The sequence below is a fragment of the Cygnus atratus genome, chromosome 1, assembly GCF_013377495.2.
Source record: "Cygnus atratus isolate AKBS03 ecotype Queensland, Australia chromosome 1, CAtr_DNAZoo_HiC_assembly, whole genome shotgun sequence".
Classification (NCBI taxonomy): domain Eukaryota; kingdom Metazoa; phylum Chordata; class Aves; order Anseriformes; family Anatidae; genus Cygnus; species Cygnus atratus.
In genome coordinates, this window is record NC_066362.1 from 44556381 (window position 1) to 44609533 (window position 53153).

The window sequence follows — 53153 nt, forward strand, 5'->3', positions numbered from 1 at the left end:
GTTTGAATATCTCCAAATAAGGAGACTCCACAACCTCTCTGGGCAGCCTATTCCAGTGGCTTTCCTACCTGCTGCCAGTTGAGGAAGCACCTCTGTACCACTCAATGGCTTGACAAAAAGGTAAGGCACTTCGTACTTGTGAAAAAGAAAAGCCCCTGTGCTTCTGTAAAAGCTCAGCTGAGCAACTTTTAAAACATTTTAAAGAAATACATCATCAGAGAGAAAGGTGGTGCTGGGGTGACAGACGGCAGATGGAGAAAGAGGGGAAAGAGAAATAAAGCAGTTAGCAAGATTTTCTGTCTCCACAGAGCAAAGGGAAGGTCAAAGCCCTACGAACCACCATCATGGTGACTATTCCTCTTTTCCTCTTCTTCATCTTCTTACCCTGCTGTAAATCCCAGGAGGACTTTCTGGACCAGTATCAGAAATGGGACTACAGAGAAGGCGGTAAGAGGTGGTGGTGGTTCAACCTGGGAGGCATTAGCTAACTCAGGGCTGAAGATTTGCCTATTTCCCCCTTGGAGTGGGACAAACACTGCTCACTCATGAGCTGTCTTTCTTGATTCCTGGGTAGCTGCTGAGATTTTTGGAGAGAAAAATGATTTTAGAAATAATCAGCTGGGGCATTCAGTGACAGCAGAAAACTCTGGCAACAGGAGGCAGAGAATTACATAGCAAGGGAGAGTTATCTGCTTTTTAATTTAGATCCTCCTTATATTTGATATTTGGCAATGAATATTTTCATTGCAACTCATCTGAGGTGAAGAGGAGGGGAATTAAACTAAGACCACTGGCTCATGTTTTCTTATTCTGTCAAATTTATTTTCCTCACTTTCATGGATGTCCTGCTAACATAGCTGACAAGGTCAACATAGAAGGTGTTAACAGCATTACCCAAACACTTGAGAAATGGGGAAACAGCATCTTCTGGCAAATGAAACACACCCTGCTGAACAACCCAAACGCTTTACTGCCGGAGATCTCCAGGTAATTCCCTTCATCTGGAGGCGTGATTCAGTCCTGCCCTGGGTGTCCTTCTTCGAGCAGGATTCATCTTTAGCTTTCAGATTGGTCAACTGCAGGGAGATGAATCCCACTCTTGGTATCTGTTGTGCTAGCAGCTCTGAGCACCCTACTAAACTAAATATACTGCTCACTATTTATTGGGAAATATTGCCAATTGCCATGATTGTATTGTAAGAATTACCCTGAAGAAAACTCAGGCTGTCCTCAACACCTCATTCCTGTGAGGTGTGAGAACAGACTGGAAAAAATGAATTGTGTTACAAATCCACACATAGATTTGGCCACAGGGTAGGGAGAAGAAGCTGAGCTGGCCTGTGATATTTTGATTTCAGTCTCTGTAACACCTAAGCAGTGGAAGCTATTCTCTAGTCCATCTCCTCACATTTCTCCCTTGGCATTACAGGAAGTATTTCCTATTGAACACACTCAAATGTTACTTTAATCTGACATTTCCAAAATCAGAGTGGAAAAGGCAGAGGAAGATAGAAGAAGGGAATATGGGGAACTACAAGAAACCTACTATCTCTTAAATCAGAATTGTTCCTAAAGCAAATAGTTCTCTTCCACAGCTCAGATTTCTCTTTAGAAAAAACAAAAAGAAAAACAACAAAAAAAAAAACAAACAAAACAACACGACAACAAAAACAAACAAAAAACAACCACACACACACACAAAAATAATCTTTCCACAACTGCTGTGCATTGAGCCAGTTGAAAAGGAAAGGCTACAAGGATAAAATGACACTAATGAGAAGGTCACACATTATCAAATTAGGGTTTAAGGAGGATATGGTACACAGATTATATGCTGGTCTTTGTCATCAAGTAGATTTCTCCTCACCTGCATGGGGGATGTTATTAGCACATAATTGATCACAACTTTCATACCCCCAGTGCAGAAATTTACCAGTGCCTAAGATTTTCAGGGCAGACATTAAGTCTTACATATTTGGAAATATCTGACTTAGTGACTCCTGAACTGTCATGCAGGGAGAGGTAATGAGACTATTCAGCCACATTTCTCCCACAGGACTTTGAAGTACAAGCTCGCTGGTAAGGACACAGGTTGGTCCACTTTAAGTGCTGAGGATTGGCAGTAGCCTGTGGGAATCACTGGCCCAGCCTCCATTTCTGGTTAACAGTGAGGCTGATTAATACTTATTAATATCATGTGAGATTGGAATGATGGTCAGAGCTTGGTAATACTCAAAGGGAGACTGAGAGGAAGCCTTCCAAAGGAAGGGACAGGGCCACTCCCAGGCACGCCAGTGCATCAGTGCAGCCCTCACCTTGCTAAATCCTGTTGGAAAATTCAACTGTCCCCTCCTCAGCTCGGGGAGAGGCACAGCCTGCAGAAACTGGTGAGGGCGCTCTGCAATCACATCTGAACCGTGGCAGGCAGCAGCTTGCTCTTCATCGGGAAGTCCCCACAGGATTTCCTGCACATTGCTGCTCTCGACCGCTCAGCCCCACTGGTTCCAGCAAAGCAGGATGGTTTTCATCTCCTCCCTGAAAGCAGCAGGGCTGTGAAGTGCTTTTGGGAGCTCATAAATCATCTGTCAACCTGCACTGAGCCAGCTGTGCTTTGGCGGAAATGGAAAGAGCACATTGCACACACTGGTCCTGTAGTTCATGGTTTCCTGGACTCAGAAAGGGGCATCTTACATAAGTGTTTTGTAAGCATCTTTTAGCAAACTGCTTCCAGCTCTTTCAGCTCTCTCCCCCCCGCCCCCCCCCCCCCAAGAAACACAAGGCCTGGTAGCCTGGTAATTTATTTATTATGCTCAGGAACAGCCCCCAAACTGAGTTATTCTGAGTTATTCTTCTGTATTACTCTTCTGTAGTCTCCGCCCTGTGTCTGCGGCTGTGGACAATCTTGTGAGGGAAGTCCAGTCGATAAGGAAAAGGCTAGAAGAACTCAATGAACGTCTCAATGTCATCAGCAAAGCTGTCCTCCCCATCCGACTTAATGCTCTGCAGAGCCAAAGGCGTGGAAATACTCAGCTGCGGAGACTCCCAATGCACAGGAGAAGGTTGTATGCTCGCAGGAGACTTCAGAGGAGTTAATTCTCTACCAGAGAAAAAAAGGAAATCTTTATTATTTTTTTTTTCACCTGCTTAAGCCTTTCCTGATTGGATGCTGCTAGACAGAATAAAGCAAAGCACATACAAGATGGCTTTGCTGAGGAGACCAGAACTTCTGCATTTTGTTGCTCTCTTTCAACCCTACATTGGTAGGTCAAATCTGACCCTGTTCTTCAATGAAAGCTGTTTTGTGTCCCACGCAAAATGAGTTGAGAAGCTCAGTCTACTTGAGTGTGAATACCTTTAGGCTATGCAGTCATTCTTTCTGCTTACCAGGGTAAGCTGTTTCTATAAAGATCAGTTGAATTTCTCTGTCCTATTTTCACAGCACTCTGTCAGAAACAGCTGGGGAATTCAATCTTCAAAAGTGCTGAATGCCGGATGAATGCAGGAAGATAGATCAGTGCTTTGTACTTCCAGCTGGGTGGGGAGGGGGAGAGGAAGCTGTGTTTTAAAATATGGCCTTAACCTATTCTCCACCAGTGCAAAGAGTGCCCAGTTCATGTGTTCAGAGAGTGGGTGGGGTTGGAGAAACTTGGTCTATGTATATTGTTTCAAGAGTGAAGACATATCAGATTCTAGGAACCAAATTTCAACATCTTCGTTCTGCAGAGAGCTTTCTTTTAGCTACCTGAAGGTGTGCACTGAAAACCTTGTTATTCAACAGATATGTCCAGAACTTCCAACACTGTGAAAGACATCACAGTGACTTCTGCCAAGACCCTTGGAAAACAAGATGTTTTTCCAAAACTATTTAGATACCTAATAGCATAAATAGATGTCTACAAGGATTTTCCGAAATCGCTTAGGAGACAGTTTAGTTTCCAAAATCACAGGTAATTCAATTGGTGTCCGATTGGTAATTCAACTGGTGTCTAATTCACAGAGGATCTTCTCCACATGCAGACACAGACCTCCAGACATTTCCCCACATCCTTTAGCACAATTAAATTATATTAAAAAAAGAATAGCTACATACTACCAAGGTCTCAGGGAGTACACAGAATACCCTGCCTTCAGTTTGTCTTTGCCTGTCTGTGGCTTCTTGTCATCCTGGTGACAAACAATAGTCCAGAAATCAAGTTATGCACTGAATGGAGGATAGAGTGTGCTTGTTCTTCAGGTCTCTAAAGAGATTCTTACCCAGCACTGTAGCCAACTGCATACCTGAAATCTTTTGAAATGTAGATAGAAGAGTCAAAGAGAAAATAAACTATTTTTAAAGGTCTGAATGAAGCAATTTTAAAGGTCTGAATGAAGCAATTTATGAAAATAAAAATAAAGAATGAATTATGCCTAAATGGTTGTGGGTAAGGCTGGCATGAGAGCTGTTTTGCAAACAGTCTCCAGTCATAAATAGAGAGGATTTAAGGATTCCCAAGGCCTGAGTATATGGAAAGAAGTTCAGTGACATTACAGTAACTTTAAGAGGGAAGGGGAGAATCTAGCTTCATATGAAATCTTTCAAAATGAACCACAAGAATTAACTCAGTGAGCATTGTGGCTGGGATCTAGGAGATGAGTGGGGGAGTATGAGGAGTGTATGAAACAATCTGGTAAATATTTCCCGAGCGTAAATTCTGAATTCGGGTTTTCAGAAAATAACAAAACTCTAATTTGGTAAGTCTCTCCTTGGTTTTTGCTTAGGAATCTGAGACACTGTTTAACTAGAAAAGGAAAAAAATCAAGCCTGTAAAAAGGCTGTTTAAAAAAAAAAAAAGTCATGCTTTTGGCAAAGCTTTCCTCATAATTTCTAAGGAAATGTAGACTATTTTGATTCCAGAATATATTTTCCTTAATGACAGTGAATAACAGGAGAGAAAGGCCCCATCAACCTCCTCCTTGCTGCCCTGCATTCAGAGCTACGAGGCAGTGCTGGAGCACCAGCTGTACGCCTGCACCACTGCTGCTCCCTGCACGGGCTGCTCTGCACACCTTGCCTGGGGCTGTAGGGACTACTGGCCATCTCGGCCTTTCTGGAGGAAAAATACAACATAGATGTCAGCGTTCATTACCTGTTCACATTTCAGACACAAGCATCTCACCAGGCAACCTGAAGTTGTATAAAGTTGTATAAAATCCACCAAGGACAACATGAAACAGGACCATAAGACGTCTGGCCCAGGGAAGTCTCTCAGTCACAGGTGGCTGGAGGTGGGAGGCCAGGCCAGGCCACCACTGGCTTTGCCTTTTTACCCAAATGTCCACCAGCATCCCCTGTCGCAGACAGAAGACTGGGCACGATGGGACCCTCTGGTCTGACCCAGTCCATGTTTTCCTCCACTGATAGGTACAAATTGGTATTTTGGCAAAACTCAGCCCAGCAGAGAAAGTCAGCATTCGGTCCAAAAGAAAACAAATAACCTGCAGCACGCAACGTCTGTTACAACCACAGCTTCTTGCGTAACAGCAAACACACCAAATTTAATGGTTAATAGATGACTAGATCTGCACCCGTGTCACCCCTAGTCACCCTGTCACTGCCGGTCTGAGCACAGCCGCTGGGCTCGGCTGGTCACTGACTGCTTTGTCGTCGTAGGAGGGCCCTTATCAAGGGGGAAGCGCCTTAACGCCACATCTCTTCTGTCACATTTTTTTCTTTTTTGCTCCCTAGCAAAAGCCCTGGGGCTCCTCACCGGCACCCCTCTGCCCAGCTCCTGTCCTGCACCCCACGGGCCACCACGGGGGGCTTCACCCACGTAGATCGAGCCAGGTGTAAGAAAGCAAAATCGACAACAAGAATTATAACAAACGCAGAGTTTTTGCAGTTTTGGGAGAGCTAGGCCTACCCCCCTCACCCCGTCCATGTCCCCCCCCCACACTTTTGGCAGCCCTTGGGTCCCCTTTAGCCACTTTCCCCGACCATTTCCCCTCCTCTCCCCGCCCCGCTCCGCCCCGCCGCGGCCCGCGGCCGCTCCCTGCCGGCCGTGCTGCGCTGCGCTGCGCTGCGCTGCGCTGCGGGGGGACCGGGCCGGGCCGGGCCGGGCCGGGCCGGGCCGGGCGGTGTCGGCGACATGCTGGGCATGATCAAGAACTCCCTGCTGAGCACGGTGGAGGCATGGCCCCACCGGGTGCTGAGGAGGGGGGAGAAGGTAGGGGGCGGCCCGGCTGGGTGGCGCGGGGGTCCCACGGGAGGGGAGGCAGCGCGGAGGGAGGCTGCCCCCCCGGCTTGTGCCCCGGCTTCTTCCCCTTCGCCTTCCTCTTCGTCCGCCCCGGCTCCTGACCCTCGGCCTTCCCTCAGGAGCAGCTCAGCTACGAGGAGAGGGCGTGCGAAGGTGGGCAGTTTGCTGCCGTGGAGGTGGAGGGCAAACCCTTCGACGAGGCCTCGAAGGAAGGGGTGCTGAAGCTCCTCAAGTACGTCGGAGGAAGCAACGACAAGGGTGAGAGGCCGGGCGGCGTGTTCAAGCAGGAATGTGTTACCTTGCAGCTGGGATAATGCAAGGACAGGCACACGAGGATCTGTCACGGCGCTCAGGGTGCACGGTGGCTGATGAAATCCAGGGTAGCTGGGGCGCTTCGGTTCTGTGATCGCGCCTGGGAAGTCTGCCCTTGTAGGCAGGGAGATAACTTTTATGACCTTGAATTTTTATCGTGTAGCCTGGTTATTTTTATTCATGAAAGGGTAATGAACAATGAGCGTGCCTTTTAATGGTACTTCGCAGTGTTTTATAATGGTGCTTCCAGGTGATTGCCTCTAGTTCTCAACTTACTAAAGTATGTGAATCAATAATAATCCGTAACAGGCTGAGAAGACCACTGAGTAGATCTGAGGCATCTCATACCCTTCTCAGGCATGTGGTAGAGGGAGTTATGTAGTCTATATGGGAATAGGAGGTGGGTAGAGAAGAAAAGGGCATTTACAGCCCTACAGTTTCAGAAAGGTGATCACTGTTGCTGTAGGAGAAAGGGTACCTTCTGCAACATGGCACGGAGACAGGTATGGTATCGAAGTGCACAAATAAATGAGAAAGATGTCCTGATCTCAGCCCATTCTGTGCGTGATCAAGAACTCCCTGCTGATCACAACAGAGGCATGGCCCCACCGGAAAGTTGCAGGTTCGCTACTGCTGAAAGAAGAGGGAAGAAAAATGTTCTTGCATGCCATGTACTTCTGGGAAGTAATGAGCAGAAAAGAGGTATGCTATTCCTGGACTTGGGGAGCATATGGACAGTCCCGTTGAAAGCCAGACCAGCTGTGAGTTTTGGGCCACTGGAACTCGTAGGACATGTGGAAGCATTCGGAAGGGTTTGGGAGAAAGCTTCTGTCACCCAGTATTGGCTACGGCCTCACCACTAAGTATAGATGATAAAGATTTAAATACTCGTGTATTTAGATACTCATATATAAATGTGTCACTGCACAAGAACTGTAGGTCCTGTTGTGTTAGAGGTGATGTGTCAGAAGAGAGTGTGGCATGAGCTATAAAGTTGAGAGCCACAAAAACAAAACCAGTCATGAAAAACCATCCAGAAGTCAGTCACCTGAGGCCCTTACCTCCCAGGCTCCCCATGTAGTTAGTGGGGAGAGAGGTTTGGCTCAAGCAAAAGCCTGAAGGTTGTTCTGCATGCCTCAGAGTACCCTACTCTCTCAACTGGCTGTGCAAGGAGATCATGGTGAGGAGCCTTCCTAAAGCAAAATTAGCATTTACGAATCCCCTGTTAATGCTTTGAGTTCCTGAGAACCTAGGCTTCTGTAGTAATTTCTGTGTGTCTCTTTCAGGGGTTGGAATGGGCATGACTGCTCCTGTCTCCATCACTGCCTTTCCTGCTGAAGATGGATCCTTACAGCAGAAAGTGAAGGTCTATCTTCGAATCCCAAATCAGTTTCAAGCGAGTCCTCCTTGTCCTAGCGATGAAAGCATTAAGATTGAAGAGAGACAAGGGATGACCATTTATTCCACGTAAGGAACACATCCTGGGATTCCCAGTCCCAAGTGCTCAGGTCTCTGGGGTGCTCTGAAGGGCAGTGGTGTTTTTTACCAGGTGACTTGCTGGACAGGGGATGCATGTGGTAGAAGGAGATGGCAGGATCTTTCTAGACTGTGAAGGCAGGTGCTTTATGTCATTTCTTGTCATGATTCATGGTGCACAGATTTGGAATATGGATTATTTTTTTTAACTGGTAAAACAAGTGCAGGGGTTAGCCCTGAAAGGCTCTTTGTTTCACCTGAGGAGGTGAAGAGCCAGGGAGGGTGAATATGAAGGGACTGAGTCATTCCTAATCTCTGAAAACCATTGTTTTCCCCATTTTCTGGGATCAAGATGGTTCTTAGTCATCAAGGATGTCCCTTGGTGTGGTTCACATCAAATTATAGGAGTCAGATGAAGCCTAAATGTCAGAACCCATCATGGAGACAAGTGGCCATTGCATTGCTTCAAATCAACTTTGAATGGCTTTTGCTGTTGACTGAGTTAAGCTGGACTCAAGCCAGCATCACAGTAGTGATAAGCTCTTTATCCCATTTTTAACCCCTTGAATCCCATTTTTAACCCCTTTTAACCCCTGCCTCTTTGCTTGAACTATTTTGGCTGACTGAACTGTCCCGGGCTGCTGTCTCCTCCCATGCCTGTGACTGCTGCCTGGCCTTTGCTGTGGGTGTGGGCTGCTTCTGCAGCAACAGGCTGTTTTGTCTCAAACCTTGGCACTAAAGCAGGGCTGCTAGGTGCAGGCTGATGTGGAAACAATTTCTGTTTGTGGGAGATAAACATAAAACAGACCAATTCCAGCCCACCCCTTTAAAATAGCATTGTGGGCTGTAATTGCTAACATTTCTGTTCCCCGCCTCCCTTTTTCCTTGGGCTAGCTAGAGTTTGGCTTCCCTTCATGATCTTGCTTCCAGCAGACGGTCGTTCACACCCCAGTGAACATGGCTGTTGACAGCATTGGTGGAAGGACTGTGGGCTGAGCAGACTTGGAGATAACCTTGCTCTCTGGGAAGCTGTTCCTCTGATATGGCATTCATTCCAAGGGCAGGGCCATTCTGATGACTGATATACACGGGTCCGTTTGGGGTCTGTCAGTGGCTGTCAGTACCCTGGCTGTGTGACTTTGAGACTATTGATCTGTTGCAGACAGAGTGTGCTGGTTCTCAAAGAATGGTGCCTACGCAAGTGCATGCTGGTGGGACCTGGACCAAAATGAGTGGCTAAATATATTGTAGCTGTGCATTCTTCTCCTTCTCTTCCGTGCTGTGTTATTCCAGTGCTGCTCAGTACTTCTCCATGTTTGGCTTCTTTGCAGGCAGTTTGGCGGCTACGCCAAAGAGGTGGACTATGTAAACTATGCTGCCAAGCTGAAGTCTGCTCTGGGAAGTGAAGCTACGTACCGCAAGGATTTCTACTTCTGCAATGGTTACGACCCCCCTATGAAGCCTTATGGACGACGCAATGAGGTCTGGTTTGTGAAAGAGTGAGCATCTGGATCCCGGTGGTACTGCCTTGCACTAATAGCCTCCCCACACCACGTCCCTCTTCTTGTCAAAATAAACTAACAGTTTGGCAGAGGCAGAAAAACATAATCCCCTCCCTCTATACCTGTGCATTGCTCTTTTAAGGACTAACCATTTTAGAAGAACACTGCATAGCCCCCCCGATGATCATGCTCCTTCGTTCGAGACTTGAGTCCTCAACCACACAGACTCTCACGATCTCTCAGCGGCTTGCTTTTATCTCCCTCATGCTCCCAGAGCTCAATGCTGAGACAGCTGAAGTACTTAATTACCAAGACTGGTGCCTGACAGGAGTCACGTCCAAGTGCTGGCAGACTATTAGTCTTACCTGAGGCAGGCGGGGAACATGACGAGAGTGCATACAGGGACTTTTTTATCTTCTTGAGCTTGCTGCAGCTGTAAGATTCTGCTTTTATCTGTGCCATTTGAAAGGCAGTGTAAAGGGACATGAGCATTGCTACCAAAACAACACAGTGAAAATAGGCATCCTTTACATTTTCCAGTGTGTGCAGGAAAGCACCGTTTCTGTCATCTGACCAAGAAAAGTTACTTGAGGGAAGATTTCTGTTTGCAGCTGTCCCTTCTGTCTAAGGTGGGACATTTGGGGTTCTGTTTTGTCCTGATCTCAACCAGCAGCTGGACAATGTGACACAGAGACCCCAAGATCATTTCATCACCTTCCTATTACTTGTGTGTAATGTTTCTTTAAAACTAGCCTACACAAGGACCAAATTTGAAATGCAGGTGGTAATCTAATTGAATTAGAAAAATACAAACTGTGAAAAAAGCGGGTACCTATTACTTGCAATCTGAGGGTGCATTTGAAGAACAGTGAGCATCTAGTGGAACTGCTGTGGGTGCAGATCTTTATAAAACCTCTCCTTAAATGTTGTGAGTTTCAGAAAGGCTTCTCTGAGCAGCTGTCTTTAAAGAAAGAGGAAAGTCTGGTTCTTGAAAACTGGGATTTACACCAAATAATAAGTAGCCTTTCTGAAACTTCAAATACAATAGTAAGGGTGGGTCTTGTTTTAGGAACACTGTCAGTGTTTAATTGGCAGGCATCAAACCAACTTTTTAGCTGTCAGCTCTCTGCCAGACAGGAAGCAGAATGCCTGTAATGGAGACACACACACACACTGTGCTACAGTGGGTACTTGTATAATTCCTTAACTCCACTAAAAGAGATGCACTCCTCTGATGCTAAAGTGCCTCAAAGGTCAGGTGCTTTCCAAAAGCCATTTTCCTCCTAGAGCTGAAAGAGAGATTGTTCTGATGGAGTCCTGGGTTCTGACCAGTTGAGCTCTTTGACCTGTGCCTTCTTTTTGAGAACAAATCTTAGCAGTAATAGGAGAAAGCCTGAAGTTCTGATGTTTTTTTCTTTTCTCTTTTGCTGAGCCATATAAGAACTTTGCTGTGGACCTCACGACAGAGTTTCAGTTCCTTGTGTGCAAGAACTGCTAGCCAGGATGGGTAAAAAGCAGATGAGCAGTTAATTTTCAAAAAAAAAAATCAAGGGAAAAGTTATTCACCATGGTTAGTGATTGCAGCACAAGGGAAGAGAAATCGAAAGGAAATCAAGGATATGGTAGGTTATGAAGGCTCCTTAAAGGAGCAAAGGCCCTTCTAAGGCCATCCCCTGTGCAAAAGGTACCTGTTCGTGTCACATATTATTTTTGCCTGCATGGGTGAGGAATGGAGGGGTGTACTGCTGCACAGTTTATGCATTCCTGGGTTGATTTTGGAAGGCACATACAGACTGACTGTGGATACAGACCTTTCTGGGTACTGACAATGAATGTACTGCAGTGATCAAAATCCTGACATTTTTTAAAATTTCTCCTGTGAAATCTCAGATGTTAGGAAGACCAGTAATAAACCTGGTATGAACAGAGCTGCACATCTCAACAGCATGGTATAGAAGGAAGCTGTTTTTTTCTGTAATATGCATACACTATCTGAACAGAGAGCAAGCATGTCTTACCCAATAGTGAGAGTAGCCAGGTCTGTAGGATCTGCCTGTGCAGTCCTGCTCCTGGCCTTTTACATGCAGTAAACAGGGTACAGTTTCATAAACAGTGTTACTGATATCAAAAGCTTATGCAAATTCAGTTGCCTTTTCTATAAAAGCAAAGATGCCTGTGTTCTGTCTGCATTTTCTAGAGTTTTACATAAATACAATAATACTGTGAATTACAGTTTTTGTGCTGATCATTGACTTTGTGAGCTCAGTGGGAGTTGTTGATTTGGAAGACTTTGGGTTGCCAGTTTGGGCTACTAATCATGTCACAGTATCTGTATGTAGTCATAATGCTTTTTCCAATAAATTGCTATGTTGGGTATCTTGGTGTGGCCTTGCATTATCTGACTGTATGAAGTGGGAGCTGATGGAGTAATCTCTCTTTTCTTTTTTTTTTTTCTTTTTTTTTTTCATTGGTTTTAGCCACCTAAAGGCTTTGACTGATTTATTTGTGTTAATGTAGGAACTTGGAGAACTCACCTAAGGAAAACTGTGTTCACTTCTATGTTCCAAGGGCTGGGATTCATAGTGTTCAGGCAAATATTCGTGACTGTGCTTTTCAACATGCACTTCTATTCAAAAATGTTAGACATACTGTCACATGAAGGTCCAGCCAGCTTCCAGTGATGGACAGTACAGGAAACCTGAGGCAGAATACAGGATCAATGCAACTCTGTACTGATAATCCCTCTAAATATTCCCCTGGTCTCTAGGGGAATAGACTCTCCACAGTGTGGCTCAGGGCATTTTATTACTGTGTGTAGTAGACCCAGATAGACTTTTTCCCGTGCTTTTGTGCGGTTGCATTTTGGGCAAGCTTACTGTTGGTGGCATCCTTCCATCCTTTGGCAAGGAGCTCCTTGCATGTGGAAGGGCAGAAATACTCTTGATGAGGTTTCCAGCAGGTTGGCTCTCTGCTCTGGGCAGCAGGGCCAGCCAGCTTTTGGATATGTCTCCATCACTGGGTGGATGCTCCATTGCCATTAGAGGTGGTCTGGTAACCTCATTTTGCTGGGGCCAGGAGTGTAACCAAGCCAGAGGAACGCTCTGGATTTTTGACCCAAGATTAACATGGATGTACAAATACAGGGCAGGGGAAATCAAAAGGCTTGCTCCAGCACTTCAGTGCAATGGGGGGCTGCTTGGTGCTGGAGGTGAGCACAGCGAGGGCCATGTCTCTGCCCGTGCTCCTCTCCTGCAGCTCCTGGCATTCCTGTGGCAGCCGGTGCTGCTTCCTGGGGGGGATGCAGGCAGCCGAGGTCAGGCTGGGGGTTATCTCTGCCTGCCAGGAACAGGTGAGACAGTGCTGATAATTAGCTGATAGCTGTAATGCTTCTCCTTGTCAGTGGTGCCAGCACTCAGCCCCACACTCAGAGCGCTCTCCTGCCCTCCCCCTCAAATGAGTGGTGGTAAATGAGGCCCTCAGTGGGTGGGTGAGGCGTGTGAGCAGAGCCCTGCGTGGCACGGAGCAGTGCTGTGATGGCAATGGGGACAGCCACAGGTCAGGACAGCCGAGCATGGGCAGGCTCAATCTCTCATGAACCTCCAAAACATATATATCGATATATACGTATGTGTGTGCACGTGTATTACTACATGGATATGGTCATGTATACCTATATAGGTCATGTACAAGTAGGGGCCTCCAGACCTGATGCTTGCAGCTATTAGTCAGCTTCTGCTGTCGCAGAAGAACTTGCCAATGCAAACACAGCCACAGGGCAAACATTTGCAGACCAAGGCTTTAAGTCTGCTAGGATCAGAGCTTTGTTAGCTTCAGAAAGAGATACTTTCTTTTGTAGGCACATGCCTAAATATATCTAACCCTGCATTAAGAAGACGACAGCCTTGATAAAAGAGCTAATTGGTTAAGTTGTCCATATAAATTCTGGCAGGCTTACAATTCCCTAGCCACTTTGAGGGGATGGTTGATTTATGATGAATGAAGAAGTAACATCATTATTCCTCCATTTTCATCAATCACCATGGCAAAGGGTGCATGAGCAGCTATTGTGCTTGCGGTAGCAAATTTTCAGCTTTGCGAGGCTGCCCAAAGGCAAGGGGACAAGGGAAGAAGATGGTGGCTCCTAGCTCGCATCATCCCTCTTGCTGTAATTACAATACTACCTCTTTTATAATAGCACTCTGAGCAGTGGCTCTCCTCTCTGACAGCATTTCAGCCACACTGAGCTAAAAAAGAAATGCGTCTCTTAACAGGACCATAAGGAGCTTTGGATGTATAACGTCTCTATAAAATTGCTTGGCAACTTGATTTATGTGAGCAGGATCAGTGATAAAAGTGACTTCTCTGACAGTAATGGATGAAACACTTCCAGTCTAGCTGCTCTGTCTCTGCTCGGTGCCTATGCCAGCAGCAGGCTGGTTTTGTCAGCTCATTCATAATCTCTCTGCTTTGCTCTCAGTTTGCTCTCTTGTTGCACAAGACAGGTTTTGGCCATGGTGGATCCCTTTTTGCTAGTCCTCTGTGGGAGCTGCTGCAGAATATGGGTCAGTGCAAATGCTGCTTGATTTCTAGAGCAGCGTTTGTCTGAGTCCACGCCCAGGTGAGAGTTGGGTGCATGCTGCTCCCCTGACCCTCGTTCCTGCCCACCCTTCAGTTTCTATGGGGAGAAACTTGAGTGAATGGGGTGGAAGGAGGCACACTCTTCTTAGACTAAGTGCGGAGTTTGGCTGATCAGTGGCCCTAGGTCCTGGGGGAGCTTCAGGCATACCTTTCATGCTATCCAGATGACTGGGTTCAGGAACCTGAATTTTAGGTGGCGGTTTTTCAAAAGTACAAATGGAAGTGGAACATCCCAGAAACAGCATCCTGAAAGAAACCACTGGGATTTAGGTGCTTCAGCATCCTTGAGGACTTATATTCTCATGCGTATGGATCAACTCAGTGCCATGCACCGAGCATGTGATTCAGCGCAGTGTCTCCTGTTGTACATCCCCTGCAGCCTGGCCTGCCGTCTGGACTTAAAAATGCAGTGGCCCTTCTAATTCTCCAGGATCCTCCGAGCTGATGCAGCTGGACATCTTAGGCTGCAAACCCCTCACCAACCCCACTTACTTTGTGTGACCAAGACCCAAGAGAGAGAGGTGCAGAAAAGCAGTTCCTTGGCCATGCGCTGCAGCGCCCTGACCCTGCATCATGGCTCAGGTGTCAGGGTGGTGTTGGGAGTGTGACATTGGCAGTGTGGGCTGCTGCCTATGTTGGAACAGCAGAGCCCAGTCCCACTCTATGTGGGCAGCTGCACCACCCTGTCCATGTCTGAACCTGGAAGCTCAGTGGGTTTGAGCCTCATCCGTGCCTGGAGCACTGGAGGGGTGCTTGGTCTGCGTGAGGTGTGTGGTGGGGAGGTGCCTTCCATACATACTTCTGTTATCCCAAGGGAAAACAGAGAAGCATTGCCATGGCTATTATTCTCCCTTGAGTATTTTTCCAGAGCTTTCCAAACCAGTCTTTTTTTTTTTTTTTTTTTTTTTAATATCCCTAATGTTTAATTTAAGGTCTTTCTTAATTGGAGTCTGAAGAACTAATTGCAGTGTCTTCTGCTATTAGACAAAGAGTTCAGTCACCTTCCCACATGACCGATGAAGTACAAGACTAACAGAATTAAATGTTGCTCTTAGTATGAGAGGAGAGGATCTGAAATTTGACATGCATCATACTCAAACAAATGAGACAAATGAAACCTTTTACCCAAAGCGAAGTACCGAAATAAAAGGTAGTGTACGGCATGACAATTTTGGACACACTTTTCTGCTGGCAGATCTTTCTAGCTGTTTAATCACTGACTGTAGATGTTTCTCAATTCTCTTTATGAGTCATCTTTGCAAGGGAACATCTTTCCAAACCATCATGTACTGGCTCATTGAAATGTCTTCCATGAACTGTAGTATTATTTAGCAAGGGTACCCAGAAGAGGATGGTAGTTGGGATTAGTTACTGCACTGGTGTTTATTTGGGGTAATTGAGTTCATGTAAATCCACATCTTTCATTCTCCAGTACCTTGCTTCTACCTGCACAGTGGTACTTGTGCATGGGAAACCCAGGAGGAGCAAAAATCCTTTGAAGATGTAGGAGAGCGAGAGTTGTGCTGTCTCAGGGGGAAGATGGTGTGAGGCTGGGCTGGATGGACACAGCACCTTGGTTGCCCCATAACTCGTGTCTCTACCCCCTCCAGATAGGGTTTATGCTGTGATGGGTGCAGCACACCCTGTCTTGTGTAGGCCTGTCTCCTCCTTTCATTCTGGGGAACGAAGATCTCCCTGGAAATCCCCAAAACAACTCCGCTCCTGCTGTGTTGCCATCTGCTTTGTGCAAGACTTCGGTACACGCCTTTGTGGAGAGCCATGCTCTTCCTGCCCCAGGGAGGGGAAAAGCAGCAACCATGATTTTATGAGATACTGTGTCTTGGGAATCTGGCCTGAAACACCCTCTGGCTGGAAACCCAACCAGCCGATTTCAAAATGACGAGGGCCGTCCTGTGGATTTAGGAATGTGAATGGGGAAACAGGCCTATATAACTGGAAAATGCAGTTATGGTTTCAGGCATATGGAGCATCCAGTGGTGGTTTTGTTCTTCCCAGGTGTATTTTTTTGCTCTGATGGCACATGGCCCTCTACCTCCAAACCTCGCCTTCAGGGTAGGCAGTGCCCTTTTCCCCCTTCACTCCTTGTGGCCCACTCCAGGCACAGGTGGTTTTGGCTTTTTAACAGTTGCACAGGAGTTGTGTCTGAGGTCTGCCTGGATCCAGGAATGAAGCCCAGATCTTGAACCAGGGGAGTCATCTGGCTGAAGACAGCTCTCCACAGAGTTGGTTTTTAACCAGGGGCACGAGTTCATTTATATACATTGCAATGGTGCTGTGTCTGGAAAAGAACAAGAGAGAGTAATGCAAGTGTGGTTTTTTTGTTGTTGTTTTGTTTTGTTTTGTTTTTAATATATATATATATATTTTTTTCAGTAGTATATGAGTTAGGTTTTGGCTTTAAAAATTTTGTTTATTTTGAATGGAAGCCCAGAATGCACAGAATGTAGCAAAATTGCATACACACAAACAGGGATTTTTGTTTCACCTTTCAAGTTACTCCTGCTCATGATGGTAAGGCAATAGCATTTGAAAAGGCTATGGATGTTTTTCCTTTCCCTGGAAAGAAATATCTGAAAATAATAATCCTGAAGGAACAGTGGAAGCAGCTGCTTTCAGATTACTTTACTGAAAGCCACAAGATGCAACCAGGCACACCAAGGAGGTGGGGAGCTGCCACCCACCGGAGGGTCTCCTTGAGACTGCAGCTGCTTGTCCTGGGAGATGCAGCGACGGGGAGGAATGGGGGTCTCTCCAGACAGTCCTCATATGGAGGCAAACACAATCGCTTTCCAAAATCCTGCAATCAACAAATCCATTTATCATAAATAGCCGATGCACAGCCTACTGTTATGACAAACTCTTCTGGAACAAATCCAGCACCAGAATTATGATGAGCTAAAAATGATGTCTATTCCCATGGCTATAGACAGAGAGCTGCTACTCAGCAACAAATGTAACACCAAGTGCCGTAAAAATAGCCCCTGTGGAATTATTCAATGCTGGGGAGTTGTCATTTCAGAGGGGTAAAAATGGATCCGTTTTGTCACAAAATATGCATAATATGTATTCACAGTCTTATAAATAGCGTTTATAAAATTATGTGTGTAATTTTATCTTAAATTGATGCTGAGCAAACAGACAAAACAATCAACAAGAACTTAGCCCACAACTTTTGTTCTAGGGAGAAATCTTGGTTCCTTGTAACACCTTAGATAACTTCAACACTTTTGTCTTAGAAATGCAGATGTCAAAAGTGACCTTTCCTTCTCCCTGTCCCTCCTTTCTTTCTTTAGCACAGTTTTAGTAAAAAAAAAAAAAATATCTTGGTGTCCCAGATTTTACAAGTGGAGTCAAATGTGATGGAAATTCAGTTGCTGAAATGGGGCTCTAAGCCAGAGTTGGGGTCAGTAGCTGTGATATAGCCTGAATTGGCTCTAAAAGGAGCATTTGGGATGGTGCTCTTTGGATTCCTCTATCAGTACTCTCCTTCCTGATCCAGGTCATTCATCTCACTGCCTGTGCAGCACTGATGTAGGGACAAAGCACTGGCACTGGTGGGTAAAGTAGGTGAGGAGAGGTGCAAGTCTGACTCCATGGAGGCTGCTCAGCATCTTTCCTTTCCAACATGTTGGCTTTGCTGAAAGGCAGCAGATGCAAGTGTAAAGGCTTCCCTGCTGCCCTGCCCCGGGCTTTCCTTCCTGCCATCTCCCCTCAGAGCCCTGCTGAGGGTCCTTCTTAACTCTAAAGGTGGTCGCATCACATAGTGGTCAAAGCCCTAGGGAGGAGAAGGAGTTGGGAGTGGGGAAGAAGACGTGCAGGGAAAAAAATACTGGAACAGTGGAGCCATAGTGCAGCAGATCTCAGTGTGCCACCTCATAGGAGAGGGTGATGATTTTATTTGAAAACAAACCTGGCTTCATTCGTTCACTCTCTCATATCTGTACAGATATGAAAGATATATTTATACATATCATAAGCAGCTGGATGCCAGTATCTAAGTGGCAGTTTACTCTGGGAGAGATGGCCACAGCTGTCACCAGTGGGACAACGTCTGCCGGTGGGGTTGCCATCAGTGTTGCTGAGGAGCAGCAAAGCCCTAAGAGCAGAGCAGTTGTCCCCTGTTGGTAATTGATCGCCTCTGCAGCCTTTCAGAGCCTGGAAGAAGCAGGAGGCACATACCTGCCTGCAGTCTCCCTCCTCCAGCTCCGTGCCAGGTGGCCATAGGGACCTTCAGGCCATAGGGTAACTGCAGGGTGGGGAGCTGGGCGCACACATCAGGGGTGTCACCCCCCCATGACACCGTGCCTCAGAGCTGTGTTTGTGGTTGTGGCATCTCCTGATACAGTGCCCAAGTGGGTGCAGTTATTCTGTGCTGACCAGGGGGGATAGGGCAGTTTAAAAGCAAGATGCAGTGACTGAGAGAGGAGAATAAAATGGGCTCCCCAGAACAATGCAACTGCACAAGACGGCAGCTTTGCTAAACTTGGAAATCATTTAAATTGTAATGCTTTTCTTTAGAAATCAGCATTAAAAAGCACCTCTAATGAAATGTGATGTTTTTCTTTGAAAAAAAAAATCTTAGAATTCTACATTAAAAAAAAAAAAAAGATTTTCAGCTTTTTCATATGAATCCACAAAATTCAATAAATATTTTCTGGGGAAAATGACATCCCTCTTACCATTTTACTGAAATTGTCAAGTGGTTGCCAGGACAACTTTCCAATAGCACTGGGGTTCACATTTCTGCTTCTTGAAGGGTCACGAAGGTCTTGGTCAGAGAAATCATGGAGTAGACAAAAATGTCAGAACAGTGCTTTGATGTTTTCCCACCTCTTGCTAAATCAAGAAATATTGCCTGCTAACGTGATAAAAAGGCGTGAGGCTAGCAGGGGATTTATGCCCTCCTGGAGACATGGTGTGCTAGCTCTCCTCCAAGTTCTCTCATGCTATTTCCATGGCAACTCCATATAATGATAACTCCCACTGATTTTCTTCTTTTATCTGTTATTTTGGTCCCAGATAGTGACGGAGCTGAGGAATACATTTCTTTCACACCATTTGATGCCCATCACCAGCCTAAAGTAAATAATGTCCTCATTCTTCAGACCTTTAGGAAGTGCAGTTAGTTCACAGCACTTTGGGGAATTCACCTGCAGAGCTGGACAGAGCTGAGGCAGGAAAATCAGTGCTACAGATGCTCAGAGGAAGCTGCAAAGGGTGAACGCTCACTGTCAGCACAAGGTGACAGGAGCACATCCTGCTCCTGCCCTTCTCCTCCCCTCGGCTGGGATAACAGCTGGAGGAGAGGTAGAAGGTCACTGTGCAATGGGGGAATGCATGACCTTTGTGCAAGGAGATGCTTCTCTCCTGCCCACGGAGAGGAGGCACCCATGGAGGTACTGCCACCCCCTTCCTCCCCCCCGCTCTCTGCTCATGATCGCAGAGACGATCCAGCTCACGAGACAAGGGGCAGGAGCTTCTCCCAGGCAGAGCTGCAGCCAGAGACACCCTTGACCAAGTGCCTCCAACCCGTGACTTCCTCCCTCTTACGAAATCCCTGCAGCAAGCTGCTGCTGCTGGGTGATTTTACATAGCAGAAGTGGCAGGCAGGCAGCTTGTTCAGGAAAAACCTGGGCTTGCTTCATTAGGACAGGACAGGGCAAATTGTCAGGACTGGGCAGAGAGTCCACTGGGAGCCTGAGTCCAGCAGCTAGCATGGGCTGAGCCCAGCTTCTGTGCTTGGGCCAGTCAGTGCCAGTGTCCCCTGGCCTGCCTTCCTTGCTTCATGCCGTGAGAGCACACAGGTATCTTGGCTTTCGTCATTTCTTCACATGGAGATTCCCTCTCAAGCAAGTGCTCAGTGCCAGCTGAAAGAGCATCCTCCTTCAGGAGGGAAGCTTAAACCCCACCGATCCATTTGGTGGTGGTGCCCCTCCTGAGTAAGGCTGCTGCACCAGAGAAGAGCTGTCCTACTCTGACCAGCCCTCTGCCCTGCAAACCAGCAAGAGCTTGGCTGGGGCTGTTTTAGCGGCGAGGCTGATCATGCAAGAAGTGATTCGGTTCTCTGCATGTAAGGAGCCACCGGTGTGTGCATGGGAGGATGTGTGGCTGCAGGAGCTGGTGTGGATCAGCTCCTGGCTCCCCTGCAGCCGCCCCCGAGCCGAGGCAGGGACTGCAGGCACACGTGTTTCCCTACACACCATCTCCACTTCGTGAGAGGAAAGGGGGCTCCATGCCCCGAGTCTGCGCCTGGAGCAGCCTGGGTTTGAATCTCTTCTCCGAGTGTTAGACAGCACCCTGGGTGTGAAGGCCAACAGCCACCTAGGCACGGTGACAATATGAACTTCACCCTGTGCCCTGAGTGAAGCAAACTGCATTTCCCCATCATGCGGGCAAGCCAGAAGGATAAGCACGTGGAAGGTCCCATGTAGGAACCTTGGCAATTCAACAGACACACCAAACACACAATAGGAGCATTACTGAATGCCAAATCTGAGGTCACCAGTACAAACTCAAGTCCAGTGCCTTGTCCACATGTATTACGATGATCCCATCAATCACAAACAGCTCCTTATTCCCCACAGCAGAACAGGGGGTGAAGTCACAGGGTTAAAGACAGCGGCACATCTTTGCTAAAAGGGAGGCCACGAGGATGCATTTCCAAACTCCCTGTATAAAATTTTAACAACATACACGCATATTTATTTCCTAGGATGTTGCTAAGACACATATACCCATAAAAATGATTCTTTCCAGCCATACACACACAGATGCCTCTAACATGAGAACTAAAGCCAAAGAAACTTTTGTCAGTGATTTTAACATCAAGTATTTAACTTTTTTTGTCCCAGATTCTCACTTCAAATACATCATGATGCTTCTATTAATTTCAGTGTGAGCATTTGTATGCACGGCTGGAGATGGAGCAAGCCTCAAAAGCTGATTACATTTGAAGAGTGCACTGTGAAAGAGAAATCAGGAGAGACGCTACCAAGCATTTCATCTCTTTGGGTTCCTGTGAAGGAGCATATAGCTTCTTTTAGCGTTAACACATTTGTTCAATGTAGAGAAATTTACTTCCACTTTTAGAATTTGCCACCAGACAATAAAGGCAAATGTTATTCAAAAAAAGACAAGGTGTATAATGAAACTTGCAGAGAGGCCCTTCCTCTGTCCCACCCCTCTTGTCTCCAGGATTTGGAAAAAAAAATCACTTGTAGCTTGAATCAGGGCCAGACACGCTGGTAAATCTTTAGGACTCCTGTTGGATGAAAAATGTGGTGGCGACAAGATCCGAAGCGCTGATCTTGCACGAACTCACTCTAATACTGTGAATTGGTTACAAAATGTTTAGTGATCCATCGTCCTGGCTAACTCAGCAGACACGGGCGTGTGTCTGTGCTGGCTGGACATGCCCCTGCCTGGCTCCAGCAGGTGGCAGAGCAGGAGCCTGATATTGCACCAAAACGGAGGTGGTTCTAGGTTTCAGGTCCTCACGTGGGACAGGTTTCACCTGTCTTCCAGGGAACTCACCAAAGCGCAGCAGGAGCAGGGTGGCAGGGAAGGCATCGCCAGCGCTGCAGTGTTGCAAGAGCAGCAGGCCCCAGGCCATTTGGCATGGCATGATAAGAACCCACAGTCCTTCCAGCAGCCTAGCAGCCACCCGTGCCTCACAGAACCTGCTGTCCGAGCAATACAAGCTGGAGGAGATGCTCCCCACTACCACCCCAAAGTCAGGCTCCTCCATGTGTGATGTGGGGCAGGCTGTGCGATGTGCTCAGCTGCTGCATTTTGCCCCCCCGAGAGTCGTGCACGCTCCCAGAGGGCCTCAGAGGGAAGGGGAGGTGCTGTGCTTTTCTTACAGAGAGCTCACACCAAGCTTGGCTGTGGTGCAGCCACGAGGGGCTCAGCAATCGAAGCATGCCCCCAGTTCTGGCTGTGGTTCTTCCCCAATAGACTCTGCCTTTTCTGGCCAAATTCTTGCCTTTCAGAGCCATCTCTTGGGCCCAAAGCTGTGTGGCCCAGATTGGAAGCACACTAAAAGCCAAACAGATGCTTGTTTATATTAAAGTCATGTGTCTTCTGCATGCCTGTTACAAACAGATTCTGGGGCTGGGGCTGCCAAGGCAGGCCCAGATGCGGAGCTGGCCTTTCCCTGCTCTGTGCTGTGCAGCAGAGGATGCGCAAGGAGTGGTAAGGCAATCTCCTCAAGCAAACCTTCCAGATTGTGGTTAGAGCTGCTTTCCAGCCCAGATTTCCTCTTTCTGTGGACAGTGACAGCAGAAAAGCTGCTTTTGATGCAGCTTGAGACTACTCTGAAACAGATGCAATCTCATATGGCTGAGCATACCTTGGCCCGCCAGACTCTCTTCTCACAAACCAATAGCTTACCATGCTGCCAGAAACTCCCAGGTAGATCTGTCATACTGGAACATTTGCATGCTTTCCTCTGCTCCCTAGACCACTCAGAGAGACAGATAGATGGGTTGATAGACTTTTAAACCCTTTTCCATTTGAACAAGCACACACATCCTTGCAGAAGTCACTACATCTTCTTTTGAGGTGACCTGCATTTAAAAGTTGGGCATTTAATCCTGGCTCTGCCAAGGTGTCATCTGACAGAAAACATTTGCCATCTGACACCCAAAATATTGGACATAGCAAGGGGAACCAGAGCACATCCTTGCCATATAGTGGTGATTGTGGTTGCGGGGCACGGGGAGAAGTGACACGGACAGCGTGTGTTATCTACCAACAGCACCTTGCAACGTTATCCACCTCCTGCCTCTCTGTGTAACAAAACTGTCCTGCAAACATCGCTGCCATCTGTCACCAGCTCTGCTGCTGGGGACCTCCTCTCCTGCTGACCAGGCAGAAGTTAGCAGCCTCCATCTGAGAGGCTGCATGGCATGGGGAGTGGAGCTGGTGAGCCAGAACCTGCCCGGACACCCAGCCTGCTGGCAGCGTGTCCTCCCACACACTCGCTGCTCTGTCCCAGTGGCTGTTCATCTCCCGCGGCCTCATGAAGCACCATGAGTTTGTGCCCTAGGCTTTGGGGAATGACCTATGGGGAATGGCCTCCTTGCCACAGACACCTCACCAGAGCTGGGCAGGAGGCTCCCGAGGCAGTCGTTTCTCCCTGGCAGCTGCAGTGCAGTCAGTTAGGAAGAGGCTGGTTGAAATCAGACCAAACTGTGCCCAAAATAAAATGAGCTCAGAGAAGCTTTTTGTATTGCTGTGTAAAACAAGCTGAGCGGCACAGTGGAAAAGCTTCCTCTTTAGGATGGATATATATTTTTTTCTTATTGGAACATGCTGAGTCAAAGAAATGAAGTCATTTCATGGGAGCAAAATTGCAAAGTTTATCGAAGTTCAAAGAAAGACTGATTTATTTTATTTTGCTTTTTTATTTTATTTTATTTTGTTTTATTTTATGTTATTGTTATTTTATTTTATTTTTATTTTTATTTTTATTTTTATTTTTATTTTTATTTTTATTTTTATTTTTATTTTTATTTTTATTTATTTTATTATTATTTTTTCAAGCAGGACTCCAGCCTGTTGGCTCTGCTATGACCCCCCCGGAGGCAGAGCCCCCCCCAGCCCCGCAGCCCCCCACCGGGGCCCGCTCCCGGGGCCGCGCCGCGCTCCGCGGAGCAACGGCGCCGCCCAGCGGCCGCCTGCGGGACCGGCCGCGGGACCCGGCGGGCGCTGAGAGCATCCTGCCCCCCGTGCACCCCACAGCACCCTCGGCACCAAGGTCAGCCAGGGGCAGGAGCTGCGGTGGGGTCTGCCTGGGCAGGCAGGCGGTGAAATGAAGGAAACAGCAGACACCGCTGTGTGTTGGAGGTAAGGTGTTCTCTTTTTCACTCCTGAGTATTCCATTAGAGAACAAGATGCCTGTTTTGTAAGACACAACCTTTGCTTTCTCCTCAAATACACCTGTTACTGGTTTAATGGGAGAAACTCCTCACCCAGGTGGAGCCCCAGATGATGCCGGAGAGGCACTTGGCCCCTCCACACAAGGCCAGCCTGGCCAACTCGGATTGCAGCTCCTGCCGGCACTTCAAAAAAAAAACTTTTGCAGGAAACAGCGCTCCTTGTAGCTAGTGTGGTGCTCCAGTTGTCACCATAGTGAAGGCAAAGCAAACACCACTTTCCCTCGAAAGGTTGGCCAGGAGACACACACAGCAATGTTGACTTTAAGGGAGGACGAGGATCCCATGTAGGACAGAGCTTGGTTCAGAAGGCTGAGTGTGCCACAGGCAGGGAGAAGGGACAGGTCCATATGGGGAACCAGGACTCCTGGAGCGGGGCAGAGACCCCTCTCTCCCCAGGGGAGAGTTCCCATGGTTGTGTGGCAGAAGAAGGGCATAGATCCACTGAGGGCAGCTGGTCACCAGCATCTCACTAACCCCAGCGTAGGCAGAGTGACGCTGACCAGCTGGTACCCAAGGGCTGTGCTTGTTGAGGTTGAGGGCACCTCTGCTCTGCCTCCAGAGCCCCCAGGAAGCTGGAAAACATCAGCAGGGGCCCTTGGGCTTCCTTCTACAGTGCCGCCCACCAGGAGAGGTGCCTGCAGCCCTTGGCTCACGAGTAGCCTTGGTTGCTGTTTCTGGCTCCTGTACACATGCCTTAGAGATGAAACCTCAGGACTGCATCATCACTCCTATTTATAGCCACACAAGTTCCTCCAGGGCAAAGGGATTAACTGGTTCTGGGGAAAATGAATCTGAAGAAGGCATTGCCCAGCATTGTGTGCTCACGGCAGTGTAGGCTGAGCACATACCAGGCTGCATGAGTAAGGGTGAAGTCAGCAAGGTGAGGGAATTGGTTCTTCCCCTTTGCGTAGCACTTGCGAGGCTGTATCTGTAGTACTGTGCCCAGTTTTGGCCTCTCAGTGCAGCAGAGAGATTGATCAATCTGAGTAAGTCTGTCAGGGGGACCACTGAGACATCACAGACTGGCTGGAGGCAACACCAGGAGGAGAGACTGGGGGAGCTCAGCCTCAGAGAAGAAAGGCAAAGGGCATCCTGCTGCTGTTGGCTATTTAGCAGATGGGAGCTGTAGAGAAGATGGGAGCAGACTTTCATAGAGGTTCACAGTGAAAGGACAAGGGGTGACAGATACAAGCTCCAACAAGTGAAATTCTGCTTAGAAACAAGAAAAAAAAGTCCCAATGAGTGATCAAATCTCCATCCTTGGAGATATTCAGAGCTTACCTGGACAAGGCCCTGACACCCTGGTCTAGCTCTGAAGTAAGCCCTGCTTAGGAGTTGGACTGGACCCCTCCAGAGGTCCCATCTGACCCAGCTGTCTGTGTGACTCGGCATTTCTGCTCAGATGCAGAGAAGAGCTGGGAACGAGGAAGAGCCTCAGAGCCACCAGCTCCCTGCTAGCGTGGGAGCTGGTTCTTTCAAGGGAGCTTGGGGCAGAATAAAACAAGAGGCATCCAATGCGTGACCCACACACTGCCAGCTTTTAGAGCTCGTGTTTGCCTTTCTGGCATTGCAAAACCAGTCCCTCCCTAGGGATTGTGCGTGTCACTGGGGACCGGACACCCCCCCATGCTGGGGACGGTCACCTCTGGCAGAGGAGCACCACCACATTGGGCCAACAGTTGCCACATCTGAGGCGTGTCCCCAGGATTTGGCTCCCCGTGGATCAGAGCTGACTGAAGAGAACTTCACCCTGCCAGTCCCCCTCCAGCCCCCTTGAGTCATGCACAGCCTGAGTCACCTGGTGACACCCCTGAGTGTCCCATACCGAAACAGGGAGGGGAGTGGGTGGCAGCACAAGGGACATCTGAAGGAGGGAGCTAGCTGTTGCTTGTGGTAAGCCAGGGAGCACTGGGGAGGTGAAGGAATGAGGTCCTTCCCCATGCCAAGTCCTGGCCCTGCTGGCCCTGTGCTGTGCCCTGAGATTTTATGGCACCCCCTGCACCCGTGTCTGCCCAGGCCTGTGGAGCCTGACAGCCCTGGCAAGGTCCTGCACCCCAGCAGTGGTGCTGCCGTTCCTCGCCTTTCTCCTGTGACACCCTGACCTGCAGATGCTAAAAAAATAAAGCAGCCAGAGCCTCCTCCACTCACTTGTTCCTTCCAGGTCTGCCCTACCAGTTCAGGATTTCCCTGGGGCACGTGTGTGTGACTAAGTGGCTGTCTGGGTTGGCTGGCTTACGTTGCTGTGCTGTCCTCCGCTCATTTGCAAGGAAAGATGAAACTGCTGCTTTCCCCAAAATCCTCTCCTGAGGTTTATGGAGCCCCGGGCTGCCCATGGTGCCTCCTGCAGGGCAGCACCATCCTGCCTTCTCAGCCAGCTCCCAGTGCCACCGAGATCTGTGTTTAATTTGGCAACTGAAACAGCCCTCACCCAAAGCTACCTCAATATTGAACTACTGCAAGATATCTCTGTGCAGATGAATATTCGTCTCATTATACAGTGTTTAAAAAAAAAAAAAAAAAAAAAAAAGGACTCTGAAAGGCACTGTAAATCCATGGGGGGGTGAGGGGGGGAGGGGAAGGGAATTTCACTCTGTGTGGAGCAGTGTGCACAGTAACAATCAATTAATCACAAAAATTGTTGTCCCCTGCACCAATGGAAGTGCGTATGATATACCTCATCCCTCCTGGTTGTGGTGTCTCTGGGACCAGGTGCATCTGAGAGGCACCTTTTGGTCTGTGCCAGTTGATGAAGGAGTTGATTTATGCCTGGGATCCACAGAGGTGCAACACACATCCCTTGACTTGGTTTCTCTTACTCAGATGGCACCAAGCTCCCCCCATGCTCACAGTGTCAGCAGCAGAGCAGTTTTGGAGGCAGTGTTACCTTGCCCTCAACCGCACCAGTGGCACTTCACTTCCATGACTGGGAGTTGGATGGAGAAGTTTTAAAAGCCAACACCATAGAAGAAAGCGTGCCTCTGTATCCCATGGGTAGCCAGACCCCAGTAAAATCCTTGTATTTGGGAGGAAATGGAGATTCACAGAAACAACCAAGTGCCTCAGAAACCGGGAGTGAGGAACTCAGCCCTTATTTCTCCTGTTAGCCTGCTCCTTCACTCCACCAAGCCCCACTGAAGCAGGGGATGGCTCTGTCTCTGTTTACCACATTTTGGGCTCCTCCTGGAACACCCTCTAGCTACATTTAAGCCATCAGTGTCACCACACCAGCTTAAAAAGCCCATTCCTTGAAAGTCTGCTCTTGTTTCAAGCACATCCCACCTACCTCCAGGCTGCAAGTCAATAACTTGTGTCATGGTTTCACCTGCCCCCTTCCCAACCTGCTCACTGATATTATATCAGTACCCCTGAGTTTTTTCTCCCATTCTCTGTGTTACTTGTGTGGAACTGGGTAGGTTAGAAGGGAGAGGAGTAGAGGAGGGATATGTGGGAGCCTGACATTCCATGGACATACCATGGAAAAGCTAATGGGAGAGAAAGTCTCTAAATTGGGACATTACAGCATCATGTCAGCAGGAGATAGTTTTTATTATTATTATTGCTTTGATATTGTTTCTGCTTTCAAATAAAAATGTTACATGGGTTCAGAACATCAGAAAGATATCTTTTTACAAGCTGAATTAAATAAACACCTACAAATTTATTTCCTATCCCTGATAATGCGAGTACCCAGCAAGATGTAAGCAAATAAATACAGGAGTATAGACCCAGCAGACACAAGCAAAGGCTGTGATGAAAAGATCACATCCTTTCTCCTTCATTTGCTTGTTGTGGCTTGAGTTTAAATTTCTTCATTTCTTGTGCACTTGCAGCATTGAATCAGCTCTCTGTATTCAGGAAAAGTAGCATGGAGAAGGTCCTAACCCCATTCTGAATCCTCAGGCAGCTGATCACTGGTCCATAGCGACAGCTCTGAAGAAGCCAGCAACTCTTTCCCATTTTGCCCCCAAATGTAATCTCTTAGGTGGCCCACTCCAAGCCATGGAGAGCTGCTGCTGTCAACCCCTCACCCCACCTGCCATTGGAGGAACCATGTCCCCGAGGAAAAACACCAGTCTCATAGTCAGGCTGTTCAGGTTTTTATTAATTAAATATTCCATATACAAAGTACTAAATAAATATATAGCTGTGTCAGACACCAGTGTACCATACACACAGACCTGGGGAGCTCTGTGTATTTATATGTGAAATTCCATGGAAAGCTATTTGCCAAATGTAAAGCAGGCTGCAGAGTGATTCAGCTCTGCAGGCTCATTGCTCATCGCCAGGGTGCAGTCCTTGCAGCACAAGTGCGGGCACACATGTGCACACACTCGTGTTCGCTCATTCCTGGGATGAAGGGTGCCCATCCTCCGTAGCCTGGCTGATTGGGAAATGTCGGTGTTAATGCCACAGAAACATTTGGGAGGAAGAGCTCAGAGGTGCATGGGATGGGATCCTACTGGGGCACTGCAGGCAGCTGCAGAGAAGGGGTTTTGTCGGCAGGCACCCACAGGCTGGGGTGGCAGGGAGGGTCTGTGGGGCACAGCAGGCTCCCTGGGGGGCTCAGTGAGGCTCGTGGTCAGGAGTCAGAGCTGGTCGGGAGGCTGATGCTAGAGGGCAAATCAGAAAATGTGTTGGTAAATATGTGTGGATGTTTTTATGCCTTTTAATTTCCTTCATCACGTATGGTCCCTAGCTGATGGATCTAAGAGAAAAAAAGGAATACTATTTATTTTAATTTTTTTTTTAAATCTCTCTCTGTATCTCTCCTCCACTGATTCTGGAGGAGCGCCAAGCAGGGCTGGGGGCAGGCACAAAAGTGATGGTGGTTAGATAAGGGCACCTTGCTAGTACCTGCGATGTGCTCGCAGGTGGGTAGGAGCCAGGGCATGTAGGGCTGATGCTCTTGCTCCCTCCTGTTCTCCCATCAGACGTGGGCAGCCACGTGGGCTGATCTGGGGCAGAGCAGGTCCCATGCCCAGCTGATGATCTTGCTACTCTAGCTCTGCAGCATTCCTGCTGAAAATAGGACAGGACAGGCTCTTCCCGGGACATTTCTCTATCTGAAGAGATGAGCTCCATCCCACGGAGAAACTGGGTGAGCAGGGACAGGATTGCTAGAGCCATGTCTGAAAGTTGTGTTCGAGGAATGAGAGGGGGCTACAAGGGTGCCTGTGGGAGAACCGAGGGAAAAGAGGGCCCCTCTCCTTATCATCAGCATTGCCAGTGGGGGTCTGAGACTGTCTCTTCTGCAGGATCAGTGCACTTGTCACCGTGTGGCCCATTCCCCAGGCCTCTGCTGATGGGTGCTCAGTCTCTTTGCTACCTGCAGAGCTGTTACATGGGGCCTTTCCCACCAGTGTAGTCATGGTACGGGCTTGTCTGTGCCTTGGGCCGAGGGATGGAGAAATCATTCCGGGTGTCGATGGTCTGAAAAGGAAGTGAGAAAGTTTTTACTTTCAAAAAATGGAAAAAAAGTTACGAAATAGAGATAAAAATACAGGGGGAGGGGGAAACAGAACTGAAGGTTTCCCAAGAGTGTGACTGATGACGCTGCAGAAGATGATTCTGGCAGCAGAAACCAGCTGCTGAGACATGCCTCCAGAGGACATGTGAGGACAGAAGGTGAGCTGCTAGTCCTGGCCAGGCTGTGGGCTGAAGGAGGACTGGTGAACGCACACTGCATCATGCAGGCTGCCACTCTGGGCCTGCACTACCAACCTGTGGTGATGGCTGGTGGGAATACATTCAGGTCATGGGCTGGGAAAAGGAGCAGTCTACTGAGGAAGGGTCACAGACTATTGCAGGAACTGTGCTCAAAGAGGGGACTTCTTATGTGATGTCACATCAAGAATTATTGAAAACCAAAACCTGAGATTTTGCCTTGGGTCCCTCTTGCCTCCCATGGTCACAGGCAAACCCTCCCCCAGCCACAGGCACCTCCATAAGCACACATCCTGGAATCACCTAGCTTCACGGGAAGCATCCACCTGCTTCTGCAGAGCCTGCTATGTGCCCATCTGGCTTTGCCCCTTCTCCCCTTCCAGTCAACCCCTGGACTGCAGCCTGCTTCTGGTGAAATGGGTGAAAAGGGGTGTGAACTTACCTTCAGCTGAAAATGAGAAGAGTACGGGGAGTAGCTGGGGTCTTCCCTGTCTCCTGAGTCACAAGACAAAATGGGGGAAAAGGTAGTGAGTTAGCGTCACTTGGTAGCTCAGAAATACCACACCAAGGGAGACTTAAGAGCCTGCAACTATGTTAGCAGCTGATTTTAGTTTAACCAAACTCGATGCAATATGCAGGCAGGAATGCATTAAAATCCGTGGGTGAGTTTCTTATTAAACATTTCCTTATGAAATCAGGACTGAATAGTATTGCAAATAATAGGACATAGGTGGCCTTGGAGTTTAGACCACCTCCTGTTGTCTCACGATTACTCTCCTCCGCTCTGGCCAAATCCCTCCAAAGGGCATTCACAAAACCCCCTCTGTAGTACCCCCTGAGAGAGCACATCCTTTCTCTGCTATTCTTTGACAAACCAGGAGGTCTGACTGCAGTGGACAAATGTGATCTCAACAGCAGATCACTGGGATCTGCTGAGAATCATACTATTCACAAGGAGTACAGTCACACCTCCCCTCCATAGCTTTGGAATGTCTCAGCTGATAAAATGTTTTGCTTTGTCCCAGTAGGGATGAGACTTAGATAGCAAAGTAAGACCTCCTTGCCTCCTTTTTGGATGTGGGATTTTATTTTTAAATGGATAATGGGAACAAGATCTGAACTGGAAGAAAAAATCTCCTAGGTATAACTTGGAGAGGTCCCAGGTGCAAAAGCATTGCTAAGAGACAAACAAAAAACTGTCCTGAATTTTTACCTGGACTTTCCAGACATAATAGAGTCATAGGAAATTACCTCTCAGCCTGACACACCAGGACACTCAGTCACTCCTCCTACACATCTGTGGTTTCTGCTTTGGTCCTTACTCTTTTCCCTGGTCTGTCTAGAGCTCCATTTCCATTTGCATTTCGTCATCAGTCTGAAACTTTTCTCTTTCTTACCTCTAAATTATTCATCATCTTCAAGTCTTGTCTTGTAGCCCTCCTACCTTTTTTAACTCATAAGTGGTGCATGCATGCTCAGGGTTGAGGGAGAGTGCAGTCAATCAATTCATCATACCTCGCACAATTTCATCTTGGGTGTAGGCACGGTTGTCCACTCCAGTAGTCTGCTTTATGAATGTGGGCTGGCAGAAGTCATTGTCTGGAGGGTAGTCCTCCAGCTTCAGAGGGGCAGTGAGGAAGCAGATTTCAGGGACAATATACATTATCAAGAAGATCCATCCATTGGACACCAGAGCAATGGCCACAACAGGATCATCCCAGGCAGGTTTATTTAAAAGTTGATTGCCTTTTGTGAGCATAGTGATCCACACAACCCAAATGGCAATGGAGAACAGGACAGTGACAAAGATGTGTGCCCCGTGTCTCTTCCAGCTCTTGTATGGCCCACAGAATGTGAACATGGACATCAGGAAGGTCAAAGCCATCAGGAAGAGCACGTAGATCAGAAGCATGGCAAAGTCCTTGTTGGCCTGCTCTGAAAGCATAAGCAGAAAATCATCTCTGTAATTTACTAGCATGGTGACTAGGTACTCAATGTTGATCACAATTTGCACGAGGGCAAAGGAAACAATGAGTAGCAGCAACACCAGCCAGGAGAAGGGCTTTTTTCCTCTCACTAGTCTGATGAGGTTGAAGGCATGGGTGAGAAGGCTGGAGAAGCAGAGTGCAAAGAGGACTCCAAATAGGAAGAAGCGAGTGGGGCGAGTATTTTCATTGCTTTTAATGATGAAGGCAAAAGTGAGACCAAAAATGCCGAGTGTTCCTAAGAGGAAGAAGAAGTAAATGGAGATCATGTGCCTCTTGTTGTTGTCTTGGACTTTACAGATGAGGAAGAAGAGGGAGCAGATGAGGAAAATGGTGACGAGGACTCCAACTGTAGCCAGTGACTCCAGGACAATCCCCCAGGCCTGCTCCATGTCACAGAGCAGGTAGTAGTCAGAATGGATGCTGCCGCAGCCTCGGGGAACTGGCGTCGCCATCCTGGTGCCTTCTTGAACAACCCCACTGGGAAATGTTTCCTCGAAGCTGTAGAAAGAGAAAAGTCACAGGCTGTTGCATCAACCACCTGGGTGCTGCAGCACTGGGGAAGGAGAGGACAGATGTCCATCCCCACCTCACCAGGCAAGGACACGACAGTGCTAAGGACACGGGGCTGTGGCAGCAGAGCTGTCCCCTTGTTTGGCTCTGGCTCTCTATCAAAGGCAAGCCAAGCCCCTTAGCAGGAGGCGATTCACCTTACAAGTCCTCTGCACTGTGCACAAGGTTGTGCAATGCTGCAGGAGTGTGGGCAGCAGGAGGAAGGTGAGGCCCTTTTGCAGGTGTTAGCCTGGCGCCCTGTGGCACTGAGACTGAGCTGCCTTGTCACTTTTGTCCCAGGTGATACAAGAGCATGTGTTAATCATGATACAATTTACACTCTTTTGACAAGTGCAAACAACAGCAGTACCCGGTACTAGTGAGCTCCAAAGATGAGCAATACAGAACAGGAAACTCTCCTTAGTTTGTTTTCCCTCTATTACTTTCTCTGAAACACTTGTGGCTTTTGTTTATGGGTATGAGTGAAAGGAAGCTTTAACTGCCTTTTATCCTGCAGATAACTAACTTGGATGCCTCCAGCACAACTCTTCTCAGTGCAATTTAAATAGCAAATAAAGGAAAATATTGGGGTTGTTCCACCTGGAAAAGAGAAGGCTCCGGGGAGATTTTATAGCAGTCTTCCAGTACCTAAAAGGGGCCTACCGGAAATCTGGGGAGGGGCTCTTCTATCAGGGAGTGTAGGGATATGACAAAGGGTAATGGCTTTAAACTAAAAGGGAGTACGTTTAGATTAGATATTCAGAAGTTCTTTACTACAAGGGTGATGAGGCACTGGCACAGGTTGCCCAGAGAAGCTGTGGATGCCCCATTCTTGGCAATGTTCAAAGCCAAGCTGGATAGGGCTTTGGGCAACCTGGTATGTTGGGAGGTGTCCCTGCCCATGGAAAGGGTGTGGAATTAGATGGTCTTTAAGGTCACTTCTAACCCAAACCATTCTGTGATTCTATGACTCTAAGATTCTATGAAACTAACCATGAACCCCAAGCTCACAGTCCTCCTTCTTCAGGGTAGTGCAGCAATAAGAACTATTCCAAATATCTCAGCCCCCTCCCGAAATTATTGCCTTGTGTAGCTAAAGGCCTGACATGTCAGAGCTAATATTGTCATTACGTGAGAAGTAACCAACAAGTTACTGCTCAAGGAGTCCATGAGTCAAGGGTGCACACAGTCTTTCAACACACCTAGCGTGTTCCTGCTGTCTCATCACGAAGAGTTCAGTGCTGGCTGAGTAAGCCTGGTTTAAGCCTGTCTCGCCAGGGGATCAAAGGGCTGTTTAGGTGAGCTCTGCCCATCACCATGGGGAATTAAGTTGCCTACTTCTTTGGGAGCCTGAAGCATGTGCAGAAACCACTGCAAGAGGACATTGGACACTTTATTGCCCATTATGCAGGCACTGAGTGAACTTAGATCCCAGTGGCAGGTAGTGCTTTGTAGGTCCAAATTGTTCAGTTAGATCCAGTCTCTAAAATCTCTCAAAATAGGAGTTTAGACACAATAGCAGCATGAAACATGGGAAAATCTGGCCTTAATGGTGACCTGCACTGGAAAGCCAAGGTCTTTCTTTTCTGATATATCAACAAAAAAAAAAGTTGATCTTGCTTGCTGTGCCATTTACCTTGATTTTCCCCCTCCAGAACAACATACTGCAATTACAAGGCTAGTGTTAAGACACATTCTGGGGAGAGGAGGTTGAGTCTTCAATAAATGGCAGCTGACCTAACCAAGGGATAAATGAAGGGGGAAAACATCACTGACTGACTCCCAGCCCCACATACACCTCAATGTTACCTGATTAGAAATGGTGAAATATATTTCCAGCTTTTAACCTCATTCTGTTAAAGGAGATGTGCAGCTCTTCAAAAAGCTGGCTACAATAAAATGCAAAGTATGCGGGAGCTCTGGAATCTTGTGGAGAGAATGACGGTGAATAATACATGCAAAAGTTTTTGCAAATCATTATTCATAACATTATGGGGATTTACAGTCACTTGTACAAATAGTTGAGAGTTATCTTGACATTTGTGAAAAATGAATAATGAATCTTTTTGAAAAACTAGAGAGCAAATGCTACAATTTTATCCACAGAAAGCTGCTGTTGATCAGATCAGTTTGTCTATTCCCAGCTCCGACAGGTCCAGACCAATGCCGGCTGTCGGGGCAGGTAGAGAGCCCAGAGAGCCAACGAGACCCCAGGGCAGCACAGAGCGCACACCTAGCTGTGGGACCTGTCTGATGCTTACTGCAAGTGGTGCTTGCCACACCACCAGCTGTTTGTTCCAGGCACTTGGAACAAACAGGATGTAGAGAACCTTCCTGTCTTGGAGAACTGGGCCACTTACTGTTATTTTTACTCCTTTTTCTTTTTTCCCAGGATGGATGGCGTACGAGATATGAAGAGTCTCTGCCCTGTCTCCCTCTCCCCAGAAGCTGAGCCTGCCCATCTGGCACCTACATGAATCTCCAGGATTTCCAGGGGCTCTGCAGTCTGTGCAAGGAAGCCTGTGCTGCGGTAACTTCACTACTGCTGCATCTGCATCACAGCTCACCCCAAACTGTGGTCCTCACTGTAGTGCTGAGTCTTCTCCCTCCAGCCTGAGCCTGTTCTCTCATTGACACTCGTGCATAAAATATGCCCATCCAGCCACAAATTTCAAATCACATCCCAGCAAAGTCTGTCATAACTCCCCCAGCTCCAGCTGGCAGTCCCAGGTTAGAGTCAGGGGTGGGAGGCATTCTCTGTTTGCCATGGCACCCCACGCACCCTCCTCTCCCACCCCTATATCCGTGGTCCTGCACGCCATCCCACCCTGGGCGCACAGCATGGGTCCACTCTGGATCCTGTAGGACATTGCCTGGAATTACCTTTGTGGGTCCTGCCCGGAGAAGGCAGCAGAGAGGCTCCAGCTGGAAGAGGCCACCTCCCAGCACACCAGTAACACAGTCACCTCCTCTCCTGTGACCCCAGTGGAGCAGCAGCCCTGCGCTTGCGCTCCCTGGGAGCTTTAAAAGCTGGAGGGCTGTGGAGGTGTGGCTGAGCACACCTATTCCAGTTCCACTACCTCTCCGACGCTGCTATGAAAATACGGTCCCCGTGCCAGGAAATGAAGTCTGGGCTCCTGACGTCAGCGGGGCAGTCACCCCTGCGGCAGGGTGGGGATGGAGCCTGTCCCAGCCCAGGGTCTGGGCCGAATGCTGCTCAGCCAAGCGTCTGATAAGGCGCTCCTCTGTCTGACTCCTGGCACCTGTAGAGGAGGGCCATGGCTATGAACAGAAGCGTGTCCCCTGTCTGCTCTAAGCCCTTTGCCTGGGTGCATGCTTTCTTGCCAGATAACTGCTTTCGAGGTGGACATGGAGGAGGTCTCAGGATGCAAATGGCCCCATAGCACCTGGAGGAAGAGCAGCTGCAAGCCTGGCTCCAGGGACAGTTTCTCTGGGAAAGGTCCCAGTCTCTTGCTGGGACCTGCATCCGTGCGTGGGCACACGTCCTGCTCTCTCTCCTCTCATCACTTCCACGGGTGCCAGAGAGAGCCATGTGCTGCTTCCCAAGGGCAGCTTGCCTTTCCCGGGGCCTCGCTCTGCCCAGCCCTGCTCTCTGGCAGTGCAGCTCTGCCTGCTCGCAGGCACTGAGTCATGTTGTCCAAGGTGCTGGCCCAAATGGTGAAGGCAATGACAAATTCCCCCTTGCTCCACATTGTGCCTCTGGCCTGACACACCTACCAGCACAAATCCATTCAAAGCCAGGGGGGTATCGTCAATGGGTTCGTGACTTCATCTACTGCTTCAAAAGTTACTCACTGGGAGTATTTTATTATTCTGATTAAAGAAATGACATTTGGGCCTATCCACACCAAGCCCCTAAGTCTGGAAGTCCCTCCCACCCCATGAAGGACATGATCCTTCCCAGCACTGTGGGAGTGGCAGCAAATGCCTGTGCGGAGGTCTGGGTACCAGTGGCTACCTCACCTGCATGTTCGTTCTTACTCGCTTAGTCTGGAGTCCCTGGTTTATTTCATTTGAATGTTGCACATGGAGATACCCACAAGCCATGTACAAATGTGTTTTTCTGAGTCCTCTTTTGCACACTCCCTAGAAGCAGACGGGGGACTGCAGGGATGCCTGGCTCCTGGAGTGAATGGCAACACTTGGGGCAGCCGCTGTGGGGTGGGCTGCTCCTCGTGGCCTTCCTGCTTTCATTTCACTGGAAAAAGCTGAGGCTTCTCAGGAAAGAGCATAGCGGGTTTCTTTATATAAAATTAATCTTAACTTGAAAGTAGGTCCCAGGCTCAGTGGGCCAGCCAAGAGGAGGCAGCTGTGAAAAATGAGAGGAGGAAAGAAGGGGGTGATGGAGAGGAGTTTAGCTCTGGCTCAGTGGGACCCAGCTGGTCTAGGAAGAAATCCCTAGAAGCTTTCAAAGGTCACCGGTCACTCACCAACCCATTTGCATCTTGTCAGAGCACATTATGGATTGTCAGCTACTTTGCTACATTTACACAGACACACAAGACCCCATGGAAGTCAGCACGTCAAATTATATCAGGTTTGTGGGTAAAAAATGAAGAAAAGATAAGAAGATTAACACTGACATTTTCCAGAATGCCTGAGAAATCCTTGTGAGTCAGTCATCAAACACACTCTGTACTTTCAAGATACTAACTAATACATAGGGCTGGATTTTTACAAAACATCCCAAGTGACCAAGGAGTCCAAGGGCTGCTGAACTGTGGCAGAGTGAGAAGTGGTGGCCCATGCCCTCATGCTGTGCTGAGGAGGGTGGAGAAGCGTCACCAGTCTACATGAGAGCTTGCAAATGGCATGATGGTCACACTGGAATGGTGAGGTGACTGTCACCTCACTTTAGGGATGGGATGCAACTTGCAGATAGAGGCACCTAAATTTAGATGTTTATGGGTTATTACCTAATTGTGAGCTGGGTGTCTCAGAACTCATTTGAGATGCCACAGGGTATATTTCCAGCGGCTGCTCCAGGAGCACATACATGGATTTCCCATACCTCCTGTATCAGATCTGGCAGCTCTGTGCAGATGTTTTGGATATCCTAAGGCATCTCAAAACACCTTAGTAAGAGTACATTTTTCCACTGAGTACTGATGTTCCACCAACTATTTCAGAGCTGAGATGTCCGGCTTATATGTAGGCACCTGGGTGTAGATGTTCACCATATGGACTTCATTCTGGCACATCAACACTGATAAATATGTCAAGGTACTGTAGAGTAACTGAGTCACCACCACAGGGCTGGCATATGGGATACAAGAGCTGTGGGAAGCTACCCTTCTGGAGCATCTGCTGACACTGGATAACCCAGGGGATCTCAGACAGCAGTAGTGTGTAGTCAACTGAATTGAGTCCCAGGTGTCTACAGAGTAGCCTTCTTCATGTGAGCCTGTTGTCCAGATTGCCACTGTGGCTGGTGAAGAAAAAGAAACACTTCCAGTGGAGTTTCAGTTGACCTGCTCTGGATGAAACAAATCACACCTAAGAAGTACTATTTTCCCTCCATCAGAGAGAAGGTGAGATAAGAAGTAAGGTAATTAATTCAGATATAGATCTTTATACCTGTCGTCTGAATTGCATACCAAGCCTCCAAAATCATTGCAACACAAGACAGTAGCAAAAAACTGGTGATGTTGGCAGGTCCCTTGGGTTGGGAGGCTGTTGGTAGCAAGTCGGTTTGCTTTGGCCATAGCATGGGCCTGGAAAGCCAAGCTGGCTGCCGGTGAATGGGAGGGAGCAGCAGCTGGGTTACCCCTCTGTGTTGGCTCTACTCTTTTCCCCTTCTCTGATCCTGAGGTGCCAATGCCTGGTGCTGCCCACAGTGCCCTGAAGCCCAGGGCCAACCCTGCTCCACCAGCTTCAGCATGGAGCCATCTGCCAAGGGCAGAGCACTGCAGCCCCTCTCATCACAGCCAGGTCTGGAGGAGAGAGCGTGCCTAGGAGGTTCAGGGAGTGAATTTGTAACTTCTATAAAACCAAGTAATAAAGCAATTAGACACACGGGGAGAGACGGTGCTTGGTGCTCTGGAATGTGTCTAAATGACGTGTATTTTTGGTCAGTGATATTCGCTGAGTTGTGAATGTGTTTGTGTCATTCCTTCTGCTTAGCCACCTGTGCAGTATGTTGACAACACAAGAGCAGACTTTCTCCTTGAAAACTCCTCCAGCCAGCACTTATCTCCTTCACACTGAGCTAACATTGCAGCAGCCTCCACCCTGTCCTGCCCCTTCCATTTCCTGCGGTCTTAAATCAGATCAGACACAAACATTACAACACCCTTGGAAATAGTCATGGGACAGGGGACTAGCCCAGAGGTGACAGACCTCCAGCCCAGGTAGCCAGCTTGGAGCACTCTGCCTTAGTCAGGGGTGAAGACAAGGGCAGGGGCTGTCATTTCTGGGTGCCACCTCCCCATGACACTGGACTTTGTGCTGGGGGTCCCATCCCTGAAGCCCCTCTGCTCTGGCTCTGAAAGCATGTATCCAAGGATTACCCAAACCCCTACCTAAGAGTCAAGTGCTTTTTCTTTGGAAATGAAATACTTGACACCAAGAAGTGAATGTTTTCTAAAAAATTTGAAAAAGAAACTCGTAGTGGTGTCCTTCAGAGCTGTTACTTGTCTCTGCAGCCATCAGCTCTTCCAAACTGCACATGTGCTGCTTACCATTTTCAGTTTCACTAACAAAATAAACATTTCTAGTATGTAACACTGGTGTGCTACTTTTCCAGGAAGCGTTGGTTGCCACTTCCTTCTCTCAGAAGCTTCCTTCATTAAATGAGTAGGTTTTTTGCTGCAAACGGGATTGCTTCCTTATGCAAACCCAGGTATGGCCACCCTTCTGCCTGGAAACCCAGGGGATGGCTCCTGAAGCACCCACCAAAACTGTCCTGACTCTATGCCTTAGACTTGCTCCTAGGCCATGGCACATTATTTTTCATACACCGTAAGTGCAGAATCCTGAGCAAGAACAGGAAGAAAGAAGAGGAAAACAACTATGAGCATCTGTGGCTGGGATCACTTTGGCTAGGAAGAGCCTTCTCATGAAACGGGGCTGGTGCCCTTGAAGGCTGTGAGCAAGTTCAATGAAAAATAGATTTAGCAACTCCTTTTGGACTTTCAAGTATATACTGATAAATGCTTCACTGATGACAACCAAGTCATTCCCCCAGGTGTAGTTTTCTGGAGATATTCTGTACCCACCACCTGGGGAGCTAATAGGGTTCCAGTCCTTTTGGCATTAACATCATCCACTTTTGTGCTGATGCTGTGTGTTCCTGAAGCAGAAAGTTGCACTGGTGGGTCATGTATGTAGACACATATCTGGGGAGGAGCGTGCAATTTTCAGGAAACAGGGGATCTGAAAGCATACCAAATGGTGGGGATGTTACCTGACACCCCTGGAAAGCAAGACATGCCAAATTTGAATCAGAAGAACACACATTTTCTCTCTCCCAGAAAGGATGATCCCAAGTCTGGACAAACAATTTAGGAGGGAGGGGATGTCTGGCTGCATCTTTAACTGGTGAACCCTGGCAGAGAAACCATCTGCAAGTACGCCAGGAGGAGCTGACTTTTGCTTTCCCTTGTGCCAGTCCTTCTCATCTGAGTACCCTTGCCTGGCCTCTAATGGGGTTCCCTTTGGTATTCCTTGCCCACTAGGGTTTGGGTAGCTTTCCTTTTTCACTCCTTGCTGGGGGTTGAGGTGGCTGGCTGAGATGCTCACTGGGAGATGATTAGACCATCTCTTTGCACAGGTGGCTGTTGGCAATAGATTTTCCAAGACACACTCTGCCCTGGAGTGTGAGACTGATCTCATCTGATAGCTGTGGTTTGGATAAGAGGCTCTGCAGAGGGCTGTTTTTGTGCAAGAAACATTCCTGAGACCTCCAACCTCCGAGTATCACCAGTGACATTAAGCTCACTAAGAGCCGTAGCAATACTCATTTCATGCACGCCTGCTGCATCTAGTGGTTAAACAGCGTTGAAATCTATGACATAATGATACACATTCAAATAGCTGCACTTGGGGAAAATGAGGAGGAAACAGTGCCCTATTGTATCTGTTTAACCGAGACAGAAATTTAAATGGGTGTGCCTAAGCAGCCTGAGAGCATTCCAGCCCCAGCCGCTTGCTTCTGTAAGATGATGCCTGTCACTGCAGTTTCTAGCCGATCTCGGTGGGCATTTAACCGCACATGAACACACATTCTTGCTCGCAGGCATGCACACGTAGCAGCCTGGCCGCACCCAGTCCCACGCGACCTGTGTCTCTCCTGCCTCTGCTGTTGCAATAGGTATTAAAACTAGATAAAAATGTAGGATTTGCAAGGTGCAGGGGTACCGCTGTTGAAGGCAGGAGCCAGGGCGGCTAAGAGAGCGGACAATTGCAAGCCACTATCACCACTGAAAACGTTTTCCCCTAAAAACTCACTGCAGGATGTTCTTCCCATGCTCCATTGTTACAGGACCTCTTCCCTTGCTTTCTGAAGCTGAATCTGAAAAATCTACCCTCTTTAAATGCTATTTGGTTCAGTGTCTGCACTTTGTAAGATGGAGCACTTAAAGGCCATAGATTTGAATCCTAGCCAGAGAGATTAAGTACTTGAGAACTGAAGCTGAGGCCGTAATGTAATCCATTTCATTATTTTCCCTTTAATTCTATCATAATAAAGAGTTGAGATCTCAAGGGGAGAGCTGACTGGAAAGTGAAGTCTATACATAAAATTCCCATTCTTACTGTATTAAGCTTTCCAACAAAAGCAAAGGAAAAATAACTCAGCATATGAAGCCTTACACATGGAGTCAGACACATAGAGAATAAACACACACACTCTTCCTCACTCCTTTAACCAAAAAGCCATCCTTCCATCAAAAGTTCAAATGGAAATTTCCACTGGTGATTCAGACCAGCTGGCAGGACTTGAAGCGTCTCCTCTTCTGCTGCTGGGATTGATTCTCTGATTCACCTCACACTTTCATTTCAGATAAGATTGTGGGGCTGCCTACAATTGAGCCAGGTGCCTTTCTCTTCTCTTGCTTGGTGGTCACAAAAGACTTCGCAAACTTGCTGCGTGTACACAGATTGCTTGTTGTTTCAACGCTGGGTTAGAAAAGAGTATTACGCTGTTAAACATCAACTAGAAACTTGTGCTTTCCAGGAACATCCAGTCTGGATGCTGTGCCCGGGGCTGGGTGAAGGTGAAGGAAAAGAGAAAAGGGGTGTTTGAACCAGACAGAATACACAGCTGACTGCTAAATTTCTGGCATTGCTTATGTTTCTTCCAACCTTCTTGACAATCCAGGAGCTCCTCTAAGCTAGGGGGAAGAATGTCAATATGCTGTCATTATTAGTAGCCAAATGGAGAGAACTTGGCAGGAAGAAGACAGGTTTGCAAAGCTTCTGGCTTGCGGTACGGAGAGAAAGAGAACATGTGCCAATGGATTTTTGTCCAATTTGGACCAATAACCTCAACTAAGGAGCACCTTTTAAGCTAAAAACTGGCCCTGCTACACTCCTCTCCCCTCGCTCACTCTCACCTTTCCTCTAGGAGGGATGGGTCAGCAAACTCTCCCTCTGGAGCCTCTGGGCTCCCTGCTGCTCTCCAGACCCAGCAGCCCTGGGATGCTTTGCTTAGTAAACAAAGTTACACACACCCCCAGTGACAGCCATGCCCCAGGGAAGTGTTTAATGAAGGTTTAGTTGCCAATTAACCTCTTTAAAAATGCAAATGCAGCTTCAGCTAATGATATCAGCAATCCAGCAACGCATCAGAGAGATGAGACTGCTCTTGGTGTGTGCGTGTCTTTGCTTTCCCATGGCAAAGGGAAGCTTCAATCTCCCCACAGCAGGTTCTGCTCCTCTTCCACAGTTGTTGCATTGCCTGATAATCTCTTCCTTGTTCATTATTAACAAACTGCCATAACAGACATTTGTTTGCAGTAATGGAAAAAAACAACAACAAAAAACTGGCTAGTGTAGGAGCAGCTCTTCTGAAAAGGCTGTGAAGTGCTTTTCCAGGAATCCCTGGCCACATATAAGACCTCACCCCAGGGTAAAACCAAGCCACTGTTGAGCATCAGACAGTGCCACCACATTTCAGGGAGCAAGTAATAACCCATCTCTGGGACCTGCGGTGAGGCTCATGTAATCACATGAGAAAATTATTGCCTGTGTGATTACATTCTTAGAAGGCTAAAGGAATTGCCAAACATTTTGGCTCTGACCTTCTGTTTGGCACATGACACATCATATCATGTGTGGGATAAGCTAAAATACATTCTTGAAAAAAGTCTATGCTGTAATGGAATGAAGGAATTCCACATATGCTATGGATCTGAGCAAAAATATTGCTGATCCCAAGGGTTTTACCAAGTTACAGGGCCATGATGTATGTATGGGCAGAAGTTACCATGAGATCTTACATTACATGGGATTAGAGTCTGGATGTTATTCTGGATTGGGTCAATAGATGTCTTCATCGCCAGCCCTATGACTTTGCATGCTAGGCTTTCATAGACTAAATAGCCTTTCCAGCTCTAAGGAGCCAGCCTCAACCTGATCAGCCAGCTTACAGTTAGGTTTCCTTGAACCAGAACTGAACTCACACAGTGAATTTGAAGCTGTGTTGAACTGGAACAGCACTAAACCAGCTTCAGCTCTTACCTGACAACCCAACTAAGAACTTAATCCAGTTTATAATGATTCACCTGTCTGACCAGCAGCGTGTTTTTACTAGAGGTAAATGCAAAGGAAAGTGACAATCCATGTGTGATCCTGCCAAACAAAACACACATTCTGGATGTATTACATGACAGTCTGGCTTCTTTAGCAAACACGGCATCTGTTGCCATCCTGTTTCTAATTAAAAAATGTTTGCTGTTACATAACAGTTAATCCCCAATCTCCAAAGTGGTTAATCTAGATGTACACATGGTTAAAACCTCCGCCAGCGAATTGAAATCTGATTTTCCTAACCACTCATTTATTACTGCGAACCAGAGAAACAGGGCTGTTGAGTGTTACTGGTTAGGATGTATCCTGATCTTCCATGACAGCAGAAAAATTTGATAGGTTTGCCTTCTATCTAACCATCCTTCTCTTTACTCACCAATCAGATTTAAGACTAATACAAGTTGCTGAATACAAATTAACCACCACTTCCCTAACAAGCAATCCTACATTATCAAGCAATGAGAAGCTGGCCCTGCAGGCCCAGCAGGGTCTCCATTGCCTTGTTTCATTTACCTCATTGCTTTGCATCTTCTAGAGCATCTGTGAACACAGACCCCAGTCTGTCCCTGACTGGATAAGATAGTCCTGCAGCTGTGCAATGGACGGGTCTCCACCTGCACAGGGCTGTAGTGGTTTCCTCTAGCAAGAGGCTTCAAAGTGCAATTGCCTCCTAAAATGCCATCAGTACAGGGAGAGCCACGCAGGAATTGCTGAGGCAGCTCACATCTCCCCCTGCCCTGGAAAACACAAGGCAGGCATAGCTGGAGGCAAAAGGGCCAGGCAGGCACCTGCCCATTGCCAGGGAGAACAGCCTGCAGGACCACATCATGGTCAGATGTGAGCAGCAAAGCAGAGAACCATCTCTTGGGCAGCTTAGGGACCTGCTTGCAGGCTGCTCAGATGGGCAAGGTGAGCAGGGAAGAGTGCAGGAGCTACTTTAGAAAAGGGCATGCATGCATGAGACTGTCTTGGTGAAGGCAGGAAGTCAAACATGTAAGAATGGGTAAGAATGGGTAAAGAGGGCGAGGAGATGGGAGGTCCCAAAAATGCACCAAATAATGGAGGCTTAATAATGCAACGTGTTCTGGGGCATGCTGAGCATGAGGAAACCCTGCTCAGGGGGGATAGCAGCAGGGTTCAGCAGGCCTGAACCATCTGCATTTGGGTGCTGGTTAAATACACGAAAGGAGGCCTCGGCTGACGCTTCAGAAATAATCAGTCCATGCAAAGAGGCCTGCAGACAGGGAGGGAGGCAGCACCCAGGGACTCAGGGGCAGAGGGACTCTCCTACCCTAGGCCACGCAGAGAGATTCCTCCACGCTGGCAGAGTGCCTCCCAGCTCTGTTCCCCTGCAGCTGGCACTGCCCCAGGACTGCAGTCACCAAATGCTTCCAAAGGTCAGTGGAGTCCCTTGTTCAGCTTTATCTTATCAGATGATGGGAGAGGACTGGGTAGTGATGCAATCCTGCAGACAATACAGAAAAGCAGAGCTTGCCTCTTTCTGCTCGTCTGGGCAATGAGATTTTGCTGGGGTACTGAGCAAGCAGGCTAACCTGCTCAGAGGGGGCAGTCCCGTCTTCCACCTCAGGGCCCAGCCCGTTGCCCACTTCAGTCCGAGAACACGTCCAAGCTGAAGGTGGACCTGGGGCTGTGCACAATTTCACAGGCTGTTTCTTTCAATCCAAGATTCATTTTAAGGCTCAACATGGCTTCTGGTGCAGTTACCTTGCTTCAGCAAAGCAGGCAGAAGATGACACGTGTCCTGTCATTGTGAAGGTCAGTGAGATGAGTGTCCAGATCCTGAGAGACAGATCACTTCAAGGCAAGGTCACCTAGCCATGGTTGGCTTCAGATCTCTGCTTGTCAAAGGTTGTTTAAAGCCCCTTTTGGGGCTTTAAAGCCCCAAAAGGCTTTAAACAACCCCCCAAACCAAGAACCTCCTTTGCTGTATGTATAAAACAGAATTACAGAATATCCTGATTTGGAAGGGACCCACAAGCATCATCAAGTCCAACTCCTGGCTCCATGCAGGACCAACCAAAAATCAGACCATGTGTCTGAGAGCGTTATCCAAATGCTTCTTGAACTCCGTCAGGCTTGGTGCCATGACCGCTGCCCTGGGGAGCCTGTCCCAGTGCTTGACCACCCTCTGGGTGCAGAACCTTTCCCTAACACCCAGCCTGACTCTCCCCTGTCCCAGCTCCATGCCGTTCCCTCGGGTCCTGTCGCTGTCCCCAGAGAGCAGAGCTCAGCGCCTGCCCCTCCGCTCCCCTCGTGAGGGAGCTGCAGGCCGCCATGAGGCCTCCCCTCAGCCTGCTCTGCTCTGGGCTGAACAAACCAAGGGACCTCAGCCACTCCTCACACGTCTTGCCCTCTAGGCCCTTCACCATCTTCATAGCCCTCCTTTGGACACACTCTAATAGTTTTATGGCCTTCCTATACTGTGGTGTGCAAAATTGCACCCAGTACTCGAGGTAAGGCTGCACCAGCGCAGTGCAGAGCAGGACAATCCCTTCCCTTGATCAACTAGCAGTGCAGTGCCTGATGCTCCCCAGGATACAACTGGCCTTTTTGGGGCCAAAGATAAAGAGATAACGACACTCACCAAAGAAACTATGCCCATCAGCAAATTGCCCTCCCTTTGCACAACAAGTTTATCAACAATTGGAAGCTACCAGACCCTCATTAGCCACATCTCCTTCTACATCTACTGCTTCTACCAAATTTAAAAGAGCCAAAACTGTCTGCAGTAGGATTTTAAGAGGAATGTGGCAGTCACATTCACCAACAGTCCACATAAAAACAAAACCAAAAAGAAGAGATAATGGATAGAACAATTGCCTTTCCATCAGCCTAAACAAGCCACCATGGAGAGGGAGAATCCTCATTAGTCACAAAGAGACATCCATAGGCCAGATCAGATGTCATCATCTGACTTGCAAAAGCAGCACTGGCATTTTCAAAGTGAGGTAGCCTGGAAATCTGAGGGTGGGTCTTCAAAAAGTCATCCTCTGAGCTAAATAGAGGCAATTTAACTGGAGTAAAAGGAATCATATCTGAGTGGGAGCCTTGGAATAGTCAAAGGATCACAAACCTCTGTCATGCCTCACAAGGGCTCTCTAACAAACCTGACTGAGAAAAGCAAGCTTGACTGGGGCAAGATCACCAAGCAGGCAGAAAGGAAGCTCCCTCTACATTCGATCTTAATGCAAATAGGCTGTCAAACTACTGCTGACATTTCTTCCACAGATCATTTATAAACAGTTACTGTATTATCCATTCTGGGCAGTAGAGCCAATACTCTGAATTTTTAAAAACTTGCGTTTTCACCTAAACTTTTCTTGAAAATTGGAAAAGTGACTCCAAGATTCCTGGTCAATACTAAAGTAATCCTCGTGAAAGGGTGCGGAGAGCCTTAGATAAAGATACGTATACACGACAAGTCTATCTAGTGGAAAATTGCCCATAGATCTGCAGAATCTCTAAGAGGCTTTTTGAGACCTGCAATTGCAGGAAAAGAAAACTGATTCTGTCTAGGCTCTGTCAAAGGGGTCTATTAGGGTATCTGCTTTATATTGTTGATTGTGTTTGGGGATGACTAGTCTTTAACAACCATATAGAGCCTCTGGCATGCACCAAGATAAGGGTTTAACACACCTGCATGTATGCACATGAACAGAAGGAACAGAAGATCAGTCACTAGTAGGAAATTTATCATTCCTTACTTTTTGTTGCATTAAATAAAACTCCATAATAAATAAATTAAACTAATAAATAAAAAACTAATAAATAAATAAAAACTCTCCACACTTTCTCTGCAAGGCTTGCTCCATGGATATTGCACTCACATTCCATTGCTACTCTATAGAAGTTATTTTTATGACACCAACTTTTATTATGCAAAAGACCTTTTTCTATGTTAAAGCCAACAGATTTCATTCATAAGCCCTGGTTCATGGGATGGATCAGAAGAAAAACACACTAGAATCATTTCCTTCTGGAAAGCCAACGTAACTGAAGCAATTCAAAGTTATCATGCAACCCTCCCTCTACCTCACATGGAAGACTTGCAGAGCGAGTTTTGCTATTTGCCTTTCTTTACACAGAGATGTGTTTGTGGGTGAAAAATCTTAAAGAGGATACAGGAGATTTAAATCAGTCTAAACGGGAAATGTGACAACTAGCTACCTTTCTTAAGAAGAATATATAAAAAGGAAGAAGTGTTGGACAGAAGAAATAGCTTCTGTGAGAGGCATGTCAACAGGGTTCTTTTTCTGCCTTTGCTAGGATTTGAATGGAAGACAAAGCATTTCCCCCTTTTCACATAGAAAGCCCACATTGCATCTCCTATCCTCAGGAACCTTCACAGAAATACCAAGCCAAATGCATAATGAAAGGCAGAAACTTTTGACAAAGTTCTACCCCTACAGTTTGTTATAGAAAGGCAATGAAGCAGCATGTACATCTCTGCAATTATGATGATCCTCCAGCAGAGAAGGCAAAGATAAAATCTTTGCCGTGCGCTCTCTTCCTTGTGGGCACATAGAATTATCCTGCATCAGCCTCTAATCAGCTTCATGTTTACAGACACTTCCCCCAAAACTACTGAACAAGCTCCAAGGCCACCCACCCCTCCCCAAGGATCAATAATGTCAACAGCTGAAAACTGCATAGTGCCGCCGTCTCCTATTGCACAACTAGGCATGACCTTGGCACAGTCCAACATATACCCTCCCATGAAACATGATGTGCACTTGCCTGTCATAGGCAGAAAGGCACAAACCCAGGTCCCAGGGGGCTTTGGCAGCAGAAAGCACTGTTGTCATTAGCACGTCTCCACATCTGGAGGGTTCTCAGGAAGAGGTACAGCTCTAGAGACATGGCTGTATCTATCCCATGGACAGACAGCGAGACTATTCTCATTTCCCAGATGCCAGAGAAAAAACATCCTCTACTCTTCCTGTCAAATAGTTATTTAGAGGGAGCTTTCATAGCTTGACCAGGAGAAAAAAAAAATTCTAAGGACTAAGTTTCCTTCAACTTTTTTTTTCCCCTTCTCAAAGCTCAGGGGTTAACCCAAAGCTTGGGCTTCTATGTCAAACTCATATTCTGATTCTCTGAGTTTCCACGGTAAGAGTTTTTTTCCCCCAAATTATCTGGTAAGTACTTAGGCAAGAGCCCGTAAGAATTCAGAATGACTATTTAACTACTTCTGGCACCAAAACTGTATTTTTACAGTATTTATTTGCTCTGCAACATTTACAAGAATTAATTGCTCACTTGAGTGTTCACAGAAAGTCCTTGCATGCCACCGCAGGCAAACCACAACTTCACATTTGTACAAGATCAAAATGCTTGGTACATGCCTGTGTCTTTCACAGGTCATGTAATCAATTCCATTCCTTTTCAAGTACTTCCAAGAGCTTTCAAGTATGTTGGACATTTTCCTTCTTCAGTGCTTGGCTAAACTGTGAATGTTTACTAATTTCAGACCTGCTTCATAACTAAGTCCCTCCAGATTCCCAATCACTTCTTACTCAGAGTTCCCACGTAACCTGAGGCTCTTCACAGCACAAACAGTGTTACTGGAACATCACCACTCTGTCATCCCTGGTTTTGGGGGCTGACTGAAAGGCTCTCAGGTCTTTGGACCAGGCTGCATTCCTCACATAACCTTCAAACTGAGCTGATATATCCAGCTTCAGTCCTATGACTACTTTAAGCAGACTTAGGCCGCCACCACAGAATAAAAATCCCTGGGATTTCCCACACTGGTTCCCAGCTGTGCTTTCCTTCCTATGTCTGGTCATGCAGCCCCTGGGCAGAGGGCACTTCCCTCTGGAACTGATACAGCCAAATCCATTTCAGACAGGTCAGATAACAGCTCTGGATCATGGTAGGGTTGCAAGGAACCATGCTACCTTTTTGCAGCTACCCTCATAATATTTATGTGGCGTAACAATAAAACAGAAACCCAAATTTTGGTTTCCTAGTACTAGGCCTGCACACAACCCTGCTTTCAACCCTGACATCAGTGTTTTACTCCTCCCCTCTGAAAGATTGTCCTGCCTCTGCTAGCTCTGTAATATTAAAATGAGAGACATTATATTCCCATTCTTTACCACTTGAGGTAAACATCTGTGCAGCATTAGAAATCAAAACTATAAAGCATGAAAATACTTATTACAAGTACATAAACCACCACCCTCTCATTATTTCACCTTTGGGGAATGCAGAAAACAGCTTTTGAGAACAGCGTTTGTTGAAACTTCATTTGAGTTTCAACTACAAAAATTGGCAGGTTGTGCTACCCTGATCCTGTTAAATCTTCCACCTCAGCTCCCTGATGAGCAGGGACTTGAGAGGCTTTTGTAGAAGTACACTTCAGAATTGCCCCTCAAAGGTCCTCCTAACTGAACAAACACACCCGCATCGGTTAGTACACAAAGCCACACACGTATCAATGCTGGTGTTTTCTTTTAGCCAGAGAGAGACAGGTTTCGCTCCATTCTTTTCCCCTCACATTTCATTAGATCAGCCACAGATTTTACTTTAGTCTGGCTGTAAATTGTTTTGACCAAATTCGTCTTTAGACACTCCCTATTCCACTTGGGTTGTATAAACACCCTCCAATCTATCCCTCGTGGCACAGTCACAGTAAGAAACTATTTCCTGCCACTCCAACCGGCTGAAGTATTTTTAGTTGAAATTGAATGCACATACCTGTGGCAGGTGAGGCACCAGTGAGAACGTGGATGTGGGCAGACCTGTGCTTTTCTAGTGCCAAGGGTTTCTACAGCTTATCATTCCAACTAAAGGGAGGTGTCCAACTGTCTAGGCGTCACTCCTCTCAAGGAGGCTCTGCACCTTTTACAAAGATTATACTACTACTCTCCTGCACTATTCTTGCCACTGGGGGCAAGACAGATTCCTCCCCCCCCCCCCCCGCTAATACAACCTTCCACACAAGAAAGAGCACAGAGATTGCTGGAGTCTCTAAAACCTGTTAGGAAAGCCTCGTGCAGCTTCTGGAAGGAATGACCCTGCCCCATTTCCTCTGGCAGTAAAACTGCCCTCCACATCACTTTGCGAGATTGGTTCATGACTGGCTCTGTGTGCCACCCAAGTTACATAGCTGAGATAGCACTCACGGGTTTTCAAGAGATCCAGAAACTTAGGGAGTTTTCATTTAGTATAATACAATATTCACAATCTTAACTTGCTGATAACAGGTCTAATCCCATCCATTTTATGGATCATAAATTCAAGCACCCAGCAGACCAGAAGAGCAGTCACAAGAGTTCCCTTGCTCCATAGGGAACAAGCATTTGCATCTCCACCCATATGCACACTCATTTTTATTCCTCTATCTCTGGTACATTCTATGGCTGTTTCCTCTTACCCAAGGGGGTGCTTACCAAAAGGACCCTGTAGAATTAACATTGTTAGTGTGCTTCTACTCCTGCCTCCCTGCTGCAAAGCCCACAGGAGATGTACACTCTCTCCTGCTTTATAAGAATGCTTTCAGCAGTTAACATACCCGAGTTCTGCACTGATCCTAGATTGCTTTAGAATCTTCATACTTGAAGATGAATATTTGGAAGATTTGAGTTAACTATTATAAAAAAGGACAAAGTTAGGACTCAGGCACTCAACACCAGTAAGTATGTTCCTCACAAAGATAAGAGAGTTAACTTAAAGAAAACGCATTGCCCTTATTACAAAACACAGCTTGATTAGCATTCATGTTTTGTAAAATGTGTTGCTTTTATACTTTTGTTTGGGGGCACTCTGACTAGCATACATGTGCGTATTAGATTTATGTTTACACTATGAAAGTAACTATCCTTCTGGCTTTAACTACTGCAGTAGTTTCCACTTTCCATTTACCTCTTAGAGAAGAAGCTTTTTGCTTTTCATGGAGCAGAATGCCCAGTTTTTGGGTGGTTCTAACGGACACTACATTTTTGTGTTGAATGATCACAAAGGAGCTTCTCACCCTTCCCTGCCCACCAAAGAGCGGCCAGTATAAATATGTTTATTGCCAGTTGGAACTAGCACTAACCTTAAAGTCTGATATGAAAAGTACATTTTTTCCATTCTCACAAGAGTCTATTTATGTGATGCTGATCTCCGTACAAGACAAAGAAAACTGCCACAGAAATAAATAGGGCAAAAAACCTCTTACTCTCCACCATCCAGCCCGTTGGTTGCTTTTCTATGTAAATACCACCCTCTTGTGTTAGTTTGTAAGTACTACAGGAATCAGCCACAGAACAAAACAAAACAGTACTTGATCTTGCCAATCTTTACATATTCCGGATCGAATTCTGGGCAGTAAACAGCCCAACCCAGCCAAAACTGGCTCGATTTCTGTTGGTCCACTCTTCAGCTGACACATTTAAGGTATTTATGTCACATGTGAATCACTAATAAGAATGACCTGAGGAAAACCTTCTGGCATGGCTGATACTCAAAACAAGCGTAACAGGTCAGTGACAAAACACGGAAAACCAGTTAGCTTTAAAATTAAGCTATATTTGGAGTTGTCCATGTCACATGTCCCTTCTCTAAGGCAAAATCATCACAACTGTGCTGTGGAAACTCAGTTACTTCTTTTAACTTTTTCATCTCTTCCTTCTGACAGACCTATTTGATTCCATATGTACTCGGTGAGTTTGGGTTGTGAGACACAGGCTGCAGCAAAAGGAAAGTTGCACCACCCTGGACCTCTTTGGGTCCAAACCACATCTGCTTCCATGCCCTGAGGAGATGGTCTGGTGTCTCTGGAAGGAAGACTGACCCCATGGTACCACAATGGACCAAGCTCAGTCTGTAACTTGCAAAGCAGAAGAGTGGAAGGTAGTTTCCATCTGGACTACCCAATTAAATGTTAAGCAGTCCAGAAAAAAAAAAAATCCACTGGAGATGGATGCTGAAGGTCGTTTTTGCCAAGCTCATGTAGCCATAAAGAAGAAGGTAAAAGTTTGTCCAAACACTGAGCTAGAAGGCTTTCCGTTTCTTCTTTTTCCCACCTGTCACCTTTTTCCTGACACCAAGAGCTTCTTCTGTGTCATCATCATCACCATTCCGAGATCGCTTCTTCTCTCCCTGCTCCCGCAGCTCCTGCATTGCAATCAAGAGATCAGTCAGAAGTTATGTCAGACAAGGAAATTCAGACTACAACAAGTACAACAACAAAATGATACCACCTACCATTCGAGCAAATCTCTGGGCCTCAGCCACACGTTCTGTCAGCATCATAACCTCCTCCTCTTGCATGGGGAATGCTGGCAGCTTCTTGCCAATCAGGTGTTCAATGCGTTGAAACAGCTCTACATCATACCTGAGAAAAGACATTACCCTGAATCAGCCCAGCTGGGACTCCTTCAGCTGTCTCTAACCACAGACACTGCCCCTTAATTCCTCCCAATAGATACTGCTGGCTTGTTCTGATGGTCTCACAAGCAACTCTTAAATGCATCCAAAGAATGCTACCCTTCACTGATTTACCTCAGAAGTATTTGGCAAAGACTTTGCTTAGAGGAATACTTCAGCATTTAAAAACAAACAAACACACTTAAACCTGCATATATTATAAAAACGTACATATATTACACAGTGAAGTTATTAACAATTACTTCTGGTATTTACATAGATCCAGGATAAATTCTAGAAGCAGCTTTGTCCTTCCCCACCCCTGTGGGCTTTGAACACTCTACCCTATAGCTAAATAAATCCAGCTGGTGCCTCAAAATGACATACATTATTTTCTTCTCAACCAGGATCAGGTCAGATGTATTCTACACTAAAAGACAACTAGGAAGAATAAGTCTGCTATATTTTAACACTTACTGTGTGACAAAGGTGATAGATTTTCCAGACCTCCCAGCTCGAGCTGTTCTCCCAACACGATGAATGTAATCCTGAAAGCAATTTCTTGATAAGCAATATCACACCAAAAAATACACACCAAGCACAGAAAAGAAGTTGGGGAAAAATCAGACTGTATGATTGTTTCTTCAGGACAGAGGAAGAAAATGGGGAGAAAATAGGGCC

General features: G+C 47.1%; 3 protein-coding genes across 3 annotated transcripts in view; 1 reads left to right on the forward strand and 2 right to left on the reverse strand.

The window, feature by feature from the left end:
* Positions 1-6009: 6009 nt before the first annotated feature.
* Positions 6010-11897, forward strand: HEBP1 (heme binding protein 1). The gene is made up of 4 exons (XM_035543991.2): positions 6010-6203; positions 6353-6491; positions 7832-8012; positions 9353-11897. The coding sequence occupies exons 1-4, from the start codon at positions 6126-6128 to the stop codon at positions 9522-9524; spliced, it is 570 nt and encodes a 189-aa protein (XP_035399884.1). The 5' UTR covers positions 6010-6125; the 3' UTR covers positions 9525-11897.
* A 17416-nt stretch (positions 11898-29313) lies between these two features.
* Positions 29314-32267, reverse strand: GPRC5A (G protein-coupled receptor class C group 5 member A). Its single transcript, XM_035544180.2, has 3 exons — positions 31303-32267; positions 30230-30282; positions 29314-29553 (listed from the first exon to the last, which is right to left on the reverse strand). Exons 1-3 carry the CDS (start codon positions 32225-32227, stop codon positions 29461-29463), a joined length of 1071 nt encoding a protein of 356 aa, XP_035400073.1. The 5' UTR covers positions 32228-32267; the 3' UTR covers positions 29314-29460.
* Positions 32268-51611: 19344 nt separating this feature from the next.
* DDX47 (DEAD-box helicase 47) overlaps positions 51612-53153 on the reverse strand; it is a 7874-nt gene continuing 6332 nt past the window's right edge. The window contains exons 10-12 of the mRNA XM_035544204.2: positions 52950-53020; positions 52311-52440; positions 51612-52220 (exon numbers count right to left, since the gene is read on the reverse strand). Coding sequence (XP_035400097.1) covers positions 52098-52220; positions 52311-52440; positions 52950-53020 — 324 coding nt within the window. The 3' untranslated portion in view covers positions 51612-52097. The remainder of the gene's footprint in view (positions 52221-52310; positions 52441-52949; positions 53021-53153) is intronic.

Bases quoted from the DNA above. Each gene is read 5' to 3' on its own strand.
- HEBP1 (XM_035543991.2), top strand. From the start codon at position 6,126: ATGCTGGGCATGATCAAGAACTCCCTGCTGAGCACGGTGGAGGCATGG. The intron at 6,204-6,352 runs GTAGGGGGCGGC...GCCTTCCCTCAG, and splicing joins TGCTGAGGAGGGGGGAGAAG to GAGCAGCTCAGCTACGAGGA. The intron at 8,013-9,352 runs GTAAGGAACACA...GCTTCTTTGCAG, and splicing joins GGGATGACCATTTATTCCAC to GCAGTTTGGCGGCTACGCCA.
- GPRC5A (XM_035544180.2), bottom strand. From the start codon at position 32,227: ATGGCGACGCCAGTTCCCCGAGGCTGCGGCAGCATCCATTCTGACTAC. The intron at 30,283-31,302 runs GTATGATGAATT...CTTGTGACTCAG, and splicing joins CCAAGATGAAATTGTGCGAG to GAGACAGGGAAGACCCCAGC. The intron at 29,554-30,229 runs GTAAGTTCACAC...CTTCCTTTTCAG, and splicing joins CTTCTCATTTTCAGCTGAAG to ACCATCGACACCCGGAATGA.